A 71,339-nucleotide genomic window follows, 5' to 3' on the forward strand; every position below is an offset into this window, starting at 1 on the left:
CCATGAGCACAACGAGGAGAGCCATGGGGCTTCACTTCTAGCTCCTCCCCCACCACCACCACCTTCGATGACTAACATAGAGATGATGGCGAAACTGTTCGCTACTCGCCGAGAGTTAGCCCGTGCCATGGAGATAATGGCACAAGCTGTCACTGGCTTCACCCGCAGAGGCCACAGGGGTAATGGTGGGAACGGGGGTGGTGCCCACTGGCCTGAGGGACCCTCCTCTTACTAGGATTTCCTCAAGACCCACCCGCCCACTTTCACACCGACAGATGAGCCCCTGGATGCGGAGCACTAGCTTTGTATTCTAGAGCAGAAGTTTCTGTTGCTCAACATGGCCGATGAGTAGAAGGTGCGCTTTATAGTGCAGTAGCTATTGGGGTCTGCAAGTGCATGGTGGGATACCTTTCATGCCATGCAGCTACCAGATCATTCGACAACCTAGCACGAGTTCACTACAGTATTCAGAGAGTTCTATATTCCTGTTGGTGTCATCAACCGGAAGCTGACTGAGTTCCTAAAGCTACGATAGGGGAGTATGACAGTGATGGACTATGTGAATAAGTTCAATCACTTGTCCTAGTATGCTGGCATCCATGTGGACACTAACGAGAAGAAGAAGGACTGCTTCTTTTGTGGCCTCTCTTATATCCTTTAGGAGAAGCTGTACACTACAAACTATCAGACTTTTGGGGCAATGATGAGCGTTGCCATCGCCATGGAGGGCTTGCAGCAGTATTCCTAGATAAAGTGGAAGAGGAAGCGGGTGGCTATGGGGTCTTCTAGCCACCCTCATACTCAAAAGGTACAGGTTGTCCGACGGGGGGCCTATCAATCATCTGGTGGGCCTTTGTTTTGGTAGCCCCAGCAGACTTCTTAGACTTCTTTCACCCAGTACCGTGCTCCCACATAGCAGGTGTAGTCCTAGCAGCCTCAGGGACAGTAGGTCCCACCTTGCTAGGGATTTAGGAACAAGCCTAGTGCTTGCTTCAAGTGTGGCAAAGATGGCCACTATGCCCGAGCGTGTCCCCAGAACCAGTCTACTCAATCGTCGACGAACTCCAGATTAGTCAGGAGGACCATGGTCAAGAAGAAAGTGCCTAGCAGATTTGGATAGGTACATTTTATAGATACTGAGCAGATATTGCAGTAGGAACTGGTGATGGCTGGTATGTTCACCATTGAATCCCATCTAGCTTATGTGTTGTTCGATTCTAGTGCATCGCATTCCTTTATAAGCATAGGATTTGTAGACCAGCACAACTTACCACTTATGGCTATACCTTATGCCTATAGAATCCGTACTGCGGATTCGCAAATATTCATCAATACCCGAACGGACACAGTAAGCTTGGTATTAGCCACCCACACTTATCGCCTACAGTTCATGGTAATGCCTGGGCAAGGCATTGATGCTATTCTTGGAATGAACTGGTTGTGAGTGTATGGGGTAGTCTTGGATTTAAAGTGGAGAAGTGTCGAGTTACGGCTTCCTTCTTTTGAGGATAGGATATCTCTTCTTGTACCCTCAGATCTAGTCTTACCTGTTGCTGCCCATGCTAAAGCCTCTCCTAATCTTACCCCCATCCCTATGGTATGTGAGTTCCCAGATGTTTTTCTTGAGGATCTTCCTAGGTTGCCATCGGACAAAGAGGTGGAGTTCTCCATTGAGCTAGAGCCTGGTACTGCTCCTATCTCTAGACAACCATACCGCATAGCTCTAAGGGAATTGGCTAAGATAAAGAAGTAGCTAGAAGAGTTGATGGAAAAAATGTTTCATTCGTCCTAGTTCTTCACCATGGGGTTGCTTGACTATTTTTTGTGAAGAAGAAAGATGGCACTCTGTAGATGTGTGTGGATTACCATCCTCTTAATACGGTAATAGTTAAGAACAAGTATCATTTGCCCTATATAGATACTTTGTTCGATCAACTAGCTGGTGCCAAGGTATTCTCGAAGATTGACCTACGATCAGGCTATCATCAGATCAAGATCAGACCACATGATATACCAAAGATAACTTTTTCCACTAGGTATGAGCTGTATGAGTACCTAGTGATGTCTTTTTGTCTCACCAATGCTCTTGCCTTCTTTATGTACCTGATAAATTCAGTCTTTATGTCAGAGCTAGACAAGTTTGTGGTACTATTCATTGATAATATCTTGATATATTCTAAGAATGATGAAGATCATGCCCAACATCTTTGGATAGTACTGGCTCGACTAAGGGAGCACAAGCTGCATGCTAAATTCAATAAGTGCAAATTTTGGTTAGATCGAGTGTAGTTTTTAGGGCATGTGTTGACACCTGACGGTGTTTTGGTAGATCCTAGCAAGGTGCAATATGTGTTGGATTGGAAGTCTCCCTAGTCTGTGCATCAGATTCATCAGTTCCTTGGTCTTGCTAGGTATTATCGGCGTTTCATCTTGGATTTCTCCAAGATAGCCCAGCCAATGACTAAGCTGCTCCAAAAAGAAGCAAAGTTTGATTGGAGCCTAGCCTGTGAAGAAGCCTTCCAAGCTCTGAAGACATTTCTGACCACTGCCCCTATGTTGGCCCAACCAGATATTGACCGACCCTTTGATGTATATTGTGATGCATCGAAGATGGGGCTAGGGTGTGTGCTTATGCAATATGGGCGTGTGATAGCTTATGCTTCATGCCAACTAAAAAAGCACAAGGTGAATTACCCCACCCATGACTTAGAGTTGGCTACTACGGTCCATGCTCTGAAGATTTGGAGGCACTATCTGTTGGGCGACAAAGTGCATATCTTTATGGATCACAAGAGCCTCAAGTATATTTTCACTCAGTCTGAGCTGAATATGAGGCAAAGGAGATGGTTAGAATTGATAAAGGATTACAACATGGAAGTCCATTATCACCTAGGAAAGGCCAATGTAGTGGCTGATGCTTTGAGCCAAAAGTCACACCAGGGCGAGGAAACACCTTTGTCTCTCAACCATGCAGAGGTGTTGGCTCATATTGCATTGACCTTAGAATTGCTGGAGCAGATTATTCGGGAGCAAAGGAAAGACACCAAAGAAATTCCCCACATCCAAAAATTGATTGCTGAAGGGTATGGTCCCCACTTTAGTGTTGATCAGCAAGGAGTAGTGAGATACAAGGATAGACTAATGGTTCCATCCAATGCGAAGCTAAGAAAAAAGATTTTGAATGAAGCTCACCATTCAAAGCTATCTATCCATCTTGGCAACAACAAGAAGTATCATGATCTACGCCATTTGCACTAGTGGTCCAACATAAAGCAGGACATCACCCGGCACGTCGCAGAGTGCGACACTTGTGGTAGGGTTAAAGTAGATCATATGCGTATAATGGGATATTTGTAGCCCTTGCCCATTCCTGTTTGGAAGTGGGAGGATATTTCTATGGATTTTGTGGTGGGTTTGCCTTGCACATCCAAGGGCTATGATTCTATTTGGGTCATTATGGATCATCTCACTAAGTCAGCTCATTTCATCCTAGTGGACACTAAATATACAGCCAGGAAGTATGCTGAGATATACTTTGATTGGATTGTTGTAACACCCTAGGTGTTAGCCTTGCATAAATTGACTGGCATAGCATGAGCATGAGCATCAAGCATTCATATATAAGCATTTACACTTGAACCATTTGATTGAAACATATGCAACATTGCTTATTATTTCATGTTTCCATATGTATAGGCATATGATCATGAGTGTAAACATGTAATTGGTTGATATGAGTCACAAAAACATGTTAGCAACACTTAGGTTAGCAAATGGAACATTGTTCATGAATGTCACCTTTCATGATCAAGCACTTAAGTGATGTTACATGTGTTGACCTGGATAGCCCTATGTGTGACTAATGCATGAAATGATTGTGTGACCTTGCAATTAGCTTAAACATATTTAGAGTATCAATATGAACAACTTTGATATTCATGGTTAGGGGTAAATAGGTCACTAAGCCCTAGTTTGAATGTATACCATCTTTTGAATGTAGCATATTTGACCAAGTTTGAATAATGTGCTAGAGACTTTGCATGGAGGTCATCACTAAAGCAAAGTTGTAGTGTTTAGTAAGAGGAACAACTTTTGTTTTTTGGGTCATTGACTGATTTAGCTCCTAACATGTTGGAAATAGGCTCACAAAAATCATCAAATAATTGTTTTCAACACTTAGCACATTTTTGCCAAGTCAGTTAATTGACAGCGCTAACAAGCCGACTTGGTGATGATATAACTCGATTTTGGTTGTGAATTAGCACATAATCCTTTAACCAGAATTGGAGCTGGTACTTTAGGCTTCAACTTTGGTGTAGGAAATTTTTGCTAATAGTCCACGGTCTTGGAGTTTTCTTCGTTGCAAATCACGTCGTCAGGCTACTTCTCAGGGCTCTGATGGCCTGATCAGCTCGGTCTTTAGTGGCCGACCGCCATCAGATGCTGGCTACCGCGTGGAGGCAATACGGCCATGCGTCGCCGTTGCTCTGCCTAGTCAGGCCACGCTGAGCTAGTGAGCGCCTTCAACATCCCAGCGTTCGCTCGCTCCCTTCTAGCGCCTTCATTCCACTCTCGGCCTCCTCCTTCGCCTTTGCATGCACCCGCAGCAGCAACGTAGCTCACCGTCGTTGCCATTGCTGGCGCTAGCTCGCCCTCGCTGCTCCTTCACCATCGCAACCTCTCCCCCATCTTCCTGAAGCCTCACTACGTCTGCCCGTGCTCACTAACCACGCTCGGTAAGCCTCAGCACCGCGCACGAGCTCGCTGGAGCATCACCGCCACGCCCGCCACCGTGGTCAGAGCGCCACCATCCACCTCTTACTGTGATAGCTTATGTGCTAGGTTAGACAGGGATAGTAGATGCTTGTCTGAGCTTGAATTTGCGTTGCCATGGTCACCGTCGGCGTTGCGCCGTTGTCCAGCTCCACCGAGCCACCATGGCCGTCGCCGTCGTCGTTAGCGCCGGCGAGAGGCCCAACCAAGTAGCTCAATCGGTGTGCTAGGTCACAAGGGTCACAGTAGTAGTGGTGCCATCACCGATGAAGCTCACCGTCGATGAGCTGTGGCCGCACAATGTCATGTAGCGCCGCTGCCCTGTTCTGAGTCACTAACGCGTGGGGTCCCCGGTTAGGCGATGACCAGAGAGTATAGGATAGGTCATTTGTTTCTAGATTTGGTACAATCTTTGAAATTTGATAAGTTGGGCTAAGTAGATTCAAAAATTTTGAAATAAATTTGGTAGTGTTCCTTAGGGAGTGTAGTATTTAGGAAAAATATAATCTTGACACTTGCAGTAGAATTTTTGGAGGATTTAAATTGAAACTTGAAATGTGTTTTTGAATGTATGTAAATTTGTTTATTTTATATCTAGAGTTTCTGTGCTCCAAAAATTATGAATTTTTTTGTGGTAAGCTATTCTTGACATGTATGAGCTCTGGTAAAAATTTGAGGGTCAGTGCATATATAGATTTGTAGTTATAGATTTTTATTTTATAATTAGGTAATCCTTGTATGAATTTTTATAAATTATTTATGAATCCAATATTCATAAAATGTGTTGGAGGTTATCCTATTACCATATGGATGCTAATAAAAATATCAAATCTGTTGCTTGACACTTTTTACTAGGGTTTTCTAATTATGCTATTTCAAGCCTTTATGCCTTGTCATTTTTGTATATAATGTTCTACTTGGTAAAATGGTATGAAACTTTTACAGTAGTCTTTTGGTAGTATTAGTAAGGCACTGTAAATTTTTGAGAATTTATGATACACATTTGGTATATGTTTATTATTTAACCTAAGTATCTAAATAAAACAATAAAGGCATTTAAATAAATAGTTTGGGCTTTACCATTATGTTTTCTTGAGTGTATTTGGTATGCTTGAACTGTTGGTAGACTTTGTGTTATCGAATTTTGAATGCTTATATGAAGTAAAAGTATTATTGCTTTATAATTCGAGTTGAAAGGTTTTTCAGACAGTTTTGGTAGTTTGATGTGTGGCATAGTGAAAATGATGTTTTCTGTAAAAATGGTTAATAACAAAGTTGTAGATAACTTATTCATGTATCTTGTGTTAAAATTTCAGGACCATAGGCCAAAGGGTTTTGTAGTTATAGCTGTTTAAAATTAGTATTTCTGAATTACTTGCTCTCTGGAAATGTCTGGACAGCACTGGATAGCTTGTCTGTTTTGGTTAAGATAAATTGTGAATTAGCCTTTTGTGATTAAATAAGAGTTGTAGACAATTTTATAAGCTTTCCAGAAAGTCTAATATTATAGTATTTGGATAAGTAGAACTTCAGTTATGAGTAGAATGAGTAGCTATTGTTTGGTGATATCATAGATGCATTGTTGAAGTAGTTAATTAAATAATCAAGAAGAGATATGCACATACTCAGTAAAACATGATACACTTGTTATTCCTTAAACAACATGTTGTTAAGAATACTTACAAGAATGCATTCATCACGTATCATCATATTATACTTGTCATGCATATATTCGCAATACCTTATGCCATATTCATGCATCTAGGATCGGAGGAAGAAATAGCATTGCTGAAGTTCGATGAAGTAGAGAAAGGGGACCAGTAGGAGAATCCTCAAGCTGCAGCTCCCAAAGGTGAGGAGCAGAACCCTAAAGAGCTTCCGGAGTGCCCTGATCACCGCCCCCACGTCCTTTCTGAAAGGCAAGTCCTAGAGCATTATAAGTCTCCCAGTATTTTACAAATGATTACTTAAGCCTTTATGATTAATGTATTAGGTTATAAGAGTTGATTGGAACCACTTGATGTATATAAATTTCTTATCCAGATATATACACCGTTAACCCTATGTAGGTCTAGGATCGAATATATGCTTAGCCCTGCTTAGACTGGTAGAAGTCGGATGATTTTCTGTCACCTGCGAGATATAGGTGGATACCGAAGCACAGTTGGCTATATTTGCTATCATGGAATAGAACCATAGGGTAAAAAAAATCAAGGCTAGGTGGAGTCTATACATAGGTTGACTCATGTAATTCTGTTTGTGCCGATTAAGGACCGTACCGTTATTGGCACTTCTAACAAGATTGAACGCATGCCTATCACTTAGCTGGCCGGATAACTCGTTCCGACCATGAAGCTGAGTAGCTCAACTTAGGTCGGGCCCTGTTCTCTTGTGCGCTCCTTGCAGGGATCCAAACTGAGCCCAAGGGCAGGGTAGTCCTAAACGTCCTGGCATTTGGTGTCCCCGATTGTGCGGCGCGGTATGAACCCGTGAAATGTGTACCTGAGTTATACCAAAGGTAACCTAAGGCAACTAATGATCTGGTCTGCCAGGGTTTGTGTTAGGAATAAATTCCCAGCTGGTTGAAATCGATTCGAAACGCCGTCTCTCCCGGATAGTAAGAAACTTGGCTAGCCCCAACATCGTAGTAATTATATTATGGAATTACAATACCTGCTATGGTTACTATTGGATGCTCTTAAAATGATATACCACATGTTTGGCACATGTTAGTTGCTAATTTAGAGATGGATAGTTATAATTAACTTAATAATGGAATCATAATTGTATAACTGAGTTAATCGCTTTAATGCAAAATATTGTCAAACTATCTCCACTTATACAGCCTTGAGTCATTTTATTTCTGGTTTATGACGAGTAAGTCTAGCTGAGTACCTTCTCGTACTCAGGGTTTTATTTCCCATTATTGTAGATGGCACTATGTATCATGGTTATTGCAAGAGTTGCTTCTATCCCGCTATGGATGAGGAGTAAGCCTTGGGCAGACTTCTTTATTAATCCCTCTACTTGCTTTTGTGGACTATGATCATATTTCAGCACTGTATTAAACTATGTTGGAAACTTTACTTTCAAACTTAATTTGCTTCCGCTTTTGTTATCAAACTTGGTTTGTAATAACTTTGTTTCATACTTTGATGATGAAAATGTATCTGTGAACTTTATGTAATATGTGACATGTATGTTGAATCATGTACAATCTTGGTTGTTGTAAATCGTTTATCGAGACCCATCGTGGTACTCGACGGACTACCGGATTTATATGGGTTCAAGTATGATAGTGCTACCACTTGCGGGCTACCATTGTACTTGTACTCTTATAAATTGGTCGGTTCTGTGACAATTGTGACCCTACACGGAGTTTCCCTCACTATCATCTCTGATAGGGGATCAGTTTTTGTCTCTCGCTTCTAGGAGCAACTCTAGGAGTGTCTTGGGACTAGTCTCCTCCGTAGTTCAGCCTATCACGCCTAGACTAATGGCCAAACCGAGAGGGTGAACTAGGTGCTCGAGGATATGTTGAGAGCTTACACTATTTCTTTTCTTGAGAAGTGGGATGTCTGCTTGAAGCTAGCAGAATTTTCGTACAATAATAGCTACCAAAAGAGCATTCGCATGGCACCATTTGAAGCTCTGTATGGTAAGAAGTGTAGAACACCGCTGAACTGGGTTGAAGTGGGCGATCATGGGTACTTTGGTTCAGAATTCATCAAAGAGGCTCGGGAATAAGTCACCATTATTCGGAGTCACTTGAAGGCAGCTTAGAGCCGATAGAAATCTTATGCGGACAAGCGAAGAAGGCTTTTGTAGTTTGAAGTTGGGGATTATGTGTATCTCAAGGTATCGCCTATGAGAGGGGTGCATCGGTTTGGTGTCCATGGCAAGCTAGCTCCCTGATATGTGGGTCCCTACAAGGTTTTGGCATAATGTGGCCTAGTGGCATATCATCTCTAGCTCCTTGATATCTTATCTGCAGTACATGATGTGTTTCACGTCTCCTAGTTAAAGAAATATTTGCGAGTGCCTAATGAAGCTGTGGAAATTGAAGGGCTTCCCCTCTAGCCGGATTTGACTTATGTTGAGCACCCGGTCAAAATCCTAGATGAGAAAGAAAGAGTGACCAGAAATAGTGTGGTAAAGTTCTACAAGGTGCAGTGGCAAAACCACTCTGAGGATGAGGCCACGTGGGAACAGGAGAGAGATATATTGAAGCATTACCCTCACCTTCTCTCTGGTCCTGATAGTTAGTTGTTGCGTCGAAATGTACTTCCTATCTCCTTCTCACACTAGCCACATGAAATCTTGAGTCGAGATTTTATTTTAGGAGGGTAGATTTATAACACTCTCGGTGTTACACTGTATTGTTTTTGCTAAAACACTGCATGAGCATCAACTTGTGTGTAATATAGGGTATACATCGATATTCGGAACTTGAAATGTTCATTTGAAATGAGAAACAAATGTTACATTTCATGTCGCTTTTATATCGTTTAGTATTCTAAGGAATTTTTTATCAAACAGAAATGCTACGGAACGTATCGGCGAAACATAGTAAAGTTGGTAGCCTAAACTTCATAGGCAATGATGAAATACGTGCGGTCAAGAACGAGGTCCACTAGCTAGTATATCAAATAGCTTGGAAATGGAATTTGACGTGAAACCGTTCGAGGTTTAGCCATTTCGCGTAAGTCTATAAATGGGTTGACGAAGCCATATTCAGTAATTTTTGTAGAGCGCTCGGGTTAAGAAGTGGCATGATGCTTTGGCCTAGTTCGACAGCCCTAGGTACTCTCTTAAGGGTAGAATAACTGGTTTGACTTTTGGATGGTCGGGTTTGAGTTTTTGAATGGCTTTAAAAAGCATGCAAGTCAAGTGTTTAGCAATGCCAGCTCCTGGGGCGCGGTCACCGCCCGGCTCTCGGCGTGCCACACCGGCCGCCCATCATGCCTGCGTGTGCACACCACGTGTTGGCTCTACGCTGTCGGCCAAGCTCTTCGGCTGTTGTGTTCTGGCACACGGCACGAGTGCACGTTGGGCCTGGCCATGCCTGGCTGCTCTACCCCCCTCCATCGCGTCCGACCGAGGCTACTACTCATTGTCACGTCGCTCGCACTACGCGACATCTGACACTACCGTACTACTACTGCACTAGTGGGCATGGTTGCTTCTACCGCCGTCATGTCCGTCCACGCCTTCTGCTCACTACGACACTACCGCCTCGCTGAACGGGTGTCGCTACTCGCCAAGTGCACTCACACGCACCATCTACATGGCCACTATTGCCGTTGACGCCTCATGGTTGCACACGCATGGAACGGCTGCCTAACTCGCCATCATGTCCGTATCCGCTGCCACGCTACGCCATCATTTTCCTAGACTTGCCATCCTCTGCGGCGCTCAGTATCGAGCCGCCATCGGCTAGCATGATGGGCAGTGAGACCAATGTCTTGTGCATGCCCTACTATTCCCCATCGCCATGCATGCCTGTGCTTTGCATTGACGTCCGCGACAGCGTCGAGCCAAGCCATGCCTAATTTCCCCTGTTTCCCAGTCGCCATGTCACCAGGACCGCTCCTCCGATTTTGCCGTAGTGAAGCCATCGCATTGAAATTAACTCCGCCCTTGGCTCTGCTATGTATCTAGTCACCCAACTGACCCCACCTTGCAGCAAACTTGGCCTTGCCATGCTCCAATTTGGAGCTGCCGCTCCACCGGGTCCTTAAGACCGGAAGGGCATACGCCATCGGCAAGCTATGTATCCAAAGCATCATGGGGAAATTCCTTACGCTGCTAGCCTCATGTCCACCTGCTAAGCACCCTACGCACCTCATCCGAAGCACTACCGCAACCCAGCCTTCCCTAATGCGATCGTGCCATTGTCGTGCACCGCCGCACCGCCCATGCACACGTGGCTAGGTTCGCTCGGGTAGTCTCTGGTCAAGCCACCATGATCGGTAAGCTCGAGGTGAGTCGTTGTTGCCTATTCGTGAGCTAGTTCATGATGTCTGTGTTTTGGCTCATGGGAACGCGTCCGCCATCGTAGGGAGAGGTCCACCGCTGGGGAGGAAGCTCGGGACAGCGTCCTCGTTCACCGTATTGCCTCCAACCGCTTTGCGTTGATGTCAAGGTGAGCATCGGCTCCTTAGGTAGGACTTGGAGGGTCGGGTGTGGCCGGTGTAGCTGCCCGGTGCCCGCGCCGTCGCCTCAGTGCGCGCACGGATGCTGGGGCCGTGGCCGCGGCAAAGAAGGAAAAGAGGAGGGTGGTAGATGCAAAATCTATGACTCGATGTAATAGTGCTCGAGTTAGTTTCATGAATAGGGTAAAGAACGAGGGCTTCTTCACTAATACGTCGGTCACGTGTGGGCTCCACGATGGGCCGCGTCGCGCGCCGCTGAGTGGGCCACGCTGGTTGCTGCGCATGCATGTGGGCGGGAAGCCGAGGTGGGCCGAGCCGTCGTTCGTGGGCCGCACGGTGAAATCGTTTTTCAATTCTCCAGTGAATTACCAACGTTTATTCAATATAATTTCTAGCTGAAATTTTGATAAATTATAGTAAATTGTGTAGTTGTTTAAAAATAGTGAGACCAATTTTGTAAGGTTTGCAAAAATACCATCTACTTATTAGTACAGTTAGATTACAGTTAGCTATGACAATGGTGGGGTCATAAATTCAAACTAGAGAGCTTAGTATTATGTAGCTTAATAATTTTAGAATTTTTTGGTAATTTGATGATAGCTATAGCTATAAAAATTTTATAGTAGGCTCACTAGATTATTATGTACTCGCTGTAAATTTTGTAGCCCTAGAGTAGGTTGATAAGTAGAGTAGCTATTATCCTTGCTTTATCATATATAGTGTAAATCAGCATTAGGAGTAAGAATATCGGTAGTTGCTATAATAATGAATGTCATACTTCATACTTGTTATTGGTAGCAATAGATAACTTAGTACCATGGTCGGTAGCACTAGCATAGAAGTTAGATAGAGGTAATTTATTTTAAGAGTTGTTGTTGTTAGATTACTAAGTATTGTATCATTATTTCATGCATGTAGATCACGAGTTGGTAGAATTCATGCGCGTCGACAAATAGGAGTACGACGAAGTTATTAAGGAGTACGAGGAGAAGATCCTCGTGCAGGAGGGAGCCCCAGAGCCATTTGGTGCTGACCTTACTGACCCATCGTCTGCCCAAGGCAAGCTCCGGTGCATAACCTCTATTTTTATGAATCACTAAATATATATATATATATATATGATGTGCATTTAAGTTACAGGCATTTTATGAAAATTACATGCATAAATATATCTATCTATGAGTCTTACTAGTATAGATCGAGTAGCTACTATGCTCAGAATATCGGTAGTGTGAGTAACCTATCGTTACTCGTAAATAGGTGATAAATATGATCACTCGTGATATAATGGTGGAAAGAAAAATGGTGACCGGGCAGGGATATAGTTTGGGTACTGGTATGTGTATGGGGTTTAGTCCTGTGGCCAACAGGGTATAGCTCGGTTACACTTTTTTCCTGTCTGTATCAATTAAGGATCGGTCGTTGTATAAGTCTCGAGGCAAGTCACAGATCTATTATCACGAGCGCATACTTATGTATGAGCGCAGGAAAGACTCATTGCTATCTTGTCGTGGATCTGACTCTTTTCGGACCGACTGATTAGAGGTGGGGTGGTGGAAGTCCTTGCACCACACTGAATCCAGGACTTAGGAGTGGAGGCTTGGATTCCAAGTTTGAATGGGGACCTAGACACCAAGGACAAAAGGATGATGTGTTAGTCCTGTTTGTGCCTGGGGTACAAGCGAGGCATATGTTTTTGGGGTACCCAGCTGGGGGCATCGATTCGCGAATCGCCGGGCGATCCGGTACGGCTTGTTTTTTTGGTCTAGCACCATAGTAAGAACTGAAAGATAAAAGATGATGAAATAGAACCGATTGCTCAACTCTTGCTTAAAAGTAGAACACGTGCTTATATAGACTAGATAGATAATAACTTAATACGGCTGATAATAATAACATAAATAAGGACTCACTATTAGTATTGCTTTCTGCTGAAATAAAACCAGCAAACCATAAAGCTTCTCATATTTTTTGGAGTCGAAAAATTATTCTCACTAGTCGGATAAGTCTTGTGAGTACATTATGTACTTAAGGTTTATTTACCCCTGTTGCAGGTGATGCTTGAGAAGTACCGTTGTGTGGAGGATTCTTCTGGTGGGCTCAGACGGATCCTCGTTCTTATCGCTAGATGTTTATTTTAAATTTCGCTGTTTATCATTCCGCACTATAACATTTGGTATTGTAATAATATACTTTTAAGAAACTCTGATGTATGAAATGGATAAGTATTGTAACTCATTCTCATTATTGGATCCTTAGAAAAAATATGGATCTTGTGGGTTCTCTTTTGGGGTGTGCCTGATGGATACCGCCTGTGGTAGCTTGCTTTTGGGGCGCTTAATGTCTAGTGAAAGACGAGCACCTCTGTAAACGTGTTATTTCGAACGGTTCTGCCACGTGTTTTTACTATATATATAGTGCACATCTTGCTATGTATCTAGAAATCCTAAAACATCCTATAATTTAAAATGAAGGGGTAGCATATTTTTTCTAAGCATTTATGACTATAATGTGGCCATTATTTACATGAATCATACATGGTGTACATCTAATAAAAAATTGAAAATGAAATGTTCTTAAAAATCATTAATAGTGACCATTAGTTTCATATGGACGGTTCCACGCTGCACAATTGCTTTTTGCACGGATGATATAATTACTCTTGATATGAATATAAAACGATGAGCATACTTTGGTAAGGAAAAAGCCTTACAAAATAGATTTTGATGTATTTTTTCTAAACAATCAATATCAACTTAGAGACGCTTTAAATAAAAATCTTTTGTTTTAAGTTTTGTATCCTAAATTTTATATAATTTGTCTATTTGTTGGCCAAGATTCGTTAGCTTTTGTTTTTTTTTTCTTATATAAAATACGTTTACCATTTTGGAAAGGACGAGAATAATGTTTAGTTATCATTATTCATGTAAGAAATACTCCGTTTGTGTAAAAAAACATGATGTTTTTGTTTTTGTTCTAAGTCAAACTATCTGAAGTTTGATCAAATTTATACACAACAATATTAATGTTTATATTACAAAATAAGTATTATTAGATTCATTATGCAACATATAGTATATCTATTTGGTGTCACAAATGTTAGCAATTTTCTTTATAGATTTGGTCGGACCGAGTGGTTAGTGCAGGCTCAGTACCTCCCCTGAGGTGGTCAGAGTTCGAGCCCTAAGGGACTCACTCTTTATTTGTGGCTTTGCCCGTAGCGACCAGGAAAAAAAACTCCCTCGTCTGCCCCTCATCAAAAGCACATGTCTGCGTCCAACTCATTTCATGGAGCTATGATGTTGCTGTGTAAGGGTGGGACGAGGATTTGGAGGTTTTATCGATCTACGTGAGAAGATCTTCTTCTTAAGACGGAATACTCGAGGGTTGTCTAGATCTAGTTTTTTTTTTATATAGATTTGGTCGAAATTTATATAAAAAAATCCACTAGTTTTAAATGACAGCGTCCCTCCTATTCTCAACTAAAAACCCTAGCCCAACAGTCCCCACAGTTCCTCCCGTCTCATCGCAACACGGTTTCCCCCACGACGCCGGCGATGGGCAAGCGGAAGCAGCGCGGCGGCGGCGACGGAGAACCCGCCGCGGAAGGCGACGCGGCCACCGGCGGTGCTGTCGGAGGACACAGCCCCTCCACTGTGTTCGTCTCCAACCTCCCCTACACCTTCAAGTCCTCCGATGTAAGCACGAGCTGCCGAGTGCTCAATTGCTACCTCGCTCCGCGGTCGTAGCTCAGAATCAAGCGCGCGTTTTGTTGTTGTGCAGCTTGAGGCGGTGTTTAGCGAGGTCGGTCCAGTGCGGCGCTGCTTTATGGTCGCGGAGAAAGGTGAGCTGTAGGAATCCGGTTGCTGTTTATTCGGGAGTGGTTTCATTGGCTAATTCTACATTTGTGGTTGCTTTACCGCAGGATCGGAGAAGAGTCGAGGCTTTGGGTTCGTGCAACTGTAAGTTCTCTCAGGAATCACCTATGTTGGTATTATGGGATTACTTCATGCTTTTATCGGAGTGCAGTTTTGAGCGAATGATGTGAAGCTCCACTGAGCCGACTGTTTCTGAATGTTAACCATAAATTCGTCTATGTCAATGTCTCAAGTGGCTCATGAACCTGCACATCCTGTGGTTACTGTACATAGACTATACTGCTCCGTATACCAGAACTTAGAAGGGTTTTATTGTTAGCAAATTTGCTGACCGTAGACCATAACTTAACTTAATATTCACTAGAGAGTAGAGGCTAGACCAGAATGATCAAATGATATAAACTAATCATAATGGTACCTGTCCCAGTGTTTATTACGATCGTTCATGTATAAGTGTGCTTCTGCTAATAATCTGGGCATAAAGTTTTCATTGACACTGTTAAGTGATGATTTGGTTAATGTAATGTGTTCCCGTATATGCCAGTGCAACTGTTCAAGATGCTGATCGAGCCATTCAACAAAAGAATGGATTTCCTGTTGCTGGTAGGAAAATCAGAGTTAAGCTAGCAATGAATCGTGCTCCACTGAAGGAACGTTTGCAAAAGAAGGAGAATAGTAAGGCTCCTCTCCTAACAGTTTGTTGCTGCTGAAGCTCAGTAGATTGTGGATCTGATGGCCTCGTGTTTTATTTGCTTGTGAGCAGTGCAAGTGAAAGACTCTGATGCAAAAGATGAAGCAGATGAGACTGCTCCTGCTGAAAAGCATAAGGGGAAATCTCATAAAACAGATCCAGGTTGTAATGGAAATTACCTTTTTTTGTTTTGTTTTATGTTTATGCCATGGTTAGTATTTTCCAATACTGATGCTTTAGTATTTTCCAATACTGATGCAAATGTCATGTAGAACCAGAGCAACCACATTTGTTGTCAAAGGATACTATGGTATCAAAGGAAGCTCCCATTGGCAACCCCGAAAAAGTGAAAAGTTCTGAAAAGCAAAGGTGTGTACTGCAATATTTTACTTCAGAAGTCATCACCTAAATCTAACTTGTCATATGTTTTATGGGTCAAATTTGCCCCCATTATCAGAGGCTCATTCTTGGTTCCCATCTAATTACTTTATTTCATCTGTACCTTTTTGTCGATAAGCTGCAAACAGTTAATTATAACTATACATGGAGGTTTTGGTAGCATTTAACATCTATATTACCTTTTTTTCCCCTTTGGGTTGATTGGCAATTCTGATATCCTTATATTATAAAGGGTTGCAAAGACGGTGATTTTTGGTGGCTTGCGAGACTCCGCCATGGCAAGCGAGGTTTTCCGTCAAGCTCGAGAGATTGGTTCAGTTGTATCTGTAAACTATCCACTTCCCAAAGAGGGAATGGATTTCCATGGTATGCTATTTTCATATTCACATACTTTGGATTCTAATTTCATGTAAACTGTGCTTTTATGTTGCTTAATTTCCTGGTGTAAGTTCTTTGAGTTAATTCTGCAGCAGTAATTTAGCGCAGTGATAATTACCATTATTAGTCTTTTGAGTGATGATGCTGATAACCTGGCAACGTCAAAGTGTTTATCTTAGGCTTGTACATGTTTACAGGGTTATCTTTGAGCTGTGATGGTACTGCTTGTGTTTTGAGTTACTTTTTCATCATGTACCAAATTTGCAATTTTCAAGGGGCTCTTTTGACCCACTACTTATGGTTATAATCTGTCTATGGCATCATGCCTGTTTTGACCCAAGGCCTTTGTAATTGTTATATGCATGTGAGTACAGTTTAAATTTGGTCCCTGTAAATTCCTAGTGTATGGAGTATGGACGATGCAAAAACATGATGTCTTCAGCGGTGTCAGTTTTCAATCTCGAGATTCCAGTTTCTGGCCTCATGCTGGTTATCCCTGTAAAAAATGCATAATGAATTTCTGCTCATTTATCACTTGGGATAATTTCTTGCAGGAATTTCTTAACGGTTTCCTTGTTTCTTCTTCGTAGACTCTTTTGTCTTTGCCAAATTAGGATGCAGTGTATATGTCTCATGATTCATGAAGAGTACATCTGTTGCTTTATGCTTCAATAGGAAAAGTTGAAGAACTCTTGCACTATACATGACATGTCTCATTTTGTTTACTTCCTTGTCGTTTCAACAAGCATATACTGTTATTCACCTATTCTCCTTTACTTCAATTACCATATGATTAACATGGTAACACCTCTAACTTCAAATTATTACTGCCATCCCCTGCAGGACTTGCTCGAGATGGATGCACATCCGATACGGCAGCTGTACTCTTTGCAAGTGTCAAATCAGCTTGGGATTCTGTTGTCCAACTGCATCGTAAGGAAGTCAAGGGAGCTATTGTTTGGGCTCGTCAACTTGGCGGAGAGGTAACTTAATGGCTATGGCTTTCCATTGTTTTTATCTGCATATGTTTGATGATTCATTCACCTTATTTCTGCTTCTAGTTTGCTTGTTTTATCCCTAATTTTGTTTAAGCATCTTCTGTTCCTGCAATTATTAATTGTATGTGTTTCTGAGTTTATTTGTATTTGTTAAATGCTGTCTTAACACTTGCTCCTTAGTACTAAGGCCTTGTTTGGATGCGCATGTATTCATCTCAATCCACATGTGTTGAAGTGGAATTAAACTAAGTTCCATTCTATTCCACTCCAACACATGTGGATTGGAGTGAATACACATGCACCCAAACAAGGCCTAAAGTGTGTTATTAAATAAAAATTATAATTTCTGTAACGAAAAATGGGTTCAGATCCCAAATTTTGTCTATGCCTCAGACATCTTGTCAAAACCTCATACAGTCATATATTTTAGGTTTCCAGAATATAGGTTTTAAATAAGTTAGATAGCTAAAATTTGCATGTCAGAGTCATTTAAGTACCAGCTCTTTATGTTGCTTAGTGTAGTATAGTGTAACCGGTTAGAGCTAAAGAGATAGTTATTGTTTTATGTTACTTAGTGCATGCATGAGGTTTGATTATTGGAGTTTCTTTTGAATAGTTGATAATGATACTTCCATAGGATGTGGTAATACCCTAATCTCCTAAAGTCATCAAGTGTTAATGGACTAAAAGATAAAAGTATTCTTTGCCTCTCTTCAAATTAGGAAGATGCTTCCATAATCAATTCAGTGGCTACTGACTACTTGCAACCATGCTAGTAGGAAACTAGGAATTGGCATAAGATTAACAGAAAGTTCTAATTGTTTATTGATTTCTGTTTCTTTTTTTCTTTTGCTCATGAGATGGTTGGCCATTTGTAGAATCACCACTATCCTTTACTGATTTGGTTGCAAGTGCTTGAAACTTGTTTTCTTTCTATTTAGGGTTCAAAGATCAGAAAATGGAGAGCAATTGTCAGGAACCTTCCATTTAAGGTGCTTGGTTAAGAGTTCACTGTTCCAAGTCTTCTTTTTTTCTTTCTCTAGCTCAGATAAGCTGTAAGAGGCGTGATGGGGGAGGGGGCTGGCGGCGCTAGGGCAGAGGGGCGGCGGCTAGGGTTGGCGGCGTGGGAAGGAGAGGCGGCGCTGAGAGAGAGAGAGCGGCAGACGCATGGAGAGAGGGAGAGAGATAGGGAAGGAGCAATCGCTCGTCTATTGCTTGGTTTGATTGATTACATCCCCCTCGTACTTATAGTCCCTATAGGACTTGGACTCTAAGCAACCTACGGGAGATCCTTATAGGATTGGATTCTCCCTTCCATTCTAACAAACTCCAATTCCATAACTAACCAAACTCTATCCAAACTCTAATAGACTCGACATGGTAACTTGGATAACGACGGCGGGATCGACGGGAGCGGCGGCGTCCTCCCTCCTGGGCGCGCGTGGCCCCTAGGGCGCGCTGGTGGAGGCGCTTGGTGCCCCTCCTTGGGCCCTCTCAGCCCGTTAGCTCTAGGTTGGGAGGCCTCCATTAGGCGTATGACACCCCCCTTCTCCACTCGGCGCGTCCTTGTGTCGAAGTAGGGTCCAGTCGTCGACGCCAGCTGGTGGAAAAGCTTCGTCGGGAAGAATGACCTCGATGCGGCCATGCATGCGTCCGAAGATGTGGTCGACGACGATGATGTTCTCCCGTGTGCGTGTTGGCGAAAACTAGAAGCATTAAAGGAGATTGCCGATGTAGCCGTGGAAGAAGTAGAGGTGCGCGCCAGTGTTCGTCCCAGCTCCTGTCGTCTGGCGAGCCGCAACAAGTAGAGGTCGCACTATGGCTGCCCCGAATATGAAGTGCGCCATCTCTCTTGGTGGAGCAATGAAGTCGTGGATGCGGTTGTCGGCGTCGGGGGCGAGGTAGGCAGGGATGCGGCACCATACCGTGGCGCTTGATCGTGTTGTCGGCGACGTCGTCAAGTCAAGCATGGTGCCGAACATGAATGAGCCCAAGTCGAACTCGCTTGGCGAAAGACGGCGGACGGTGGAGTCGGGTCGGAGAGCGATGTGGACGCTGTCGACGTGAATGAGTTGACGGCTCAGGTTGTCGAGGAAGACCACCGTTGCTGACGTGATGGGGCGCCCTTGCAGCCACGGGCGTCCAAGTAGGACACTTGTTGGCACTCCATTGTGTTGGCCCCTCGTCGGTGGTGGGTGGGCGCCGAAGGCTAGGAGTTCCATGTTGGCCGAACCACCTCGGCGTAGAACCTGCAAAAGGTTAGGTAGGAGCGATGATGCCGCTGGGAGGTAGAGCCGACCGTCAAAGAAGATGAGGCCTTGATCAAGTGACCAAGCCTGTGCGGCCACGCCATTGGATATGGCCATGGCGATGGTACGTAGCTCCCGTTGCTGAAGCGTAGCTTGGCGCGTGTGGTCGAAGATGATGTTGGTCGGGTCGATGTAGTCGAGGGCGTTCGGATGGCGCGCTCGGCTGGCCCTGCTCAAGATGTTGCGGGGTGGAGGTAGCGTCGCTGTTCGTGTCGCCCGCTTGATCGGTGGAGGTGCCGGTAGAGCGAGAACAGTAGCTGGAGTATGTCGGCGCTGCACGGTGGTGAAGGTGAACAGGCGCCCGTTGCGGACGTACTGGACCTGCATGGTGGTGAAGTCCCAAGTCGGTCGGCCAAGGCTGGCCAACCAAGGCGTGCCGAGGATGATGTCGACGTCGTTGCCAATGTCGAGGAGGTAGGCATCGATGCGGAGAGGTACATTGAAGGCGACAGGGAACCTCGTTCCCGCTTCCAATGAGTATGGCGGTGTTGATGCGCTGCTCTTGTAGACCGATGAGGTGGGCTACGTTGACGTCGATGATGTTGTGCGTAGCACCCGTGTCGACGAGGATGTGGACGCCTGTGCCCGACACGACCCCCGCCAGGTACATGGGCGACCGTCCCTAGACCGGGAACTGACCAGTCCCAATCATCATGAGAAGGCTGTTGTCGACGTCAGCGTCATCGTCGATGTTGTTGTAGTCGTTGATGGCCGTGATGTCGAACAGATGCTTGCACTTGTGGCCGCGTGAGAAGGGTTCGTCGTAGTTGAAGCAGAGCCCAGAACGTCGGCGTTCCGCCATCTCCTCGGCGGTGAGATGCTTGAACGGGTGAGGGGGGCTGTTGGAGATGCCGTTGGTGTAGTCGTCGAAGTCGGTGTCGAGGGGGGCGCCTTCAGGGGTAACACCCACGGCGCCGGCTTGGTGAGTGGCGCCTTGCTGGAGTCGGTGACCACGGCGAGGCGTCGTTCGTACGCCCGAGCCAAGGACATGGCCATCTCCATGTCGGTGGGGTTCTGGAGCTCGACGTCGGTCTTCAAAGGTTTGAGGAGGTCGGCGGTGTAGATGTTCACTTCTTGTTGTTCGTCGAGGGGCCCGGCACGAGCCACATGCTCCAGGAAGCGCTCGGTGTAGTCGTCGACGGTGCCTGTCTTGCGGAGAGAGGCGAGCTCGCCGAGGGGGTTCCGCTGTGTAGGGGGGCAAAGCGCTCGTTGATGCACCGAGCGAAGTATGCCCTGTCTGTCGCCGTCTTGTCTTGCGTCAGGCGCATGTACCACTGCTGTGTGCCTCCTGTCAAATGATAAGATGTATACCAGACTTGCTCTGTGTTCGGAGTCTTTTGGCCTCTGAAGAACTGCTCGCAGCGGTTGATCCATGGCAATGGATCTTGTCGTCGTACATGGGGAAGTTGAGCTTGTGGAGGCGTGGCGTGAGGACGGGGAAGGAGCCTGGCAGTGTCCCGGTATAGAAACGGCGGAGGTAGATTGATCTTGGGGGCCTCCGTCGAGTCGGTGAAGAGCTTGCTCTCCAGATCATCCGCAATCTCGGGGATTGTAGATGATGGAGATGCCTCCTTTTGCTGCTTGAGGAAGGCGCGTCCTGCATCCTCCATGGCTTTCTTGTTGTCGACCTCGAGCTTGGTGGCAAGCGCTTTGCGCTCGCGTTCGGCGCGAGCAGCAGCCGCAGCAGCCTCTGCCGGGCCGTCGCGTTGCTCGATCGTCGTTAGACGATTGTTGATGGAGGTGAACTTGTTCTTGATGTCGTCGAACTGCTGGTGGAGGTCTGCGACGAGCTTGTCGAAGCTAGCTTTGAAGTCACCATTGTTGGCACCCATGGCAGCGGCGTGGGATCGAACCGGTCTCCGAGATACCAGGTGTAAGAGGCGTGATGGGGGAGGGGGCTGGCAGCGCTAGGGCAGAGGGGCGGCGGCTAGGGTTGGCAGCGTGGGAAGGAGAGGCGGTGCTGAGAGAGAGAGCGGCAGGTGCAGGGAGAGAGGGAGAGAGATAGGGAAGGAGCAATCGCTCGTCTATTGCTTAGTTTGATTGATTACATCCCCCTCGTACTTATAGTCCCTATAGGACTTGGACTCTAAGCAACCTACGGGAGATCCTTATAGGATTGGATTCTCCCTTCCATACTAACAAACTCCAATTCCATAACTAACCAAACTCTATCCAAACTCTAATAGACTCGACATGGTAACTTGGATAACGACGATGGGAGCGGCGGCGTTCTCCCTCCTGGGCGCGCGCGGCCCCTAGGGCGCGCTGGTGGAGGCGCCTGGTGCCCCTCCTTGGGCCCCTCTCGGCCCGTTAGCTCTAGGTTGGGAGGCCTCCATTGGGCGTATGACATAAGCCAATTGTGTGCATGTCACTTGCAGATTACAGAGAAGGAGATCATGGATATGTTTCGTTCAGCAGGGTTTGTCTGGGATGTGTCAATTCCATATAAGTCTGATGAGGGGTATGTTACTGTTCCATTGAATCCTTTGTTCCCTAAGTGGATTAATAAAACTTGCAAGATATTATAGCTTGATTACATCTACTCTTTAACAGGATGTCAAAAGGCTTTGCTTTTGTATCTTTCACGCGGAAGCAAGATGCAGAAAATGTATGGTCAGTACTGTATTCAGTTGGAGTACACATCCATTTAAATTCCTAATGGACCATGATTTGTTTTTCTGAATCAGGCTATAAAAAATATTAATGGAAAAGTTGTTGCAAAGAGACCAGTGGCTGTTGATTGGGCTGTTCCCAAAAAAGTGTACACTGTTGCTGCAAAAGTTGATGCTAAGGATAATGGTAAATATAAAGTTTCCTTTATCAGCTATCTTTCCTTAAGTCATTCATTTATCCATTACACAAATTAAGAGTTCTTACATAGCTAATGCAAGATTTATATTACGTGAATGATACTGTAAATAGCTATTAGCCTTAGATATTTGACTGATATCATGTTGGCTATTTGATACTTGGCGTGGTTTCTCAGGGAATAGGGTTATCTTCTGTTAATTTAAAAATTATGTAGTTTTATTCCTGATTGTCTAAACAAATGTTCGGTATAGGATCTTTTGTGTCATCTCAATTGCTATGTTTGCTCTGCATTTTTTCTTAGTTAATTTTGGGGCTGTATCTCATGAATATATTGTGTTTCAAGAGCCTGAGAATATACCTGACAATGTCAGTGATGATGACACCTCTGACGATAATCTTGTTGGAGAAGCTAGCTCTGAACTTGATCAGGAGATTTCTAATCGTCCATCTGAGGATGATTTCAAAACTGAAGCAGATATTTCTAGAAAAGTTCTTGAGAATTTGATCAAGTCATCAGAGAAGTCTGAACCATCTGGCATTGAAGGTTCGGACATTGATACCGACACTGAAACAGAAGATGTTGCATCAGAAAAGGAGAAATCTGATTCACCTGTAGCTGGCAAGTTGGCTAAGTCGAAGCGTGTAACAGATGCAGAAATCAGTAACCCTGCTTCCAAACCCAAGAAAAATGATACTGGCCTGGATAGGACTATATTCATTAGCAACCTTCCTTTTGATATAAGTAATGAGGAGGTAACAGCACGCTTCTCAGTCTTTGGGAAGGTTGAATCTTTCTTCCCGGTTCTTCATAAACTTACTAAGTATGTTTGCTCATCTTGTTTCACTTTCATACATCTTTTTCCTAAGTTGTAGTGACCAGTGAAAGTTTACGTGGCATTCTCGTTGATGCCAACAGTTTTGTACTGTCTATGCAGGAGACCTAGAGGTACTGGTTTCATGAAGTTTTCTACAACAGAGGCAGCTGATGCAGCAGTTTCTGCCGCCAATGTTGCTCCTGGCCTAGGAATTTCTTTAAAGAGCAGGCCACTTAATGTCATGAAAGCGATGGACAAGGAGTCAGCTCACAAAAAGGCACTTGAGAAGGCAAAGACTGAGGTCGAGGATCGACGAAACCTATACTTGGCTAAGGCAAATTCTCTGGCACTTGTTTTTGCACGTGAACTGTAGTAAGCCTTCCATTATTATGTTCCTTAAAGTTTGGTCTTGAAGCAGGAGGGTGAAATACTTGCTGGAACACCAGCTGCAGAAGGTGTGTCAGATGCTGACATGAATAAACGTAATTGGTAAGAGTTGATGGCATTTTTCATCATTTCATACTCTAGCTAGTATCAGTGTTGGTACTATGTTTATGATGTGTTCCATACCTATTCTTTCTATTTTACTTTTAGACAAAAGACTCCTGTTCTTTTATTTTAATTTTAGAACAAAAGACTGTGATTTTATGCAAATTAACATAATTGGTGCCCAGACCATCCACCAATATGCTTTTATCATTTCAAATGAATGATTTTCAGATCGATGAATGCTATGTTCATGCTTGAAAGGCAACTGCATTTCTATTTGTTACATACTCCTACATCAAAACTGTTATATTTGCAACTACTGCTGCTGACATGGTTTGGGCTACATATTATGTCGATGATAAGATTTATTTTCTGATAATATTCGCATCATCATTTGATCATATATTTACATTGATGATATGACATTATCTTCTTTATTTGTCTGTTTTAGGTTAGCTAGAAGGAAAGCGGAGATGCTTCAGTCTCCAAAATTTCACGTGTCGAGAACAAGGCTTATCATCTACAATTTGCCTAAGACTATGACCATTAATGATGTAAAGAAGCTTTGCAGAGAAGCAGTCATTTCTCGTGCTACCAAACAAAATCCTGTCATCCGGAAGGTTTCATGGAGTCCCTTCTATTTAATTTCTTCTATGCCGTTTGTTTTGTGTGTTTCGTAATGCCTATGGCGATAAATTTGTTGAACAGGTGAATATCCTGAAGAATGAAAAGAAAGGCATACAGAAGCATTCACGTGGTGTAGCCTTTGTTGATTTTCAAGAGCATGAACACGCTCTTGTTGCTCTAAGGGTTCTAAACAACAACCCAGGTATGCTCCACTCCTGAATAGTTTCTGCAGTCATACTGTGCCAAATGTTCTGTGCCCTGTTGCAACTTTTGGTCTCTTTCAGTGAATTGATTTGCCTGCTGAGTAATCTTTTATTGCCACGGTTCTTAAGTGGTATATTCAGTATACTACACATTAGTGCCACATTTCAATGTTTTTACACTACATCACTGCGTCTGTCTTGTCATACTCTTTCTACCTTGGTCTGTTCTATGAACAAACTTGCTTGAGGCCATCTCCGACATGGTCGTGAACAGACCCAGTCCCAGTTATATGATTTATTTTTGTTTTCGCTCTTTGCAGAAACTTTTGGTTCAGAACGTCGTCCAGTTGTAGAGTTCGCACTTGAGGATGTTGAAAAGGTGAGGCTTCAAAAGATTCGAATGGAATGGCATCGCAAGTCAGCAGCAGAAACTGCAGAAGTTCAGGAAACCCCTTCAGGGGATCAACCTGCAAGTGAAGGCCATAATGCAGATAACAGCAGGACTTCCAGAAAAGGAAACAAGCGGAAATCACACAATAGACCATCTAAACCATCTGATTCTGTTGAAGGTCCGGCCAAGGATCCTCTAGTTCCTGGAGATCGAAGCGCGAGACCTGCAAAGAGAGCAAGGAAGTCGAATGTGGGGACTGTTTTGCCGGACCAAGGTCTAACAGATGCAACCCCAAACACTGCTCGGAATGTAGGTTTTTTGTATTGGTACCTGATGATACTTCTTAATAATTTCTCCAGTTTTACTGCAGTGAATTGATGTTAAATTGTTACCTGTTTCGTTTGATGCAGCAAGTTGTGTCTAGTGAGCGTGATCAGGCAGCTGCTCCAAAGAAAAGGAAAAACAGAAAAGACAGCCAGGCAGAGCAAAAGAGAGGAAAGGCTACGAAAAGGACAAGGAAAGGAGGCGTGGATAAGTCGCTGGTGGAGCAATACCGTTCCAAGTTCTTGCAACATGGTGTTACCAAGACCAAAGGATAGTCGAGTTCGGAACTGTGGGATTGCTGCGGGAGAGCAGCACGGTGACTTGGACGACCAGTCTCCACAAAAAAAATTTGAGGCTAAAAGTTTGATTGTGATGTTATTGTAGTTTCATGTCCATCTGTACCCTGGATATAGTGACTGATATTCATGCCGTATGTATCATCTTATCATTGCATACACCGGTCGTGATGCTGCCTGCGACTGAATTCCTGTGGATGTACTTCTAACGGAAAACTTTGCAGGAAATGAGGTGACTTATAGTGGATTATGTTTGCTTATAACGTGTCACATTCTTTTCGTGACTGATTGCGTGTAGTATTGAAGAGGTGGCGGGGTTTTATTGATTTTTCCTCGCTTAAACGCGCCGTCAGCTCAGCTGCATGGTTTGGTTTATGCGCGAAGGTCTGCATGTTTCTTGTGTTGTGCGGCCGTGCGGTTATGGTGTTTGCCGTCAGGTCATTATATTATGTGAAAAAGGTCGTTTGTTTGGTCTCTTGCCCAACCTATACCATATTACAGTGTTACGTTTCTCGCAAAAAGAAAAAGGGTTCTGTACATGTTGGATGGCAACAGTTTTCAGGCAGAGTCTGCCAAGTCCAACTAGGAATTTAATCCTTTGGATGGCCGCTGTTTTCGTTGCCTGGGTCGCGACCATAAAGGCAGGAAAAAGGCAAAACGAAAGGAAAAGCGTACGCGCCGTTCCGCTGGAGTGCTGGACGGCAATGACTGATATTTATCCAAAAGAATATACTTACAGCCGGTCGTATATACGAGTGACGACTCAGCTTTCTACAGAATCGCTTACTACACCGGGGACCGGCTGGGCATTCATGCTGGGATGCTCGATCCTGTAACTGAAGTCTGAAGATGCTGTTGATATACTTATGATGGAAGTTTTGCAATAAAAAATCGGTGGATTCTGATTGCCTATACTGTGTCCCGTCCCTTTCCTTTTCCAGACTGATTGCGTGTTATATATATATATATATATATATGGAGAAGAGGTGACGTGGTTTCCTTGACGATGGAACGTCCTTGCTTCACACCTGGCCCGCCCGAACGTGCTGCCCTCACCTGCACCTGCACTGCACGCATGTTCGTTCCTTGCGTTGTGGTTGTGGGCATGGTGTTTGCCACATCAGATCGCTTTGTCTGTGCTCGCCACCTCAGCGTAACCTACGACTACGAGGAAGGCGTGACCTCCCGTAGGGACAGAAAGCGCAATCTGGATTATCGTGGTAGATGCTGGATAGCGACAGCTCCCAAACGCCGCGTCCGCAAATGTCAAACGTAGCCGGCTAGTCCAATTTCTTTCAACTTCGTGCATCATTTTTGCCGGGGCACCGGTTTTATGGCTTGGGTGTTGCACTAGGGTGCAGTGCTTGATCTAGCCTCTAGATATAATATAGATAGATATAGCTGAGGGAATCTTCAAGACTTCACTCATGCAGTGCAGCATAGCGTGCGCGCAACTGCCAGATTGAATCCGGAAGGAAATGACGTCCACGGAACCCAAAATGTACGTACGCGATTACCCGGAGAGTGTTGGCCAGGACCAGGAGCAAGTGACGTGCTCGGAGGAGCGACTGCTGCCGATACACAAACAACATGCTTTACGGTGTACTAGTATTTTATAATTCTTGTAATCTTCTTTAAGACGGTGGGCTAGCATTATTGATCAATCATCGGGGTATGTATGCAGCTCAAAGTCACATTAACGAGCGGTCTATAGATACAAATGCCTTTGATTTTGTCGTTGCGCGACACGTCTGCAAAGCTGAGCACGCAATGCTTCGTCGCTAATTCTTTCCTCTCTTGGGCAGTCGGGCGTCGGCGGCGAGCTCGGCCGGCCGATGCGCTCGACCGACGCTCTCGCTGTCGCGTACTCCTTCACGAGCCGGCTCGACTCCTCCCACAGTCCCACTCTCTTTCCACAAAAAAAAAAGACTCCTCCTAGTCTCCTACGTGTCGAAACACCGCGTGACTGTTTGAGTACTCGGTCGCCGCTGCCGCGCGCTGAACCCGATGAAGATCCATCCCATCCGATCCGTCTCCAGGACGCGGGTCAAGCACCGCGAAAGATCTCGTCGTGACGTCGTCTCGCCCGGCGCCCGCTCACAGGTCAAGCCAAACCTGGCAGGCGCCGCATCAGAAGATCCATCGCCACGAGCTCACGTGCCCCGCCCCGTGTGATCCCGTACGTCCCCTCGCTGCCCTCTCCGCCACGTCCACGACGACCCAACCCAACCGCGTGAGCCGAGCCGCCCCGACCCACGAGCACGCTGTCTCCAGCGACCCTGACTCAAAATACCAAAATATAAGTCATTCATTCCCTGAATAGCCCTACAGACAAGAAGTTTAATATTTATTTTTATCTTCTTCAATAAAAAGATTTAAATGACAACTTTTTTTTAAAAAATAAATCTTCGGAAGAGATGATATTCAAATTTAGTTTATATCACTCTAGTATCTACAATGAATCTTTTATACATGTACTTTATTAAAGACTGTACTTACCATTTTAAATTTGAAGCAGTAGGTCTGGAGACAGCCTAACCGACGAAACGCGCCGAAGAAACGCGCAGGAAAGGAAACCCAACATACTTGCCAAGTTTGACCAGGTCCCTGGCTGGCGGGTGGCGGCATGTCCATCCACAGCTCGGACAACCGCGCGGTAAACGGCAATCCGTCCCGGGGCACCCAGGTTCCGCGAACACACACCCCTCCCGCCCGCCAGCCATCTCCGCCGCATCCGCAGCCGCAGCCGACGTGCCCCCGCGGCCCCGCCGCCCCGCCGAGCCAGTCAAAACCCCCGCCCCACCCCGCACGCTTACCCCACACGCCCCCGCCCCGCGTCTTCATCTTCATTCGCCGCTCCAAATCACCAACCCATCCATCCTCCAGTCCTCAGTCGTCACCGGTCACCCCCATCCTCCCATCCCACACCACCACCGTCTTCCCCTCCCCTCCCGTCCCCGATGGAGCTGTTCGCGCGCGCGAAGGTGGTGCGGCTGAAGAGCAGCCACGACAAGTTCCTGTACGCGGACGAGGACGAGGCGCACGTGACGCAGGACCGGGACGGGTCGTCGGCGAACGCGCGGTGGACCGTGGAGTCCTCGCCGCACAACCCGGGGGGCGCCATCCGCCTGCGGAGCCGGTACGGGCACTACCTCACCGCGTCCGGGGAGCCGTTCCTGCTGGGGACGACGGGGCGGAAGGTGACGCAGACGCCGCCCGCCGCGTCGCGCCCCGCCAACGCGTCCGTGGACTGGGAGCCCGTGCGGGACGGCTTCCAGGTGCGGCTCAGGAGCAAGGCGGGACACTTCCTCCGCGCCAACGGCGGGCTCCCGCCCTGGAGGAACTCCGTCACGCACGACGTGCCACACCGCAGCGCCACGCAGGACTGGGTGCTCTGGGACGTCGAGATCGTGCAGCTCCTCACGCCGGCGCCGCCCGAGCGCACCGGCTCCGCGCCCGTCGCTAAGTTGCCGGACTCGCCGCCCGCGCCGGAGCTCAGCAAGCCGCCGCCGCAGACGCACGCACCGCACCACCGCCCGTCCAAGTCCTACGCCACGCCACCGCCCACGCTGGAGCCCGAGGCGGCGGCGCCGCCGCCGCCCAAGCTCTCCAAGCTCGAGGTTAGTGCCCGATTTGCTTGCTCCCCTGCGTTGACTAAATCGCCCCCGCCGAGCGTGACGGCTTGTGCCTAGCATTGGTTTGTGATTCCGTCTTCGCAAAGGAATTGACTTGTGCTTATCCAAATTCTTCTTCGGCTAATTAGGCGTTTATTACTACCTCTGTTGTTCGGATTGCCGGTCTCAACTGCATTTGGGATCTGGGAAAACTTTATGATTGTGGTGATTTTGAAATGCTAATCATGCTTGGGAATTCACTGCGACTGTTCCTTGTTAGTTATGTATCTGTTTGTCTGTCTTCAACTTTGTAGGATTGAGTTAGCTCTATTTCTTCTTCTGGAATTCCTCCAAATTTTCTATTTTTTTTTCTCGAACACTATTCCTCCAAATTATCGTTGGGACTGCAAGCAATGCACATTATTAAAATTCATTTTTTTTTCTTCCTGAATTCCTCCTAATTATTGTTGGGACTGCAAGCAATGCACATTATTAAAATTCATTTTTGCTTCCTGAACTCCTCCAAATTATAGTTGGGACTGCAAGCAATGCGCATTATTAAAATTCATTTTTGCATGCTGAACCATTTATCCGACTTGTTTGCTGTGATCCAATTGCAAAACTACTTGCATCTCCACTGCGGTGCTTAGCTGCTTATTGAATTGGTTTGGTTAGTTTCCTAATGTTGTCAAACTATCATGACAATTTCGCCTTGTTTAGCCTGTACAAATGGCTTGGACTGCATGGTGTTACTCTGGTCCTTTTGATTTTCAGAATTTCTTTCTTCTCTGTTTTTTTTCTTCCATATTAAAGTTACTTTCTTGCTCATTTCATATATTTTTGCCATGTTACTTCTCAGCCTTTCAGCCGGGCTCAGAATAAGAGTTGACATTGATTTTTTTTTTCGTATTTTCAGTCCTCTCTTTCTTTCCACGCTGCCTTGCACAAGGTGGAGGGACGTGCCATCCATTACCACATTGCAGACGATCTGGGCAATGTGGATGACGGCACAGTTGGACACTCCTTTACATTCAATGGCAGCAACTTGGAGGAGCTCGCCCACAAGTTGCAAGAGGAGACGGGCCTGGAAGACATCATCATATGCACACGCAATCCTATCAATGGGAAGCTCACTCCTCTCCGTCTGCAGCTGCCACCGAACAATGCAGCAATGCATATCGTGCTCGTCCAGGAGTCCTCAAAAGGTGAGTTTACCAATCCTTGATTCTACCATTTCTAACTCTCCATTTTTTACCAGTAGATTGCTTGCTTTGCATCGAGATTCAAAGATAGCTGCTGTCGTTTTGGTCTTATGGGAGTCCCACTTGGCTAGTTGTTGAAGCACAATAACCTATATTCTTGTATTCCTAACTGCTAATCTGTTAAGCAATTGATTTTTTTTTTAAGTTAAGATCATTTACTAACTTTAGCAAGCAACCACGACAACTTCTTTTAGAGTTTAGTAACATTTGTGTGTAAGTTCAGTTCCCTATGCTAAATATTGAAAAAAAAATCGTTTTTTTCATAAGTCAATTCTGCAGTAGAAAGTAAGTGCTATTCAATTTCCGGTCTAGTTTCATAACTACTTAATTAGTATTAGTTTCAATTTGCCATAGTAGCTGTGCAATCCTTCCATCTATCTATGATGTCCCTCTTGTGGTACTTGGTATTGACCATGCATATTTCTCAAGAACAGAAAGAGCAAGAAATTAAACAGTGCATATCTGAGATTTTGCATCTCATTTGTTGCTTGCCGTTACTTACTGTGACGGTCTGACCATGTGACGACAAGTCATTCATGTTAATGGGGGTTGTGCCCAGCATACACTTCCTTCCGATGTACTCCTACTAAAAGGTGGAAATGGCTTGTCTTTGTTTAAACAAGATGATATTATTCATTCAGTGACAAACAACAAACAGTGTGTAAAGCATTGTTGGTCATGATATGCTCATGACTCAATAGGTTTGTGATGCATTGTTAACAGTTAGTAGTAACCGTCATGTGTCCTGCATTGTGCATCATGTGCTGAATTTTGGTTCAATCAAAACAACCCCTATTGATGAGATATCTAAGTTATATAAATGTTGTAGTTATAACTAAAGATGTGATTTTTAACCTTTTTAATCCAACTTGGCCATTTGAGGTGTGAGTCATTATATTAAAATTAACTCTATGGATTTCTGTTGGGTTCAGTGTACAGCTGCTTGTTAGAACCCTTCACCAGTTTGTGATCTACTGATATTTTGGTCTTCCTACATACTACTCGCCAACTGACCATTCTTCTTTCTCTGTTGTGAATTTCAGTGGCTAAAACATTTCCATGGCCATATGGTTCATAAATCACAACCCTTTGGCGAAGACAGGGCCTTGAGTTTTGGTGGATTTGTGCATCTCGCCGAAGCCTGTACATCATTCGATCAAGTCATGCTGGTTGTGCAGTTACACTGCGTAAGCCTCGTTCGTGTACATGTAAAAAAAAAAGCCCCCTCCTATAGGCTATAGTATAGCTTAAAACCAGCAGAGATTCATCGTGTGATATGTCATATGTGCTGAGAGATGTGTTCAATTAATTAATTTATAGTCAAGAGTTTGACCCTGAATCCTGTATCCTTTGGTTATAGTTGTTGCCGAAGAGAATTTCTACTCGTTGCAGAGTCAACATCAGCCGGCTCATTCTTCCCCAGTTGGGGTTCAGTCAGGCTGGCGGTAAGTACTTCAAGATGAGGGCACTCATATTTTAAGGAGTCCAACAATCTTAAAGTTTGGTCAAATATATAAAAAAAATTATGATATAAATAAGTATAACTAGATTAATTACAATATACAATTCCATAGTAAAGCTATTTAGAGATACAAAGTCAATGCTATTTTCTATAAATCTAGTTACATTCAAAATTTGTTTATTTGAAAATATGAGATGCACAGTTAACGGACGGAGTACAATCAAATATTTTATGATGTACATGTTGCGGTATTCTCGTATTATATAGATGGGCCAAGTGACGTTGACATTAGTAGCACAGTGCTATATATGTTTTATGGTGTAAAGGAAGTTGTGCAATGAGACGCTCAAATACGTGATTGGGCTGGGGTAGTATGTCTAGGATCATGCCTAAGCATGCTGTGTCATGGGATCGGATGCATCGGCCACTTGAGGAAGGGAATGGACCGCATTCTGGCGACATGCAGACGGTTCTGCTTCGGCACCAATTCTAGGCATTGGCACTGGTCCAGAATCTTGAACCTAGAGAATTTCTGACGATGATGGTGTCCTGAAGTCTGAACTTCTAGACACCAACGAACTTGTAGCCTGCAATGTACCACGGAAACAGCAGATGCAGATCGCCGTCTCATCTTGTGGTTGTGGGCGGGGGTGGGCATTCTGGGATCCATATGTGTTCCAAACTTCCAGATGGAATCGGTGTCGGGGGCCTTGCTCTCCTGCTTCCGCCACCGAGACGGATAACTGAATCCGCGTCGTCGTAAAGTGCGTGCCGGCCGGCGCCCCGCCTTTGCTTTAGGCTCGTATAAGGAAAGCCATGTATAATATTTTTCTCTCTTAACAAATCAACCGTATAAATAACTTTAGGAGCAACCGAACATATGGCCGATGCCAGATGGTGCTGTGCGTCAAAAGAATAGCAGAGATGTCCGACGGTTGGGTGAATAGGACTTGCAGCCAGCAGACACAGTTGCGAGCGGCCCAGCCTGTTCGGGAGACCGTATTGTATCGTGGATTATTTACTGCTGGCTGATTTGGTGTGAGAAAAAAACACTGTTCCCAGCTGAAAATTTACGATCGTTTACGAGCAAGCGAACAGGCGGCTGATAAGTTCGAACCAAGCATGCCGAGATTTTTAACAGCGGCTGCTGCAGGCTACACCTCCGAAAGACCGGACACATCACACATCTACTTAATTAGTATTAGTTTCATGACACATCATCTACTTAATTAGTACTAGTTTCAGTTTTACCATAGTAGCTGCGCAATCATTCCATCCATCTATGATGTCCCTCTTGTAGTGCTTGACGTGACCATATTTCTCAGAAAGAGCAAGAAATAAAAACAATGAATATATGAGACTTTGCATCTTGCGTATTGCTTGTGGTAAGGCTAGCGCCTGGATGTTCACCCTAGACCCGCGTCCGGACTCAGCTCCCGCACCCCGTGGCCGCATCGTATCCCACGCGCTCCGTCCGGTTCCCAACCAGAGCCACCGTCCGAAACCGCGCCCCGCATGGTGGAACCACGCCCCCACGCCCATCCTGCGTCCGCGCGGTGAAACCGCACCCCGTACCCATGCCGCACCTGCACAGTGGAATCGGGCCCATCTTACCCCCCCCCCCCACCCGCATAGCGAAATAGCGACCCACGCCCACCTGGGCCGCCTACAGATGCGCGCCGCGGAGGCGTCTGCAGGCCTCAGGCACTGGCACGTGAATCATGGCGGCGCACCACCACTAGCAGGCGGATGGTGGTTGTGACACAAGATCTACTTTTAAAACATCTAAATGAAACAATTGCAATATACGTCTGAAAATAGATGAAATACTTGAAACATGCGTGTATAGCCATTGCAACATGTGCAACACTAGATCAACTTTTGAAACATCGGGATGAAAATTTTGAAACAAACGTCTGAAACACATGAAACACTTAAAACATAGACTTGCAACATGCGTATATTGCTATTGCAACATATGCAACATCCAAGATTATTTTTTTGCAACATTCAGATGAAACGCTTGATACATAAGTCTGAAAACAGCTGAAACGCTTGAAACACGGCGTCGCCGGCGTCCATGGCCTACTTGGTGGGGGATTGCAGTAGCCAATGAGCTCGGGTTTGGGGGAACGTCAAGAGCAAACGGCCTAGCTGCGCAGGGCACCCCTTCCTACCGTGGTGTCTTCAGCCGGCCGCGGGGGGTGAAGTCCGGACCAGCGGCGACCTCCTCCTGGTGTCACCGAGGTGGTGGTGGCATGGTGCCTACCATGGGCCGCGACAGGTGAGGTGGATAGGGCCACGCCTGTGGATAGGGGCGAGGCGCGGGATGGTGGCGCGGCGCGACCGGCGATGCAGAGTGCGGCAGCGCGGATGCGTGGCGACGCCCGACAGCCGGATGCGAGTGTGAGTGGGGAAGAGAACACCTGGTAGGTCTGTCCGCTGCGCAAGCCCACGAAGATGGCGTCCGAATGGGGGCAGATGCCCGTGGCCAAGTAGTAGGGCATTGCTTGTCGTTACTTACAGTGATGTTCTGACTTTGTGACAAGTCATTCATGTGTAATGGGGGTTGTGTCCAGCATACGCTTCCTTCCGCGATGTAATGAAAGGCGAAGACATGCTTGTCTTTGTGTTCAACAAGATGGTATCACTCAGTCGGTGGAAAACAAAAATACAACAAAGCACTGAGCATCGTTGGTCATGGTATGCTCATGACTCATGGGTTTGTGATGCATTGTGAACAGCTAGTAGTAACCATCCCATGTTCTGCATTGTGCATCATGTGCTGAATTTTGGTTCAGTAAAATTATAAAAACAGCCCCTTTTAATATAGAAATCTTATGTTGTAATTGTAATTAGATATGTGATTTTAACTATTTGCAATCCAACTTGGGCATTCGATGGGTTTGAGCCACTATGTTAAAACTAGAGTCTGTCTACTACACAACCATGTGTTTTATACAGATTCAACACATGATTTTTTGCACCATAGGATTAAGATTCAATAGCCTCCACCCTTCTTCTACCTTCAGCCTCCACAGATCACATATCATAATTTTTTTTTCTATGGAAGGACAAATCACAGATCCGTCGCCGTCGCCACCGCCGCTGCCATGGCGAAGACCCTTGAGTTTTTGTGGATTGTGCATCTCGCCTGAAGCCCGTACATCATTGGATCAGGTCATGTTACACTAGGGTATCAGAAGCAACCTACCGTAACCCTCGTTCGTGTACATGTAAAAAAGAGGCCCCTCCATATTATAGCTTAAAACTAGCGGAGATTCATCTTGAGAGATGTGGAGAGATGTGTTCAATTAATTAATTTACAGTCGTGAGTTTTTTTTAAACAAATCAGGCATATAGTCGTGAGTTTGACAATGAATCGTATATCCTTGGCTTTATATTAGTTGCAAGAGAATTTCACTCTTGCAGAATCAGTGACTCTGTTCTCTTGGCTGATAAGCTAGATTGAAAAGTATCGATGGCTGATTTGTTATGAGGGAAAAATATTGTTCGTTCGCTAAAAAGTACAAAGCGAGTAGAACTAGCATCAGTTCAGGTTCTGCCATGGGTGGTGGTATAGTACAGTACAAGGAGTACACAGATGTGGCGGTGAAAGGTCCTTGTTTGGTTTTGGTAATTGAGTGACAACTTAGGTGGACTAATTATGTTTATGTGAGATACACAGGTGATTAGTCCACAGGTATATGTGTGTGAGCAACATATGCCATGAAGGTGAAAATGGCTTGGAAATGTTTCAAAGCTCACACATGTGATGATGAAGGAGCTTTAATACACATGAGACATGACATTGAGTCATGTGATCAAGGTGGAGAAGATCAAGATAAGACTTGGCTTGATGGACCGGTTGCAAGCGTGAAGGGCAAGTCGAAGGCTTTGGAGTGATGGACCACGTGACGGTGAAGCTTGAGCAAGACTTGACGCCGATGGACGATGGCAACAGTGAAGAGCAAGTAGAGTCAAGATCAATGAACCAATATGATCATGTGATGATATGAAGTGGATCATATCATTGTTGATCGTGTTGGTGCATGTGTTGCATCGACATTAAAGGAGATGGAATGGAATGCGCAAGGCAAAGGTATAACCTAGGGCATTTCATTTCACTGGTCAAAGGTGTATAGAGAAATTTATGACTGGGTTTAGGATAAATGGCCGTACTATCAAGAGAGACAAACTTGTTTGTATATCGGTCATCTAGTGCCACTCGAGTGATCTAACTTTGCATTGTCGTTAGGATCGAGTGGCGTGGCAAGTTGAGTGGCTAACATCCTTTGGAAAATGATTGTGAAAATACTAACACACATACACATGGTGGTGTACACTTAGTGGTGTTGGCACATTTACAAAGGAGGTGGTGTTTGCAGGGGTGAGATAGGTTTTGGGAAAATGGAATGACTACTTTCTATTGCGCCGGATGCAAATTCTTGTGGTTAGCACACTTGGAGCAAGGGTGAAGAAGTTGGAAGTGAAAACGAGTTAATCGCGAAGATGCTGGCGTCGATCAACTGACCGGACGCTGGATCTGTATGCACCGGACGCTGGCAGGGTGCGTCCGGTTACGCTGACGTGGAGTGTAGCAGTAGCTGGAGAGTGACCGGACGCTGGTGCTGCGTCCGATCGCGTTCGACCGGACGCGTCCGGTCATGCTTGGGAACTTACTGGAAACGACCGAACACTGAGGGTCCAGCGTCCGGTCAGTTGAAGTTGCTACGTTTGGTCAGGTCAAGTGACCATTGGAACCGGAACACGTGGTCGTCTGCGGGCGACCGGACGCTGAGGTCCAGCGTCCGGTCAACACGACCGGAGCGTCCGGTCGGCTCGACCGTTGCCCAGTGAAAGGGTAACGGCTAGTTTAGCCCTTGAGGCTATAAATAGAAGTGGCCCTCGGCCATGGCTGGTGTGGAGCACCTTGGGGGACTTTGTGTCCATGCTTGAGAGTGCTTAGGAGCCCTCCATCTCACATATACTTGATAGCGATCATCCGATTGTGTGAGTGAGCGATTCTAGTGCGATTGCATCGTGAGGTTGCATCGAGTAGCACTAGGTGATCGAGTTGCAAGCCGGTGGTGCTTGTTACTCTTGGAGGTTGCCACCTCCTAGACGGCTTAGTGGTGGTCTCCGTCGAAGCGCGCAAGAAGCTTGTGCGGCGCTCCGGAGAAGTGCTTGTGAGGGGCATTGTGCTCGCCCCGTGGGAGCCGCGAAGAGCAACTCTAGTAAAGAGTGTCATTGAGCTACCCTCACTCAAGGGGTAGGTTATTGCGGCGCCCGACGTGCGGGCTTAGCGGGTGATGCTAATTAGCCGCCGAACTATCAAGTGAGCGGTCGACACAACGGGGACTAGCGTGTTGGCAAACACGTGAACCTCGGGAGAAAAATCATCGTGTCAAACTTATTCTTTCCATTGGTTTGCATCCCCATTACACAAGCTTACAATTACTTTTATACATATTAAGCTTGTGTAGTTGCTCTTGTAATTAGATAGCTTGTGTAGCTTGCTAATTATCTTCTTGCTTGTGTAGCATAGAAGTAGCTCTCTTGCGTGGCTAATTTGGTTTTAGTAACCTTGTTAGTCACATTGCTTAGTTTGTGTAGCTAAGTATTTACGCTCTCTAATTAGGTATTGATTGCCTTGTTATTGAGCATTGCTAGTGAGCTTAGTTAGCTTTGTGCTTTTGCTTACTAGCATGTGTAGGAGCTCCTTTGTTGCTTAAAGTACTAGTGGCATAGATTTGTGTAGCCTTACTCCTAGAATTGTTTAGGAGAGCTCTAACTAGCCCGGCACCTTTGTTGCATAATTGTTATCTTTGCAAGGTGCTAGTGAACATATAGAGTGGGGTATAGTCTTGACTAGACCGATAGTTTTAATTCCGCATTTGTATCGGTTAGCCGACGCGATTAAGTTTTAGAAAAGACTATTCACCCCCTCTCTAGTCGCCATCTCGACCCTTCAGGCGGCCCAGTTCGCTTCGCTGAAAAAAAGCCGAAACACTGTCCTGGCTGATTTGTTGTGAGAGAAAAACACTATTCCGATTAAAAAAACAAGTTAAAAAAGACGGATTATAAGAGAAACGAACTTACAGGCCAAGTGATGTTGACTTTTTGGGGTTGAGGAATAGCAGTACAGTACTATATTTTTTTTATGATGTACGCGTGATAGGTCGACGGGTGTATATATGGACATATATTGTACTCCTACAAGTACAGGCTACAATGAGACGCTGAAATACGTCACGGGGGTAGTATGTCTACTAGGATCATGCCTGTAGCATGCGGATCGGATGCATCGTCCACTTTGACGAATGGAATGGAGCCGCTTTTCTGACGATGGATGGATGGATGGATATGCGCATCGGCACCAATTCTAGGCATTGACATTTGCCATGTGCCCAGAATCCTAAACCTACAAGATTTGTTTGTACACGGATGGTGTGAATAGTATACATGTATTGAATTGGCGTGCGTACGTATGAACAGATGCTACATCGTATTTAGATAAGAGGCAATAATAAAAAAAATCCTAAACCTAGAGAATTCTTGACGATGAAGGTGTTGGGACAGACGGACACGAACTTGTAGCCTCCAACCTACACGAGTCTCCCAACGGAAACAGCAGATGCAGATCTCTATCGCATCTTGTGGTGTTGTCGGTGTTCCAATTCCAACTCCCCGATGGTATGGGTGTCGGGCCTTGCTCTTTCGCTCCCGCCACCAGAGGCGGATAACTGAATCTGCGTCGTCGTAAAGTGTGTGCCGCCCTGCGCCCGCCTTTGCTTTCCATTATCTTCCTCTTCTCTTCCCTTTCCCCTTTCACTGTGCTGTGCGTCAAAAGAATACTCCAGCAGCGATGGCTAATAGGACTTGCAGACTGCGGTCTTCAGGCACATTTGCCATGTGCGAAGCACGCCGAGAGCGCACTTGTGGTACCTAATAATCAACCCACCAGAGCGCACTTGTGCTGAGGGCTTGTTTAGTTGGCGAATTTTTTGATAAAATGGTACTATAGTACTTTCGTTGCTATTTGATAATTAGTGTCTAATCATAGTCTAATTAGGCTTAAAAGATTCGTATCGTGAATTTCGTCTAAACTGTGTAATTAGTTTTATTTTTTATTTATATTTAATGCTTCATGCATGCGTTCAAAGATTCGATGTGACGGAAAATCTTAAAAAATTTTGGGAACTAAACACTACCTACTCTGAATGGAAATGCTCTCGGCCTAAATTTATTTTTGAAATGTTTCGTTTTGCAAAGTAAAACAAGATCTATCGAATCGACGAAATAGGAAAATACTAAATTTTTAGTAGTGTTAGTAAAACAAGATCTATCGAATCGAGACGCGACGGGCTTTCGCTGGACCTGGACCTAGAGGCTGAAGTCGGTCAACGCAACATGCCACCGGAGCAGCAGTCCTAGTCAAAGAAAGCTTTGGCACGGAACGCCATAAATATAAGCCATCCATGGAGCAGGCTTTGTCCGGTGAGAGCGCCATCTGCTGCTCTTTTCCTATCCATCTTCGACTACTAGCGGTGCCATTAGCCCAGCACAGGTACTTCATACCTGCTGTACCACCAGTACATAACAAATCATTTCTGACGACTTGACCTACACAAACAGCTAATCGCCCACCAATAATCCGCGTCGGGCGATAATTGCACGCCAGCAGCGCCCGCACACGCCCGTCGCGTCTCGCCAACGCCCAAGCAAGTCGCCGTATAAAATCATGGCTGCGGTCGCCGTCGGCGAACATGCATGCGGAGGCGCGCTAAAGCGTCAGCGGCGACGGCAAATACGGTCACGTCACGCACCGCCCCTCCCGCCTTTGCGTTGCCGCCCCTGGCTGCGCTAGCTGGATGATGCTGTATTGCGCTGCCCACTACGGCGATGGATGCCGCCTGCGTCGCCGAGTTAGAGCCCACGAGTTGACCCTAAGCACCCTAATCGCCCGGCTTTTCTGTTAACTGTCCACATCAGTGACCCCTCTCGGCTCTTGCCCAATCAACGACGATGAGGGGAGTAAATTCCTCGCCGGCTGTGTAAAAAGAATTCTGCGGTGGAATTAAACTAGTGTGTTCTTGAAAACTCATGCCTTTTCAATCTTGAAAACTCATACTACCTAGCATTAAATGGTAGTGCTTCCATATTTTTTCCCGTTAATAGCATGCCGGATAAGCTAATTTAAGTTCGGCGCACAACAAATAAGTTAGGTGCACCATATAATAATAATATACAGACTGTTTGCTTGGTCGTATTTGGCTTTTAAGCCATGACTTATCAGCCAACGAATAATATTTTTCTCTCACACCAAACCAGCAAATAATACTTTCAGTCATGGCTTATAAGTCAAATAAACTCAAACGAACAGGACGATAATTGATGGTAGCACAAATTGTTTTAGGACGCAAGAGTCCTTTAATTAGAGTCAACAAGGAACTCTTCAAAAGATATGGATTGGCGACCGTAGATACGTTTGGAATTAATTCATCATTTCAATTTCTAACTAAACGCTGGTTCACGCGGGATCCGCTCCTAGCTCAAACCAGTTAACGAATGTGAACTAATTTGCAGATTTGGTGAAGTTGTGATGTCACCATTTTAGCCGACTTCAAATGATGATATCATTTGCTACAAATGAAACCATTTCATTTTCTGAGAAACCCCAGTTAATTTCACCAGAGTTTTGCCGAGAATCCATCCGAAAAAGGTTTGATCTGGATCAGTGCTGTGGGGGGTGTTTTCAGCCTTCCAAACAAGGACAGCCTGAAGTGACGAAAGCGGAGGGATCCCCCGGTCACTCTCGCCTGGCCCGCCGGCCATGTGATGATGTGAAAGCGAGAGGTGTCGCACACGCTGCGTAGTGGAGCTGGAGTGGTAGCCTTGCGCGGCCGCGTCTCGGCATCGGACATCTCCCCTCCCTCTTCTCGCGCATCTCGCTGACGACGCTAGCTTCTCGCCCGTGCGGGCCTGGATCGCCTGCTATGCGACCGCATCTCCTCCTCCTCCTCCTCGCCGCCGCCTGCCTCCCGCCGCCGGCCGCGTGCCGGCTCTTCCACCCGCCCCCGCCGCCGCCGCGGCAGCAGCAGCAGCAGCACGGCAGCGGCACCAACGTGCCCACCGTGGCGCTCGCCGCCGCCGCGTCGCTGCTCGCGCTGCTCCTGCTCTACCTCTGCGCCGCCATCGCGGTGCGCCGGTTCCGCTCCCGCGGCGCGGTGGCGCGGGAGCCGGCGGGGGCGGGGTCCTCCTCGGCGGCGTCCCGCGCCGCGGCGTTCCTCCGCCGGCACGGGCTCCACCACCACCGCCCGTCCTTCACCTACGAGCAGCTGCGCGCCGCCACCGCGGGCTTCGACGCGGCGCGCAAGCTCGGCGACGGCGGCTTCGGGACGGTGTTCCTCGCGTACCTCCCGCCCTCCGGCCGCCCCGCCGCCGTCAAGCGCCTCCACGTCCCGCCGTCCCCGTCCCCGTCGTTCCCCTCCGCCTCCGCCACCATCACCAAGTCCTTCTGCAACGAGGTGCTCATCCTCTCCGCGCTCCGCCACCCGCACCTCGTCCGCCTCCACGGCTTCTGCGCCGACCCGCGCGCGCTCCTCCTCGTCTACGACTTCGTCCCCAACGGCACGCTCTCGCACCACCTCCACCGCCGTGTCGGCGGCCCTGGCGCCGCGCCGCCGCCCCCGCCGCCCCCCTGGCGGACCCGCCTTGCGATGGCCGCCCAGATCGCGTCGGCGCTCGAGTACCTCCACTTCGGCGTGAAGCCCGCCGTCGTGCACCGCGACGTCACCTCCTCCAACATCTTCGTGGAGGCCGACATGCGGGCACGCCTCGGCGACTTCGGCCTCTCCCGCCTCCTCGCGCCGCCGGACGCCTGCGCCACGGGGGGCGCCCGCGAGCTCGTGTGCTGCACCGCGCCGCAGGGGACGCCGGGCTACCTGGACCCGGACTACCACCGCTCGTTCCAGCTCACGGAGAAGAGCGACGTGTACAGCTTCGGCGTCGTGGTGCTGGAGCTCGTCACGGGGCTGAGGCCCGTGGACGTGGGCAGGGAGCGGCGGGACGTGACGCTGGCGGACTGGGTGGTGGCCAAGATCCAGGTCGGCGAGCTCAGGGAGGTCGTCGACCCGCCGGTGCTGGGCGAGGGCCCTGCCGTGATGGCGAGCGTCGAGGCCGTGGCGGAGCTGGCGTTCCGGTGCGTGGCGCCGGACAAGGACGACCGGCCTGACGCCCGGGAGGTGCTGGCCGAGCTCAAGAGGATCCAAACCATGCTCCCCGAGCTTCCCAGCCGCAAGGTTTCTTGAATCGGATCGCGCAAAATGCCATCAGCTTCGGAATTGAGCTAAGCATATCCTGACATCTTGACTCCTATGCTGACATGCTGACTAAGAATTAGCATGACATCCTGATCGTCTCATGGTTGATGGCATTCAAGAACTCAGAACTCAACAAGAACACTCTGTCGACCAATGTTGCAATCCAAACAAGGCACATGAAGATTAGACCAATGTTGAGCTCAATTACAGGAGGACTTCTCACATCTGCCGTGCTGGTTCTGTGAGATGAATTTGTAATATGTGTGAGCATTGGGCAAATCTGTCTGCCTTCTGTTAGTGTTGTCACCGGTCACGACTCGTCAGGTTATGTGTAGTCTAGTTCTTTTGGAAACTGTAATGTACAAGGCTACAACTACAAGCTCTCCATTTCTCCGGTCCAATTTCCTCGGTTTCTCAGGCAATTCTCGCATTCAACTGCCAAACGGTGCGCCTTGTGCAGTCGTGTGGGCTCCAAATGTCAGTCGTCACGGAATGTCCGAGTCGCCGGTGAGTCGGTGACCCGTGGGCTGCAGCAGGCCTGCAGTGCAGCCTATCGTTCTGCACGTACGCCGTCAGTGGCTTGCGTTGCGCCGCACGCGCGCCTGCCGACCTGGTCCCCGTTTGCTTCAGAAGATCGTGTCGGCTCTCGTGCCATCTGATGGCTGCTGCGATCACAAGACTCGTGATCGTGTGAGTCGTCGACACGATCAGGTCGGAACCGTCCAACGCGCCTGCCGTGCCCGCCGTGAAGTCAGCACTGCGGCCCTGCCGGCTGCCGTGGCCATTGGGGTCGAAACAGCACTGGCCCCACACATATGTCGCTGACAGGCGGGCCATTGCACTGCACGAATTGCGCGAGCACGGCCAAGCCCAAGGCCGACCTGTTCGACGAGATGCCCGATCCGGGCCTCGTCACCCGCACGGCCATGGCGCGCGCGCACGCGGCGTCCGGTCAGGCGGCCCAGGCGCTCTCCGTGTTCGGGGACATGCTCGCGGACGGCGTCCTCCCTGACAGCGTGGCCCTGGCGGTCGCTCTCGCGGCCTGCCATGGGGCAGGCTCGTTCCCCGCAGCGGGGATGGCGGCGACCAGGATGTTGGAGAACCACCGGTGAGAAGCAGCCGGCGATCCTGAAGACGCACTCAGAAAACACCGTTGGGTTTTTGGTGCTGTCAACTGGCAGCGTTTTTCATATATAATTGCAGTACTTAAAGAAAAATTACATGCATAAGTGGGGAGGTATTCTCCACAGAACGCGCAGCACCTAGCGCACTACTTGTCGTGCCATCCCACGACTCACCAGTTGCCGCAAGCTTAACTAAATTTAGCTACTGACTAATAAAAGCAAATGCTATTTACAGACTCCGACTCAGACTAGAACAAATGATCGGTGATGGCTGGACTGCATAACATCCCCCCCCCCCCCCCAGTTCATGCCTTCTCCACCGATCGCAGCGACGCCGATCAGCTCACGCAGCTCCAAGAACCGCACTCGCCCCAGCGCCTTGGTTAGGATGTCTGCTAATTGCTTCTTCGTCGAGATGTGTCCCAAGACAATCCTGTTCCCCTCAGTGCATTCACGGATGTAGTGGAATTTAGTGTCAATATGCTTACTCCGATCATGATGCATGGGATTCTTACTGAGAACTATGGCAGACTGATTGTCCACCTTAAGCTCCGGTGCTCCAGGCTCGACGCCGGCCATGTCAGTGACAAGTCGAGTGAGCCACACTCCCTGGCAGGCCGCCGTTGCTGCTGCTATGTACTCCGCCTCGCACGAGGATAGAGCGACAACCTTTTGCTTCGACGATTGCCAGGTGATGATGTTCCCGCCGAGGAAGAAGACGATGCCGGTGGTGCTCATCCGGGTATCAATATCCCCGACCATGTCAGCATCACTGAACCCGGTCAGTCGTGCCCGTCCTTCTTCACGGCGCGTGTAGTAGAGGCCATGGGTGCGTGTCCCTGCCACATAGCGAAGTACCCGCTTCACAGCCACCATATGCTCTTCATGCGGCGCCTCCATAAACCGGCTAAGGTAGCCCACCGCGAAAGCCAAATCAGGCCGCGTGTGAACTAGGTACCTCAGGCCACCAATTATGCGCCGGTACGCCGTAGCATCCACTGTGGGAGCGGTGCTTGATGCGGGGCTCCATTGGCAGCGCACTTGGGTTGCAGGTGCCCAGACCGCCGCGTTCCAGAAGCTTCCCTGCATAGGCAGATTGGCAAAGGGTGATGCCAGCTTTGGTTTGTGTCACCTCGATGCCCAAGTAGTCTGAGAGCAACCCAAGGTCACTCATGGAGAACAGCCGCATCATGTCGCGCTTGAAGTCGGCGATCGCGTTGCCGCTGGTGCCGATGATGATCAGATCATCTACATAGACGCCGATCACCAGCCGTGACGTACCGGTGCTGCGGGTGTAGATGCCGTGCTCTGAGCTGCTCCTCTGGAAACCAAGTGAAATCATTGATTCATCGAGCTTGGCATTCCAGGCCCTCGCCGCCTGACGTAGTCCGTATAACGCCTTGCGAAGGCGTAACACCTTGCCGTCGTCGTTGCCGACGATGAAGCCCGGTGGATGTGACACGTACACTTCCTCCCTGAGATCGCCGTTCAGGAACGCGCTCTTCACGTCCATATGGTGGACCTTCCAGCCTTCGTGCGCCGCTAGGGCCAGCAGCGTGCGGATCGACTCCATGCGGGCCACCGGGGCGAACACTTCGTCGAAGTCCACCCCGGCGCGCTGGACATAACCCTTCGCCACCAGCCGGGCCTTGTGGCGGATGATGTTCCTGAGCTCGTCTCGTTTGACTTTGAAGACCCACTTGAGCCCGATGGCACGGTGCCCAGCAGGTAGTGGGACAGGCTCCCAGGTCACGTTCTCTTCAATGGAACGCAGCTCGTCGCGCATTGCTTGACGCCAGCACGCCGCGCGCTTGGCTTCGCCAAAGGAAGCTGGCTCATCGGCAGAGGTGAACATGAGCTCCTCATTCAGTACTCTAGCCGTGAGGCCAAGTGGAGACGCTGGCCCGACGATGGTGTCGATGGCGCAGAATCGCAGCGGGGCGTCGTCGTCATGGTCCGCGTCTAGGGCATCATGGTCCATGTCCGCCGATGGCGTGGCGAAGTATGGCGGTGAGGCCCCGCCTGGTGGTCCTTGTGGCGTGGCTGCTGCAGCAGATCCGGGCGACGGTGACTGTGCTGGAGGTGGGGATGCTGACGGCATCGCCCCGGGGACCTGCACCGCCTCGGTGACGTACTCGACGGTGAACGGCTCGTCGTCGCCAGGGAGCAAGTCAGGGCTCGACGACCAGTCCCAGCGCGCCGCCTCATCGAAGACGACGTCGTGGGAGATCACCACGCGCTTGGTCGAAGGATCATAGCACCTGTACGCCTTGGAGCCGCTCTCGTAGCCGACGAAGATCATGGGCGTGCTCCGATCATCCAGCTTCTACAGCCCTGGCTTCATCGTCTTGACGTGCGCGACGCACCCAAAAGTGTGCAGGTAGTGGACCGCCGGACGCTCTCCATACCAGGCTTCGAACGGGGTTTTACCATCGAGTGCCCGCGTCGGGGCCCAGTTTAGAGATGCACCGCGGTGTGGACAGCCTCACCCCAGAAGAAGCTCGGGAGTGCCTTCGCCTTCAGGATCGAACGCGCCATGCTAACGACTGTTTGGTTACGACACTCCACCACCCCGTTTTGTTGCGGAGTGTGCGGGCAGTGAGCTGCCGCTGCACGCCACGGCGCGCACGGTGTTCGCCGAACTCGACGGAGGTGAACTCCCCCCCCCCCCATCGGTTCGAAGCACCTTGAGTTTCCTGCCCAACTCCACTTCCACCGCGGCCTAGAAGTTCTTGATGGCTGCTGCCGCCTGATCCTTGCTTGACAGAAGATGGAGCCACATATAGCGACTCATGTCATCAACGAGCAGCAGAAAAATACTTATTACCGCTTGGAGTCGGTGGGGACACTGGACCGCATAGGTCGCCGTGGACAAGGTCCAGGGCGTGCTCCGCGCGCCGCTTTGCCTGGCTGGGGAAGGGGGTCCTGCGTTGCTTGCCGGCGAGACAACTGTCGCAGACCTGATCGATGTGATCTAGGTGCGGCAGTCCACGGACCATCTGCTTGGTGGCGAGGGAACGGAGCGACTTGAAGCTTATGTGGCCGAAACGTTCGTGCCACCGCAGGCTGCCTCCGAGCTGTGCGCCGCGAGGCACACGGGACACCCGATCACCAGCTCGAGGATGTACAGGTGAGTGCTCCCACGTGGTACCTTGGTGAGCAGATCCCGCGCCTCGTCGTAGATCCGCAGGGCGCCGTCGTAGAGGTCGATGCGGTACCCGGCTTCCTCCATCTGACCGAGGCTGACGATGTTCGCCACCAGCCGAGGGATGTAGTAGACTCCGGCGAGGGTGCGGTGCTCGCCGTTCTTGAGGACGAAGATGATGGAGCCCCGTCCCTCGATCTCGACCACGGACCCGTCACCGAAACGGACCATGTCGCCCACATTGGTGTCGAGGTGCGCGAACGCCGAGCGCGCACCGGTCATATGATTGGTCGCTCCGGTGTCGAGCACCCACCTGCGAGCGTCTCGATCGGTACGGGGCCCGAGCTCAGCGAAGACTTCCGCCTCATGGATCTCGACGCAGGTGGCGGGCCGCGACGAGGAAGAAGACGGCGCGTCGTTGACGGTCGTGGCGGTTGCCGAAGCCATCATGAGCGCCTGTTGCTCTTCTCCTTCCACGACGTGCGCCTTCTGCTCCCGCCTTGGTTTGCGGCAGTCCTTGGCGTAGTGGCCCTTGATGCCGCAGTTTGCGCACTTGTCAGGGTTCCTCTCTTGAGGCTTCCCTTGACCGTCGTGTCCCTTGCCATCCCGGCCGCCGCCGGAGCCGCCGCCGCGGCCACGGCGTGTCTTGCCGCGCTTGCCGCTGCCGGAGCCTTCGCTGGACTCGCGCAGCTTGAGCCACGCCATCCACTCCTCCTCCATGAGGAGCAGGCGGCCCTGCTTGTCGGCGGTGGACGACGCGCCCGCGGAGGCCGGCTTCTTCTTGCGCTGCTCGATGGCGCGTAGACGGCCGACAACTTCCTCCACCGAGAGGTCGTTGACGTCGAGGAGCGTCTCGATGGAGTAAGCAATCTGCTCGAGATGTTCAGGAACCACCTGGAGCATCTTCTTCACGATCTGGGCATCGGTGATGTCGTGGCCCAAAGTGCGGATGGTGTTGGCGAGAGACATGATACGGAGCGAGAAGTCGTCCACGGACTCACCCTCGTTGAAGCCGATGTCGCCGAATTGCCGGAGTAGGTGCTGGGTGTTGGCCTCCCGCACTCGGTCCACCCCGACGCGAACGGTTTTGACCGCCGCCCATGCCGATCGCGCCGTCCGCTTGCGGGCTAGTGAGCCTAGCATTTCGGAGGGCACAGACCGCAGGATGGCTGCCATGGCGAGGCGATCCTCGCGGTACTCGATGAGCACCTCCTCCCCTTCTCCGGCTCGACGGCGTGCCATAAGCCCGCCGCCTGCAGATTAACCTTCATCAGGAGCGCCCACTCCTGATAGTTGGAGCACGTGAGCATGGGGTACTGGATGGCGCCGCTCGTCTGCTCCTTGACCACGCGCTCGACGATGACCTCGCCGCGACCTCGGCACCCTCGGTGCGGCGCTGGCAATTGAGAAACTCGACGGCGCGGTGGTGGCGATGGCGAACGACCGCCGGACAGTGGGGCGGACATCGTTCCTGGACTCTAACCGCTCTGATGCCAAATGTTGGAGAACCGCCGGTGAGAAGCAGCCGGCGATCCTTGGAAGACGCACTCAGAAAACACAGTCAGGTTTTTGGTGCTGTCAACTGGCAGCGTTTTTCATATATAACTGCAGTACTTAAAGAAAAATTACATGCACAAGTGGGGAGGTATTCTCCACAGAACGTGCAGCACCTAGCGCACTACTTGTCGTGCCATCCCACGACTCACCAGTTGCCGCAAGCTTAACTAAATTTAGCTACTGACTAATAAAAGCAAATGCTATTTACAGACTCCGACTCAGACTGAACAAATGATCGGTGATGGCTGGACTGCATAACACAGGAGACCTGGGAAGATGGTTCATGCCGTCATTGTGACAAGCGGCATTGTCCCGGATGTGTTTGTCTCCACTGAGCTGATCAGGGTGTACGGAGAGTACGGCGAGCTGTCTGTCTCCCGGAGGTTGTTTGATGCGATGCCGGTGAGGAGCACAGTTTCGTGGAACGCCATGGTGCATCAGTATATCAGGCATAGTAATATTGACAATGCCTACGAGCTGTTCCTTGCAATGCCAAGGAGGGATGTAGTGTCATGGAACACGGTGATTGCTGGGTACTGCCTCGTTGGCCGATGTATGGAGGCCCTAGAACTGTTCCGTCAGATGACATCGCCATCTTCATGTCCAGTGCATCCAAATGGACCTACAATGAGCACTGTCCTTGCTGCTTGCGCGGGTGAAGGTTGTTTAGAGACTGGGATTTGGGTCCATGCGCACATTGACAGGAATCGCATGAATGACGATGGCTCATTGGATCGGTCCTTGATAGATATGTACGCCAAGTGTGGAAGCATTGAAAAGGCCCTTCAGGTGTTTGAAAAGGCACATGGGAAGAGGGATCTGTACTCATGGACGACCGTGATTTGTGGACTGGCAATGCACGGTAAGGCTGCTGATGCTCTAAGAATGTTTGGCATGATGCAAGACAATGGTATACGACCAGATGATGTTACTCTTGTTGGGGTCCTTAATTCTTGCGCACATGGTGGACTTGTAGATGAAGGCCTTCGCCACTTCTACTCCTTAGAGAAGTATGCAATCACACCCAAAATTGAACACTATGGATGTGTCATCGATCTTCTTGGTCGTGTTGGGCGATTGGAAGAAGCATACAGCATTATCAGGACCATGCGGATGAAGCCTAATGCAGTAATCTGGGGCGCATTCTTGAATGCATGCAAAGTTCACAGCAACGTGGAGCTTGGCGAGATTGCAGCAGCTGAACTCACCAGGTTAGATCCAGATGACCCCTGGGCAAAGGTGATGCTGTCCAGCTTGTATGCAAAAGCGCAGGACTGGAGCAGTCTAGCCAGGGAGAGGAGGGAGATGAACAGCTTGCAGATGAAGAAAACACCAGGGTGTAGCTCAATTGAGCTTGATGGAGAGGTGCATGAGTTTGTTGCTGGTAGTTTTCAGCATCCTCAGCATGGTGAAATTTGCACTGTACTAGAGAATGTCGAAGCACAAACACTTGCCGGCTAAAGGGATGTGGATGCCTCATGCCCTCATCAGCTGAGGTTTTTGTTCTGCCAATGAATGTTAGCATGTAGTTGCAAGTTTCATCGGCCTTCACTGGTAGATTAACTGACCTTTGTGCTTTCAATTAGCCTGTGAAGGTCCGAACCTGGCCATATTGGTAAGAATTGAAGGAGGTAACCATTAGGGCCCAGAGTAATGACTACGTACTGACAAAAATCTGTTCAGGTTGACCATGCTGGAAGTTGTACTAACAATTGAAGCTAGTGGAGGCATAGAACCAATTGTGACTGTGCTGCAGCTTTGGATGTCAGTGGACAAGAGGTACATGGCTGGAAATTCACCGCATTACTATTTTTCTTTGCTTCTAATGGCTACCAAGCTATTTAATTTATTTTGGAGTCCTATCTTGATTATTACCCTTGTCTCATTTTTTTTTTTGACAATGTACATAGGTAGTTATACAAATAAAACTAGAGTATATTGGATATTTCTCGGTTATAACTTAGAAATGCTTATATTTAGCCCGCTTTATTCATATGTGAGAGGCTTTGAACCTCCTTCCATACGTATATAAGCATTTTTATGATCTAGATAGATAATGGAATTATTTTGAAATTGTTTGTTGATTAGTCCCCTTGCAGATTGTCTTCATGTTAAAATGGCTTCTTCGAGTTACTTCAAATGCAAATTCTATAATTCAGTAGGATCATGTAACCCTGCAGTGATACACTCCATACAATTCTCTGCAATGCTGGCATTCATGTAATCCTAAGGTGGCGTTTATGTGCAACTAACAAGTAGCTGATGCAAACTTTCTTTTCATGGAATATATAGCTGATATAAATTGCAATGCAGGTGTATCAGAGAGAAGCACTTCAAGGTTAATTTGTTGAGCAGACTGGAGATGCTGGAGTTGGTATTTTGGCAGGTGCTGTATGCTTTTCAGCATGGCGTGTTTTATTCAACTGGTCAAGTCCTGCAGAAGCTGAAAGCTAAGCATGTATAGGACTTTGCGATGTATCACAATGGGTGCATTTGGCGGTGATCATTGAATCAGATTGCTCTATGAGTGGAGAATGCTCTGGAGACTTCAAAATATGATAGATCTGAGATTACCTTTCATGCATATGCATGTAAGGAAGGTACGGAGGTGATGCGTGTTCTTCAAAAAGTGGAGATGCATCAGGTGAACCGCGAGCGAAATTCTATGGCGCATTTGTTAGCGCAATTAGCTAGGAGCCTGCATACAGCTGTTTGATTAAGCCAAATACCTAATTGTATTGTCCATCTAGTAGAACCTAACTGCAACTTGTCCTCTTAATCAATAAAAATACGTTTGCATTTGCCCTAAAAAAAAGTAGGGGTATACATTGATACATCTGTAGCATGTAGCCTGCATACAGCTGTTCTTTATAAATCTCTTTTTTTTTTGAACCAATATGGTATTTAATTGGAGAGAAAAAAGAGATTTGACATGATTATGATGTTGTTATTTTCTGACCAACGTTGTTAATAACAATATCGTAATTTTAATGATTTATGCATTAATTCTACTTCTGCCCAACGGTGATGTAGAATTAGTGTATAAGAAAATTTGATAATTTTAATGATTTATGCATTAATTCTACTTCTGCCCAACTGTGATGTAGAATTAGTGTATGAGAACAGTTGTAAAAGTTAATGATTTATGCATTAATTCTATTTCTGTCCAACGGTGATGTAGAATTAGTGTATAAGAATAATTGTATATTTTGATTTTGACCAACGTTGGAATCAAGGCATGCAAATGGTGTTAATTTTATATTAAGAAAAGTTTTGACCTGGTTTTCATCTTGTCTATGGTGGACTGGGTAGTCATCTCACCGTGTTCCACTGAGGTTGTGGCACCGGTGAGGGAGACAAAAGAGAATGATGCCACTTGGGCAACTAAAGAAAGGGATTTTGAATTCCAAAAGATGTCCCATGTCTTTTGAGCATAGGAAGTGGGTCACTGTCAACAAGAAATGTTTGACTGTGATAAAGAACATGATTGAACCTGCAATTGTGGGTTTAATCCCAGAATATGATACGGTCACCGAGTACCTCAATAGAATAAAGAGTCAGTCCACTGGCTCTTCAAAGACATATAAAGAGTCAGTTCACTGTCTCTTCAAAGATATTTGACACTCAGCTAATGAAGCAGCTGGTGACAGATTGTTAATCTGGTTAATCTGGAAGTGGTGGCATAAGAGAGCTCACGATGCGTTGTCAAAATTATGGCATTGTCGTTTAGGCCATATTTTGAGGGGGAGAATAGAAAGATAAGTTAAGAATGATATTCTTCCTCCATTAGAGCTCTCAGATTTAGAACAATGCAGAGAATGCATAAAAGGAAAGTATGTAAAGAAGATTAAGAAAGATGACAAACGAAGCGTAGGAATTTAATAGATTATTCACACAGACATCTGTAGTCATTTTTCTGTAAAGAGTGTGGATGGTTATGATTCGTTCATAACATCCATAGATGATTACTTCTATTATGGCTATATTTATCCAATTAAAGAAAGAACAGAAGCATTGGATAAATTTAAGATATTTAAAGAGAAAGATAGTCAGGTCTGATCGTGGGGGAGTACTATAGTCGACATACCCTAAAAGAATGACATAGTAGCCTAGTATTCTACACCGGGCGAACCTCAGCAGAATCGAGTAACTAAAAGAATCAATCATACCCTGATGAATATGGTGGGCAGTATGATAAGTTACTCCACCTTACAGTTGAGCCTATGGATGGAGGCGTTAAAAACCCCATTCATATTCTCAAAAGAGTACCAAGTAAGTCGTTGTCTAAAACACCATATGAGTTATGGACAGAAAGAGTGCTCTCACTAAACCACTCGCGTGTGGGGGGGAGCCCTGCTGAGGCTAGAGTATTTAACCCAAACATTGGGAAGTTAGATCCCAAAATAGTAAGTTGCCATTTCATTGGCTACACAGAAAAGTCAAAAAGTTTTTGTTTTCTACTGTCTAGAGAGACATACAAAGTTTGTGGAAACGAGATACGCAGCCTTCCTAGAGGATGAATTGATGAGGGAGAGCATGGTAGCTCGAGAAATTGACCTTGAAGTGAAGCGGGTGTATGCGCCTACTCCAATGATTCATGAGCCAATTTTTTAACTACATGCTGTCGCTGCACCGACAGTGCAAGATACTATGGTGTCAGCACCTGTTGTTATTCCGCATGTGGCAACAATGAATGAAAATGAGGAACCTGTTCTTTAAAATCATATAGAACCTATTGCCACACATGAAGGGGAGCAACAACAGCCTCAAATAGAAGATGTGCCAAATGTGGAGGTCCCTAAAAGGTCTCAAAGAGTTAGTAAATTAGCTATTCCTGCTGATTATGAAGTGTACAACACTAAGGAATTTCAAATGAAGGATGATCCTATCTCATTTGAATAAGCCATGAAAAATAATCATTCATCAAAGTGGCTTGAGGCCATGGAAGACGAAATAAAATCAATGAATGCCAATAAAGTTTAGGACTTAGAAATAATTCCTAAAGGGGCCAAAACAGTAGGCTGTAAATGGGTCTACAAACAAAACTTGACTCTCAAGGGAATATAGAGAAATATAAAACGCGACTTGTGGCAAAAGGCTATATGCAAAGAGAAGAGATTGATTACAATGAGTCCTTTTTTCTAATCTCATGTAAAGTTTCCTTCAAAATTATAATGGCATTAGTGGCACATTACGATTAAGAATTACATCATATAGATGTAAAGACGGCATTTCTCACAAGAGACTTAGAGGAAAATATTTACATGGCACAACCAAAAGATGGAAGGAAAAGAACGAATGGGATGCCGCCTAAAGAAATCCATTTATGGATTGAAGCAAGCTTCAAGATAATAGTACTTGAAGTTTGATCAGTCAATAAAGAATTTTGGATTTTAAAGAGAACGTAGAGGACAATTGTGTCTATGCAAAGTTTAAGAATGGGAAGTTTATCTTCCTTGTCCTGTATATGGATGATATCTTATTTGCTAGTAGTGATGTCAGTCTACTACAGGAGACAAAGAAGTTTTGTCCTCAAAACTTGATATGAAAGATCTTGACGAAGCCTCGTTCGTTCTAGGGATCGAGATTCACCGAGATAGAAGAAAATGGGTATTAGGACTGTCACAAAAGGCATACATAGAAAAGATCTTAAAGAAATTCAGTATGCACAAATATAGTCCCTCACCTGCTCCTATAGTCAAGGGCGACAGATATGGGGATTTTCAATGCCCCAGGAACCGATATGAGCTCAATCGATAAAGTGAAAGTGGTTCCATATGCTTCAGCTGTCGGAAGCTTACAACATGCTCAAGTGTGTACGCGCCTTGACTTGCCATTTGTTACTGGGTTTTACTTGGCAGATTCCAGAGCAATTCTGGAATAGAACACTGAAATTAGTAAAAAAAGTCTTGCATTATTTACAAGGAACGAAAGGCCTCATGATGACATATAGAAGATCTGATTCACTCCACATGGTGGGATATTCAGATTCTGATTATGCGAGAGTGAATGCATATCTAGACGTGGATTTTCTATCATCTCGCAAAGGGGAGCTATTTCATGGAAAAGCTCAATGCGAACTGTCAGTACATCGTCCACAATGTATGACAGTTTGTAGCGTGTTATGAGGCAACGGGCAGGTGAACTGACTAAAGAAGTTCATACCCGGTTTAAAGGTGGTTGACGACATCTATAGACCACTTAAAGTTATACTACGATTATAATCTGGTAGTACAGTATGCTCACAACATAAGTCAAGTGGTGCTGCCAAACACATTGACATAGAGTATTATGTTATGAAAGATAAAGTCCGGGATCAAGTCATAAGTCTTGAGCATATAAGTACAGAGAAGATGCTCGCGGATTCGCTTACAAAAGGCTTATCACCCAACATATTCAAAGAACATGGTGTTCAGAAAACATGTAGCTAGCATAGGTTTAAGGGAAAGCCTATAAAATTCCTGAACAAAAGAAGGTCCAGAGATAAGTATCTATTTCAGAATAGAGTAGTGAGTTGTAGCTGTTAAGTCTATCGGTAATGGACCGTGACGATGAGACATGCTCTATGAGCTAATCTGTAATGAAATGAACAAAAGTAAATGATATAAAATTGAAAGATGGAATGAGATCAAGGGGGAGAATGTTAATTGATCTCCACCAATAGGCCCAACGGCCTATTGGGTCCTTGCCTCTGCTCCCTGATCGGGGGAGCCCAACCCTAACTGGTTGGTGGGCCCCTGTCGCACAGCACATATATATAGAGGAGTGGGGAACTAGGCTCGGGTCACGAGGTTGAACGGAGCCGCCATCCCGCTACAGTAAACCCTAAACCGATCTAAAGAAGTGCTGCTAGCGATGGGATGTGCCCACCACCGCCGCTCCCTCTGCAGGGTCTCCACAGCGCCACTGGTGATCGTCTCCACCGCGCTGGACGTCTTCTGCTCCGCAGCACCGGGTCTCCCCGCTGCGGTGCATCTACTGAGAATGCGAGGAGCCTTCACCGCATCTACGATTACACACAGAGAGGTACATCATTCGATTCTAACAGTAGACTCGTCTTAGCTCAGCCTCCGCATCTCTCAGCTGTCTAGGAAACATGAACAATTAGTACTGAAGCAACAAGGCACATTAATTCTTGCCAAAGAGATAAATCATATCGTACATATCTATCTTCATCTTCAGAGTCATAGAAATCTATCTCTCTCGTAGATCCACTAAATTGAGTGCGTGGATCCAAGTGACCAGCAGCTAATTCAACAGAACTATCAGGGTGCTTTATATCAAACTTGTCAGGATTGTTACAAGCCTTGCAGGGTTGACCTTTATCAACAAAAAAAAAAGAAGAGTTAATTGCCAAGTAACCAAACAGGCCAATTAAGAGATGAGCAACCAAAGGGAAAATGCAGTCATGAAACAGCTAAGACATTACAAATAGTAAAGCTCAAAGAAAATTAGGACGTGAATCAGAGATATATAAAGAAACAAAAAGGGCAAACAACAAGCAGGTCTATACAGAGCGAGCCACAAAATGTATCACAGCGATACTTAGCTTTAGGATAAGAGAGTACGTAATACCATTATTGATTGTATTGACTGTGCAGAAACAGCAGATAAGCAATTCTATATGTTTCCCTTGATTAAAAAGTTTGACTTCTGCAAAGAATATATTGCTGGTGCCGCTCTCTGAATCATTGGCTGCTTTAGAATTTGTACTGAAATTGAGATGATAGTAGCATGACTGGCGCTCAGAAATTGAGTTGAACTTCAAAACATCTTTGAGTTCATATGCGAGATCCTAAAACAAGTATAGATCAGGTAAGCAAAAGTTCCATGAATAAGAAAACAAGACACAGGTACACCTCAATAGGCAGATGGTGGGAGGGGAAGAGAGCAAACCCCCAAAAGATGGTGATCCTCGTTATACTTGTTCACTAAAGCTTGAGCCATTTGGCGCATTTGGTCACGGCCTTTTTGCTTTGCATGTGATTTTGAACGCTTACTTGTGCCATCAGGCCAGTAAAGATCTTGCCGTATGACTAAATCCAATGTAGAAGTATCATTTTGCTGCCTGAACCTAGCATTTAGATCAAAGCATCATAGATGATCAGTACACAGTACTTTGATCAACATGGTAGTAATAAAAAAAAGCAAACAGTACTGTGACAAAATCCCTTGGATCATTTTCAGATCACAGGTTCACTATTGTTGTTTCCTACAGTACATGCAAAAACAGAGTTGAGCAGGTGCGCCTGGCTGAAAAGCAAACTAAACAATCATACAAATTACAATACAAATGGTAAAAATAAATGCTATATAAAAAAGTACTGCCATAGCATCTACATGTTTTTTTTCTACAACAGCAGACCAAATTTCATTACCACACAGCAATGAAATTACAATAGTTAGTTTTGGGCCTACAACAACACAGAAACGAAAGCAAATGCTAGTGCCTCTGAACACACAGGGCTTAGCCAACCAGGCAAACCTCACAAAACAGACTTGCTTGAAATCATTTACTACTGTTCTAAAGCCCAACTACCATCTATATGTACTGTTAAGATTTTAGCTATGCGAATTATTTGTGCACTATGTCAAAAATGCTCCAACAAAAATAGTTACAAAGTTTGTTAACTGTGTGGTCCCAGGACAGCTTTGAACACTGTGCATCATGCTCTTCTTAAAAAAAAACAATTCAATCCATCAGCTTATCTGTAGTCCAATGTTGGTCTCTGGACCATTCATTGCTTTCCTAATCATATTGTAAAAACTGTGATTATCTTCCATGGCCAACGCACAGAAGCATGGTCAGGTAGCCCTGATTGAATGAATATAATCAACTGCAGTTGGAGCATAACGAATGAGATAAATCAACCAACAAGCAAGGTATGTAAAGAAGACTACTGTCATATATAGCATTTATATGTACCTTTTAACCCCTTAGCTATGTTAATGATTTGTGCACTATGTATAAAATTCTCCGATAAAAACAGTTACAGAGATGTTTCATTAGCTTTAAGTGAGTCCCAAGACAGCAATCTTTTAAACACTATGCACGCAGCTCATCTTTTTTTTTTTTCTAAAAAAAAGAATCTCAGCAGATGGTCTGTAGTCCAACATTGGAGTTACCATTAATTCTTTTCCTAATCATATTGTACTGTGATTATCTTACGTGATCTGCAGATAGAAGCATGTATGGCCATGTAGCCTAGTTTGAATATAATACAACCAATGAGAATATATAATAACTCCGCCTATGTTGTCTCAACATAGCAGGTCATAAGCCCTGGTAAAGGAGAAGGGTTGTGATAGGCGTGACGAGTCAACGTTAAATCTAGCCATTCTAATGGAGATGAAGCCCGAAAGAAAACCGTTGGGCGTAACCCTCTTAGTGACGCGTCATATCGAAACCCGGGTACGGTGTTAAATGAGTAAGGGCCGAGTCGGCACCCCCTTGGTGACGCGTCGTATCGCGATCTAGGCATGGTGTCAAGTGAGCAAGTATCGGGTCGTCGCTTCCTTAGTGACGCGCTACATCGGCGTCCGGGTGTAGTGAAAAATAAGCAAGGGTCTTCACATCTGAGTCGATGGGTGCGAAGGATAGGGAAGCTAGTCGAACCAACTAAGATCCGTTTAGGTAGTTGGAATGTAGGGTCAATTACAGGTGTCGGCACAAAAACATGTCAATGCACTGGGCACACAGCAAGCCGGAAGGATCTGCTTAGGATGAGCCGGAGATCCGCTTGGCTTCAACGCAGGGTTAACTGATCCTACGAATTCCTCCCGAAGCGTGCCAGTCAATTTGACCTACAATTAATAAGGAGAGAAAGTTTATTAGTAATTTAAGGTGGAACATGCCGGTCTTGCTCAAATAGTTCCAAGTGTGCCGCTTCGGTAGCAGTCAGACGGGAAAATCGACTAGATAGCCGATACGCGAAGAAATTGGCTGTTACGAACAATAAAGCTTATGGATCATGATTGATTTTATGTTGATAAGTACAATGCCTAGAGATGTAAGTGAAATCATCAGCTAGGTGGATATTACCAACGTGAATCATTGAGCCGATGAATCTAACGAGAAAGGATATAACATGCGAACAAATTGACTATCTGTGCGAATGGATCTACAAACGCTCTGAATCTAATCTGTTATCATCAACAGTGAGGTTCGACCAGATCCATGACAGCTATGATGATAATAACAAACTAAAACCTTAGAATCCATAAAACCATCTATACATTGACAGGCTTTCCGAAAGACGAGCTATATGTGTGAAAGCTCGAAGCGGATCGGCTGAAATAGCCGATTCGGGTAAAAAGGGACTACAACATGCGATCAATCGACTATTTAATACGGACAAACCTATAAACTCATCAGACCTAACCTACTATCTCTAACAGTGGGGTTCGATCGGATCGATGCAGTCATGATAAAGACAATAAATCAAACATTTAAAGTAAACAGATCTATTTATGTTTAACAGAATCATAGAGACATATTATAGGCGTTAAAGCATAGGCGAGCAGCTATTTAGCCGATGCAGGCATAGCAAACAGTTAAGGTCACGCCTAATCGAGAACAAATCTACTAACTAGCATCCTTCAATCTACAGTGCCATCAGTGGGGATCGACCGGATCATTACAACCATAATAGCGAACTATAGACTAGATTTAACTAACCAGCAAACCTCTTTAAGATTATACATGCCTTAACTGCATACTATGCATGATCAAGATCGAAGTAAAAACAGTTGATGAAACATAACCCATCGCTCAAAGTAAGAAACATCGTGTTGTGACAAAGCAAACGACGGACTAAAAGGATATGAGGCCGATCTAAATCAATCTCGACCGGGTAGATTGGTGTTGCTGCAAACTAATAACAATAAGAACATTAGCAAGATCGGTAACTTAATAAATCTACACAAAGGACGCCACCCTTAGGTAGAGCTGATAACTTGACCTTAATCTAATTCGAGCAGTGGAGGTCGAACTTAACCGATATAGCCGTACTTGAACTAGATAAGAGTCGATAACTGGCTTATACTAGAGTTCATAGTGGAGGTCGAACTTAACCGATGCAGCCGTACAAATGGAAGTATAAGCCATGATGGTACTTATAGACAAGCTAGAGGTCGGCCAGACTGATGCAGCCCTGCTTGTTGAAGAACTCGTCGAGATCTACTCTACTCTTACTCCTAAGGGTTGGCATGAAGCGAAAAAAAGTAACTTGTATTTGATTGATTGGATGCCCTTTACAATAGCCGGGGTCTAATATTTATACCCGAAGCCTAAACATGAATCCTACTTAAGTACGACTCATTACAATCTTTAATATAAAAGAAAACATTCTTAACTTAAGATAACTTAGACCCTAATCTTTTCTTTTTTGTAGAGTCTGATATGTATTTTCTGACGCCAACCGTAGCTCATTGTTGTTATCTGCTGACGCCATTCGAAGAGAGCCGATTCCAGTGTCGCATCTGAATCAGCTGATATCAATTCTTATGGAATCGATTCCTTGATTGACACAATCTTGGAAGCTTCGAGTTCCCGCGTTCTTCTTCCCAAATTTTGGTGTAAACACATGTCCCTCAATTTTAGGATAAAAATGATTTTATTCTAAAATTTCTATTTATCTGTTTACCATATCGCAACCATTTTATTCTAAGATATACGCATGACTCCTGACTTCCCAGTCCAAGTCTTATATAATATCCCGATAGTATCTCTTCCAACTCACTCAGCCCTTTTGCTTTCCACTTCTTTCTCGAGCAAATCTTAATAGCCAACGCCACCATTGCCAAAGCCTCAACTCTAGCAAATCCTCTGCTGTATCAGGCTTTCATTCAAACGATCTTTCTCAGATTCAAATCTATTTTGGCTGCAATGGCGACCAGCGACCACATCCCTGAGGTATGCTTTCAAGTTCCCATTCTCCAAGTATCAGCGGCTACCCTACATTTCCCTTCTTCTCAATTTTATTTTATCTGATTTCTAGGAAATAAGGACCAAAATCTTAATTCCATCGACTATTGCTCCCAATGTCTATTTTCTTGGGCCCATGGGTAATCCTGATTCATCTGATTTTATCTGTTAATAAACCAACCAAATCCTCTTCAAATAATCTGTAGTGGATTTGTCTTCTTAAAACACCAAGACTCTCTTCAGAAATTAGCCCAAAACGCCTAAGGGATGGAGAGACTGGTTTCGTAGGGTGTCCGAGAAAAAGGGTGGAGATTGGGAGCTTTATGATCTGAATCAATGCTTGACCCTTTCATTGTCTAGGATGGAGAGGAATGATTCACTCCTGATCTCTACATCTTATTTCTGGTTCAACACCCTAAATGCTTTCGTTTTTTGTCATGGCCTAATGACCATCACTTTGCTCGATGTTTATATATTGATCGGTGTTAGAATAACATGATCGATGTAGCCTTATGACTTCTTAAGTGCTGGATCTAAGAAATTAGCCAAAATATCAGACTGCACAGGATGGGCAAGCTACATTCTAAACCATATTGAAGACGAATCAACTGTCAACGAAAGTGAATATGTGGCCTTTCTGAACATGTGGTTAGAGAGATTCATTTTCTATGGGTCATCTTGTGGTCCGACTTACAATCATAAACTTGTGGCAGAGCATCTGGCAGTAGGCAAGGATATTCCTCTTGGAAAGTATATGTTAGGAGCTACTTATCATCTAATACATCAGGTAGCTGTCCAGTTACTAAAGAACGAACTAGTTCATACTATTAGTGGCCCTTGGTGGTTGATATAGTTATGGTTGAACCTGTATATGCACAAGATTGTAAGGCCTGATCTCAGAAACTCGAGCTTTCCTTTCTCCAACTTTGATGAGGAATATAGAGGTGAAGAAGGAAGAATCCGTCAGTGCATGAGTTATGGTGAAGCTGCATCGGCCATAACAATTGCTGTCGATGTTGGCCATCTCTTGAAAAGGTTTTATAGAGGGTTTGATGCAGATACCCTAACTTGGCTACCCTATGACGAGGATGAGAACAATGAGCTGATCTTTTCATTCAAATTTTAATTTGAATTAGGCTGTTCAGACGAAACAGCGGCCGTAATCTTCAATTCTTTCATCAAGCCCTGTGTTCTTCCAGCCGAGTTTCGTCATGGCCGCGGCAAAATGTCTATAGGTTTCTTCCTTCTAGGCAACCTTCCAACTGTTCTAATAGACCTTTTTAGGACACCGAATTCAATCCCCCAAGCTTGGACAAGGAGGGGCGTCCTATAGATTATTAGCCACCATGCCTAGTTTCAAGAATAGGATCAGCTGCACCTCCACTGAAGAAGTTGATGAAAACTCAAGCTGCTGCTATAATCGTAACGTATCAATCCTCAAAATGCAAGATAGCCCAAGGGACAACCCAGAAAACTATTACTGGGAAAAGACTTCGCAGAACAAGACCATCGGTTGCCCAGGTAAATAATTCATCTTTTTCTCAAAATGATATTCAACTTCTAATCCTCTTTCTTCACAGCTATCAACCATAGCATCCCAATCGACTCTGGGTGCGGAACTGTTGTCCTAGGTATTTGATTCGGCATCAACTAGACCTTCATTAGCCGATCCCCAAGAGGAGCTGACTTTGGTTGAAACAATCGATGCTTCCAAGACAGCAGAAGATGTGAATCCTTCCATTTTACCCCTGATGTTGTCGAAGTATTTTTCACAAAACTTTTAATTTTATTCAATTTTTCATCCTTCACCTAACTTCTTATCATGCCAGATACTTCCTGAGGAAACACCTATGCAAGAGCAGGAGTCTGACAGTCTCCTTATTGAAAATGATCCTGCTATTGTTGACACTCAAACTGTCGATTCCCCAGTCCAGCACACAACTGATGGTAAAAAAGTCATATGCTTAGTTTATTTCTCTGCAATAAACATGAACTAAAAATCTTCCTTGATGTTTGTAGATATCAATGTTGAGAGTTTAGAGTTGATTCAACTAGATATTATTGGTGCATCATCAGCTGTTCCTTTTTCCTAGATAGAGACCACCATAGAAAAGGTATTGTATCCACTTTACTTTATTTTATCATAGACTGATTCAATCCTCTTAATCAAGATTTTCTTATATATATGGGCACTTAATCTTCCAGCTCCAAGCTATTCTTTCAACCTTGAAGAGTATTTGGATGAAGATGAAAATCAGCTCATCAGCCGTCTCTTCTAAAGAAGCTCTATTAGAAGAGACAAAAAATCGACTAAGGGATATATTGCCAATGCTTGAGAAGAATATAGTTGATTTGGTCCAAGATGCAGATTTAATGCAAAGAGTCTTCTTGGCTGTTAAGGATAATTCATCTCCGGTTCTTACCAAGGTCTTGTCATCTTTGTCTATTATTGAAGATCAAGATCCAAAGGTGAAAAAGGCTCAGAGGAGACTGTCTAACTACAAAGCTTTACTGGCTAAGAAGAACTTCAATAGGCAAGAGGCCAAAGTGCTGACACAGCTGATCAATGATATAAACCCCCGACCATTGTATCGACACACAATCAATCAAATACAAGTTACTTACTTTTTTAGCTCCGACCATTCCTTAGGAGTAGGAGTAGAGTAGATCTCGGTGAGTTCTTTAGCATATACGGCTGCATCGATCTGGTCGACCTCCACTGCTTGTCTGTAAGTGCCGTCATGGCTTATACCTCTGTTCGTATGGCTGCATCGATCCGGTCGACCTCCACTGCAACTCTGGTATAAGTTAGTTATCGACTCTTGTCTAGTTCAAGTAAGGCTGCATCGATCTGATCGACCTCCACTGCTCGAACTAGATTAAGGTCAAGTTATCAAGTTATCGGCTCTATCTAAGGGTGGCGTTCCTTCGGATAGATTCATTAAGTTACCGATATTGCTTGTTGCTTCTATTATTTATTTAATTACAACAATATCACTTCGCCCGATTGGGATTGATCTAGATCGACCTTATATCTTTTTAAACCCATTGTTTGTTAATCTAAATTGATCTAATCTGCACTTTAAATGATGAGTTATGTTTTATCGGCTGTTTTATATCAATCTTAATCATGCATAGAGTGTGGTTAAGACGTGTCCGATCTTGAGTAGGTCTATTGGCTAGCGAAAACCATTACATGGCCCATTATCACGGTTTGTGTGATTCTGCCTCACACCCCACTGTTAGTACCGTGGAGTGGGGATCGTTATTTGGTAGATCTGTTTCTGAGAGGGCATGATTTAATTGTGCGCTATGCCTGAATCGACTGTTTTAACCGATATCGAATGTTTTCACGAACAGTTCACGTCATAAAACCGTTGAAGTGGCGATAGGTTGAAAGATGTGTTAGCCCCATGATCTTATTATTGTATTACAGCCTATATGATTCTATCCCATGCCCCACTGATATTAGTAATAAGTTAGGGCCATCGAGTCTATTGTTGTTTCTATGGCTTGCATGATTCTGCCTCATGCCCCACTGATCATAGCGATAGATGAGATCTAATATGTTCATTAGATTTATTTCTATTAAATGGTTGAATGATGATGAACTGTTTCTTTTATAAAGGGGTCCGGTTACTTACAGTTATTGGCTCAGTATAAACTAATTATTGTTGATATCTTATTGCCATTGACCAATATTTGTCTAAAAATGATATTCATCCTGAACAATAACCGATTCTTCTCACACAACCCCATGTGCTTTAACCGATTTATTCTTATGAATATGCTGGAATCGACTATTTAGTCGATCTCCTTTCATATCGGCTCTCAGAGCCACACATTCGGGACTGTCTGGCAACACCGACATGTTCTGCCCTAAATTACTGATAAACTTTCTCTCCTTGTCAATTATAGGGTCAAATTGACTGGCACGTCTCGGGAAGAGTGTGCAGGATCGACAACCCCTACGCTAAACCAGTTGACTCAATGCTGAAGGAGAAGATTGTGTACACATGCGAGCGAGTTTGCTTACATAGGTTCCTAACCGACACACACACACCACATCCTCTATGGTGCTGCCAGATCATTGAGACATGTAGGGGAAATAGAACTTGGGGGCACATTACGAGTCTTATTCTGGTATCTATTAGTGTACGCTCCTCGTCCTACTCCAGAGAAAGGAATTAGAGCCCCAAAGATTAGGTGGACCGAAGCCACCAGAAACAATTGGGAAACCGTAGAGCCAAGAGGGCAGCCTATGCAACAACGGTCACATTGAGATGCTGCCCACAGCGGTGGTAGGAACACTCGACCTCGCTTCTTTATGAGCCCTGTTTTGGTACCTTGAGAGTGCAGCAGTTGCTACACCTAGAGAAATTTGGGAGACTCACACTCAAAGCTTTCTCCTAGATCGGACATGCTTGACTAAGAATTCTAGGAGGAGGAATCATGGTGGGCACTTAGAGAACTCACGATGCTACAATGCTCACAGATAGAACAATCCTTGGTACAGCTTGGCGGGTGGAAGGCTCGCCAGGACTTTCTTTTAAATACCCATGCTGAGGTGGTAGGTAGATCCAACGATGAGTGGTCCGCCAACTCCGTGCATCTCGGCTATGATAATGACCGTTGAGAAGATGAGTTGATTTGGATTCTCCTGGACCTAGGGTCCTTATCTTAAAACATGCCTTCATGACAAGCGACGAGTGGTAGGCGATCGACGGACTGGGTCCTCATGAAGGCATCTGGGCTACTATCGACTATATGGGACCCGATATCATCATCACTAGGGAAAACAATCGACTATATGGGACCCGATAACATCATCTCAATATACTTAGAAGTCATATAAATCTATAAAGACTGATTGGATCTTATTAACCTTCCTTTTAACAAACTAGAAAACAATCGGATATGATTAGGGCCTTTCTTTATAAACCCTGGCTCATGATATATGTAAAGAGGTATTGGGTCCCCCCTGATCGGTAATTTGGTTCTTAGCCTTTCACCCACACTCCCAGCGCATGGCGCATAAGGAAGTTGTTCTCCAATGGACGTCGGGTACTCTGTATCTGAACGAGTATAAATCCTTGTTCTATGTGCTACCACTATGATTCATTATGCGTGGTATGCTGATCACTAGTAAGAAGCAAAATCCACCAACACACGGTGCTACCGCTTAAGAGGCCTTCGCATTGCCCCCACGCCGCCCGCGAGCCATGGCGCCACCGCCTGTGTGGCCATGCTGTCCGCGTGCGTTGGGACCCCACAGCCGGCCCCTGCGAACCATCGAGTCACAGCCAGAACGAACGCAGATCCAGACTCGTGGAGTGTGGATCCATGCCTGCCCCTGCCTCTGCCCCCGCAAGTGGATCTACACTTACACCAACCACGCCACCACTAGTCATGCTGCCGGCAAACGGACTAGCGGGGGAAGGAAAGGAAAAACGGGGAAGTGGAACAGAAAGAGCCCCATCGCTGCCATCATCGTCACCGGCGCATGTGGACTGCCGATCAGCTCAGGCAACGGCAAGGGAGGGGAGTGTAAGGAAAATGGACCCTTGGTCCATTTACTTTGGATTTTGGTGTTTGATGACCAACACAACCAAATTGGACTAATGAATTTGCAAGTGTTTGTGTTGTAGTCCAACAGGGTGCAAGACGTGACTTGGACGAAGGCGACGTGATGATCCGATGATCAACACCTTAAGCAAGACCTTAGGAGCACAAGAAAAGACCCAAGAGATCAAGCAAAGTCCAAGCATGAAGATAGGAACCAAGCCATACGCAAGATCACGAAGAAACGAGCTCGTAGACGCGACCGGACGCAAGGACCGGACGCTGGAAGCGCGACCGGACGCTGGACCGGTGGCTCGGCAAACAGGCGACCGGACGCAAGGACCGGACGCTGGCGGCAACCGACCGGACGCATGGCATCAGCGTCCGATCGAGTACAGAGAGGTTCCAGGCGCGCGAAACTGCGACCGGACGCGTCCGGTGGCAGGCGACCGGACGCTGACAGCGTCCAATCGGTGGTTCGCGGCTGCAACGGTCGGGACGACCGGACGCGTCCGGTCAGGACGATTCTGCGTCCGGTCAGTAGCAGAATTGCGGGAGTTCGACCCCAACAGCTACTTTCTCAGTGGGGCTTATAAATACAACCCCCAACCGGCCATTTGAGAGGTGTGGAGCTGAGGAAACATACCAAGAGTGTTGATACACCATTTTAGTGATCTCCACATGCATAGTGCTTAGTGTTTTATTAGGTGATTAGCATAAGTGCTTTGCGAAGTGCTTAGGTTGATTAGACCACCGCTTATGCGCTTGCTCTAGGTGTTTGCCTAGTGTTTAGTGAGGTTTGCATACCTCTTGCCACCCCGTGCTTGCGAGCACAAGTGTTGTACATCGGAGGGGCTTGAAGTCTTGCGAGATCACACCAACCGCGGTTGTGGTGTGGCCGCCACCGTGTACCAGAGGGAACAAGACCCGCGGCATTTCGGTCGGAAGCTTGATAGTGAAGACGGCGGGGAGCATCCGGGAGAGGCTTGCCGTGAGGCACATCGGAGACCCACTTGCGCGTGGGGAAGGCCCGAGGCTATCCACGGAGTCACCCGACCGGGAGCTTGGCCCTTGCGAGGGATTTCTTGCGAGGGGCTCCAACGAGGACTAGGGGGAAGCTTGCGCGCTTCTCGATACCTCGGTAAAAATACCGGAGTCGTCGACGGGAGTTTGCATATCTCTACCTTGCTCTTTAGCTTCCGCACTTACATTGATTACTTTACTACGTTTGCGGTAGAGATAGCAACACACTAGCAAAACCATAGTTGCACATCTAGATAGCTTATCTATTGCATAGGTTTTGCTAGGGTTAGAAAATGAGGCCATAGTTTAGAGTTAGAATTTTAAGTTGCCTAATTCACCCCCCCTCTTAGGCGTCACGGTCCTTTTAATTGGTATCAGAGCCGGTTGGCTCATATTTGGACCTTTGGCTTAACCGCCGTTGAGCCGACGCTATTGTAGAGTGGTTGGGATGGATACCGCTAGGCCTCCACAATTTGATGGCACTAACTTCCTTTACTATAAAGCAAGAATGGCTTGCCACCTTGAGGCGGTTGATTTAGGTGTATGGAGAGTCACTCGTGACGGGATGAAACCCATAAAGAATCCCGAAAAGCCCACAAAGAGTGACGAAAAAGAAATGCATTTCAATGCTAGAGCTAAGAATTACTTGTTTGAATCTTTTAGCATGGATGTGTTTAACCAAGTGTTCACCTTAAATACGGCACATGAAATTTGGTTAAAACTCCAAGAGTTCCATGACGGCACAAGTAATGTCCATGAGCAAAAACATTATCTAGCCAAGCAAAATTATGATTCCTTTGCTATGAATGATGATGAGCTTGTTCGTGATATGTATTCTCGATTGAATCTAATCATCAATGAGATCCATTCAATCGGATTATTAAAGCTAGATGATGCGGACATCGTGAGGAAGATCATTTCCGTCCTACCACAAAAGAAATATGCAAGCATCATCACCATCCTTCACAACATGGAGAACTTGAGCACCATGACCCCGGGCATTGTCATTGGCAAGCTAGTGGCATTTGAAATGTCACGTAAGATGGGGCAAGAAGAAGCTTCTTCATCAAGCAAAGGCAAAGCTCTCGCTTGTAGCAAGAAGAAAAAGATGAAGGGCAAGAAAGTTGAGTCAAGCTCAAGCTCAAGCTCCTCAAGTGAAGAAGAAGAAGATGAGGATGATGATGATGATGAAGATTCAAGTGATGATGATTAATCTTCCTCCTCCACCTCCGACCTTGATGAAGAATCAATCAAACTTATCAAAAAGGTGGAGAAGATGATCGTTAGGCTCAATGTCAAGGGTGTGCCCATCCAAATTCAAGACCTCGTTTTCACTAATCAAAGAAACGAGCAAAGAAAGAGGGGATGTTATGGATGCGACGAGTTGGGGCACTTTGTGGAAGTTTGTCCAAACAAGCCCACACCCAAGACAAAGAAGAAGGCGTGCAAGAACAAAGCCCTCACAACAATAAGGTCATGGGATGATTCTTCAAGTGAAGAAGAAAACCATCACAAGAGGCGAGGGCGCAAGCACTCATCATCAAGCTCTTCCCGTGTGTGCCTTATGGCACGAGGTAATGAAAGCTCATCCTTTAGTGAGAGCGATAGTGATGATGATTTGCCTTCTTATAATACAATTGTGCAACAAAATCTTAAATATGCTAAAGTTTGCACTAGTCAACAAAAGAAGCTCAAAAATTTAAAAGAAGAACTAGGTAGTTCACAAGAAGCATACAAAAATTTGCTTGAACAATATGAAAACTTTGCAAATCTCAATGTTGAACTATCTACTAAAATTGAGCAACTTGAGGCTAGTGCAACAACAAATGCTTGCACAATCAAGGATGAGCAACTTTTAAAGAAAAATGAAAAATTAAAAGAAAAGTTAGCTAGCTCACAAAATGATCATCAAAGTTTGCTTGCTAAAATGGAAATCATGTGCAAGCATTGTGATGAGCTAACAAATAAAGTTGCTAATCTTGAGGCCGTCAAAAATACCCCCACCAAGGCATCTAAAAAGAAAAGCTCGATCATTAAAAAGGATGCCTCTACTTCTTGCAATGATTTATGTTTAGACTCACCTTTGTGCAACCAAGTTTGTGTTGAGAAAGTTATTGCAGACACATGCACACAAGAGGTTGCAAAGGAGAATGAGCAACTCAAGCAAGAAGTAGCTCGCCTCACCAAGGACTTGACTCAAGTGAAAGGCAAGGCGAAGCAAACCCAACTTCATCAAGATAACACCGTCAAGGGAGTGAAGAAGCTTGATGAAGGACAAACCGTGGTTTGTTACGTGTGCCACAAGGAAGGTCACAAGTCCTATGAGTGCAAGGTGAAAAATGGGGGAGGAGCAAAGAAGAAGGAGAAAAAGCAAACAAGCAAGCTCTTCAACACCTACACCAACAAGGTGGACAAGAAGGCCTCCACACCTTATCTCTTGAAGAAGAAGAAAAATGACAAGGTGGTGGCCATCAAGGTGAACAAGCAAGCCAACAATGGGGTCAAACGCTTTTGGGTGCCAAAAGAAATCATTTCAAACATGAAGAGCACCAAGAAAGTTTGGATCCCGAAAGGGAAGTGAGAAGTCCGTCGGAATTCGGGGAATTTGGAGACTTGGCAAAGTATGGGTGCATTTAATGGGGTGCATCATGATGGACAAAGTCATTGCCAAGTAGGTTAGTGAATACTATGGACCCAAATTCCCCTTCCCATGTTAGGTAACTAGATGTCTTACTTTCAATTAGTATTCATTTCAAATGGCTTTGTCTTTCAATTGGTATACTCTTAAAGCATCTAGTTATCTTTCATGCCTAATGTTTGCATTTACATGCTCACATCTTTTGTTATGCATTCAATAGGTATATCATGTGGTAGGCTTGCTCGGTTACATTATCAACCCTTGGAGCAAACCTACATGGTTTAAAATTGTTTAGGAGCACGGCACATAGCTTGTTTTATAATTGATTATCTAATATGTGCAAAAGTCCAAATTGTAGATAATCTCTCCCAAATATCATCTTTCAAATGGTATTTTGATACTTAAATCTATATGCACAAATGTCACAAGTATTCAACACTTGTGTGCACAAATTTAGGGGGAGCTTAATCTACAAGTTGGATGCCTTGAGACTAACACTTGTTCAAATGATATCAAATTTTTTTTAAAACTATCACATTTGTAGTAGTCTCATTGTAAGGAAATTGGAGTCCCCGGAGTTAAGCATCATTCTTTAATTGGATTCATCATGTTGATTTCATTTCATATTTACATGCTTTCTCTATGCATTATATAGATTAAACTCTCTTGAACAATAAATTGCTAACTATGCATATGCTTTGTTTTCTATCATATGTATGCATATATTTAGGGGGAGCTTATTCTATATAATATGAGAGTCAAATTTTTGTGATCCATTTCACTCTACATACAAAGAATCATGAAATTTGACCCTCCCTTGTGCTACTAATGTCTTCCTTTTTGGTGTTTGATGCCAAAGGGGGAGAATTTGAAGGACCAAAGGCAAGCATCAAGTTGATGTCTACAAGTGGTAATGGTCCGAGAAAGGGAGGAACGTGACTTATGGATTAGTCTAAGTAGTGGGAGAAATTTTTTTTAGAAAGCTAGGCTTTAAATCCATAATATCATATGGGGACATTTACAAGGGCAAGACAAGCTTTTAAGTAAAGTTTCAATTGGTATCTATCAATTAATATCATATAACCTTGCCCTTTGCATTGTATCCTAGCAAGTAGGTAGTTTTTAACTTCCAAATTCTTATTATTTGCTTGCTTTGGTCGTGTTGGCATCAATCACCAAAAAGGGGGAGATTGTAAGGAAAATGGACCCTTGGTCCATTTACTTTGGATTTTGGTGTTTGATGACCAACACAACCAAATTGGACTAATGAATTTGCAAGTGTTTGTGTTGTAGTCCAACAGGGTGCAAGACGTGACTTGGACGAAGGCGACGTGATGATCCGATGATCAACACCTTAAGCAAGACCTTAGGAGCACAAGAAAAGACCCAAGAGATCAAGCAAAGTCCAAGCATGAAGATAGGAACCAAGCCATACGCAAGATCACGAAGAAACGAGCTCGTAGACGCGACCGGACGCAAGGACCGGACGCTGGACCGGTGGCTCGGCAAACAGGCGACCGGACGCAAGGACCGGACGCTGGCGGCAACCGACCGGACGCATGGCATCAGCGTCCGATCGAGTACAAAGAGGTTCCAGGCGCGCGAAACTGCGACCGGACGCGTCCGGTGGCAGGCGACCGGACGCTGGCAGCGTCCAATCGGTGGTTCGCGGCTGCAACGGTCGGGACGACCGGACGCGTCCGGTCAGGACGATTCTGCGTCCGGTCAGTAGCAGAATTGCGGGAGTTCGACCCCAACGGCTACTTTCTCAGTGGGGCTTATAAATACAACCCCCAACCGGCCATTTGAGAGGTGTGGAGCTGAGGAAACATACCAAGGGTGTTGATACACCATTTTAGTGATCTCCACATGTATAGTGCTTAGTGTTTTATTAGGTGATTAGCATAAGTGCTTTGCGAAGTGCTTAGGTTGATTAGACCACCGCTTATGCGCTTGCTCTAGGTGTTTGCCTAGTGTTTAGTGAGGTTTGCATACCTCTTGCCACCCCGTGCTTGCGAGCACAAGTGTTGTACATCGGAGGGGCTTGAAGTCTTACGAGATCACACCAACCGCGGTTGTGGTGTGGCCGCCACCGTGTACCAGAGGGAACAAGACCCGCGGCATTTCGGTCGGAAGCTTGATAGTGAAGACGGCGGGGAGCATC

The 71,339-nt window shown here is 46.1% G+C and overlaps 4 protein-coding genes across 5 annotated transcripts; all 4 read left to right on the plus strand.

The window, feature by feature from the left end:
• Positions 1-14,414: 14,414 nt before the first annotated feature.
• Positions 14,415-25,725, plus strand: LOC136516313 (uncharacterized). Of its 2 annotated transcripts, none has more exons than XM_066509676.1 (19): positions 14,415-14,626; positions 14,712-14,772; positions 14,854-14,890; positions 15,351-15,481; positions 15,570-15,659; positions 15,770-15,866; positions 16,129-16,262; positions 17,118-17,257; positions 18,214-18,264; positions 21,960-22,042; positions 22,135-22,189; positions 22,269-22,380; positions 22,694-23,213; positions 23,328-23,541; positions 23,626-23,696; positions 24,148-24,316; positions 24,405-24,525; positions 24,847-25,226; positions 25,328-25,725. In XM_066509676.1, exons 1-19 carry the CDS (start codon positions 14,486-14,488, stop codon positions 25,514-25,516), a joined length of 2,796 nt encoding a protein of 931 aa, XP_066365773.1. In that variant the 5' UTR covers positions 14,415-14,485; the 3' UTR covers positions 25,517-25,725. The 2 variants fall into 2 exon arrangements, with proteins under 2 accessions (XP_066365773.1, XP_066365781.1); XM_066509684.1 differs by having other exon boundaries at positions 22,736-23,213.
• Positions 25,726-28,347: 2,622 nt separating this feature from the next.
• Positions 28,348-31,743, plus strand: LOC136537838 (uncharacterized). The gene is made up of 3 exons (XM_066529806.1): positions 28,348-29,157; positions 30,068-30,356; positions 31,457-31,743. Exons 1-3 carry the CDS (start codon positions 28,498-28,500, stop codon positions 31,489-31,491), a joined length of 984 nt encoding a protein of 327 aa, XP_066385903.1. The 5' UTR covers positions 28,348-28,497; the 3' UTR covers positions 31,492-31,743.
• An 8,997-nt stretch (positions 31,744-40,740) lies between these two features.
• LOC136537839 (LEAF RUST 10 DISEASE-RESISTANCE LOCUS RECEPTOR-LIKE PROTEIN KINASE-like 1.5) lies at positions 40,741-42,622 on the plus strand. Its single transcript, XM_066529807.1, has one exon. The coding sequence runs from the start codon at positions 40,875-40,877 to the stop codon at positions 42,186-42,188; it is 1,314 nt and encodes a 437-aa protein (XP_066385904.1). The 5' UTR covers positions 40,741-40,874; the 3' UTR covers positions 42,189-42,622.
• Positions 42,623-42,965: 343 nt separating this feature from the next.
• LOC136537840 (pentatricopeptide repeat-containing protein At3g29230-like) lies at positions 42,966-50,721 on the plus strand. Its single transcript, XM_066529808.1, has 3 exons — positions 42,966-43,260; positions 45,788-45,799; positions 48,290-50,721. The coding sequence occupies exons 1-3, from the start codon at positions 43,016-43,018 to the stop codon at positions 49,485-49,487; spliced, it is 1,455 nt and encodes a 484-aa protein (XP_066385905.1). The 5' UTR covers positions 42,966-43,015; the 3' UTR covers positions 49,488-50,721.
• The last annotated feature ends 20,618 nt before the right edge of the window (positions 50,722-71,339 follow it).

The sequence above is a fragment of the Miscanthus floridulus genome, chromosome 2, assembly GCF_019320115.1.
Source record: "Miscanthus floridulus cultivar M001 chromosome 2, ASM1932011v1, whole genome shotgun sequence".
Taxonomy (NCBI): domain Eukaryota; kingdom Viridiplantae; phylum Streptophyta; class Magnoliopsida; order Poales; family Poaceae; genus Miscanthus; species Miscanthus floridulus.

Coding starts and splice junctions, on each gene's coding strand:
- LOC136516313 (XM_066509676.1), top strand. CDS start 14,486: ATGGGCAAGCGGAAGCAGCGCGGCGGCGGCGACGGAGAACCCGCCGCG. Junction 14,627..14,711: donor ACACCTTCAAGTCCTCCGAT/GTAAGCACGAGC, acceptor GTTGTTGTGCAG/CTTGAGGCGGTGTTTAGCGA. Junction 22,190..22,268: donor GGAAGCAAGATGCAGAAAAT/GTATGGTCAGTA, acceptor TTTCTGAATCAG/GCTATAAAAAATATTAATGG.
- LOC136537838 (XM_066529806.1), top strand. CDS start 28,498: ATGGAGCTGTTCGCGCGCGCGAAGGTGGTGCGGCTGAAGAGCAGCCAC. Junction 29,158..30,067: donor CCAAGCTCTCCAAGCTCGAG/GTTAGTGCCCGA, acceptor TCGTATTTTCAG/TCCTCTCTTTCTTTCCACGC. Junction 30,357..31,456: donor CGTCCAGGAGTCCTCAAAAG/GTGAGTTTACCA, acceptor TGTGAATTTCAG/TGGCTAAAACATTTCCATGG.
- LOC136537839 (XM_066529807.1), top strand. CDS start 40,875: ATGCGACCGCATCTCCTCCTCCTCCTCCTCGCCGCCGCCTGCCTCCCG.
- LOC136537840 (XM_066529808.1), top strand. CDS start 43,016: ATGTCGCTGACAGGCGGGCCATTGCACTGCACGAATTGCGCGAGCACG.